At 35.5% G+C, this 72,089-nt stretch overlaps 1 protein-coding gene and 2 pseudogenes across 1 annotated transcript; all 3 read right to left on the bottom strand.

The window, feature by feature from the left end:
- Positions 1–33,991: 33,991 nt before the first annotated feature.
- LOC131036104 (taxadiene synthase-like) lies at positions 33,992–38,240 on the bottom strand (annotated as a pseudogene).
- Positions 38,241–47,900: 9,660 nt separating this feature from the next.
- LOC131036121 (taxadiene synthase-like) lies at positions 47,901–49,444 on the bottom strand. The gene is made up of 5 exons (XM_059219265.1): positions 49,170–49,444; positions 48,675–48,788; positions 48,382–48,596; positions 48,169–48,289; positions 47,901–48,084 (listed from the first exon to the last, which is right to left on the bottom strand). Exons 1-5 carry the CDS (start codon positions 49,442–49,444, stop codon positions 47,901–47,903), a joined length of 909 nt encoding a protein of 302 aa, XP_059075248.1.
- A 2,058-nt stretch (positions 49,445–51,502) lies between these two features.
- LOC131036123 (taxadiene synthase-like) lies at positions 51,503–56,356 on the bottom strand (annotated as a pseudogene).
- Between the last annotated feature and the right edge of the window lie 15,733 nt (positions 56,357–72,089).

Raw genomic sequence — 72,089 nt, 5'->3', positions numbered from 1 at the left:
CAAGAACACCACAACAAAATGGTGTTGTAGAAAGGAAAAAATAGACTATCAAGGAGATGGCGAGAACTATGTAAAATGAAGAAAACATACTAGATATGTACTGGAAGGAAGTAGTTCATACTGTTGTATATACACTAAATTGGGTTCATCTAAGAACAAATAGCAGAATGAAACCATATGAGTTGTAGTATGAATGGAAGTTGTCAGTTAAATATTTCAAAGTGTTTGGAAGTAAATGCTTCATCAAGAGAGATGAAGATAGTTTAGGTGGTTTTGATTCTAGGAGTGATGAAGGTATTTTCTTGGGTTACTCTACTCATAGCAAGGCCTACAAGTGCTACAATAAGAGACCGAGAAGAGTCATGGAAAGTGTGCATGTAAGAGTTAATGAAGATTTGCATAAAGGAAAACAAGCACCAGTAAACTGATATGATGATTCATGTGATGAAGATGAAGTTTAGTTACAAAGTGAACTGGAAGAAGCACCCAATAAGACTCCTAATAGATATGTGTAGAACAATCACCTGGAAGAGTAGATTATAAGAAATAAAAGTGACGGTGTGCAGACAAGAAGAAGGCTTGCCCGAAACAATGACCAAGTGAATTTCTACCTCATGACTGAAATGGAACTCAAAACATTCAATGAGGCCAGTAAAAGTGACAAATGGATGAGTGATATGGAAGAAGAGCTACAGTAGATTGAAAAGAACAAGACTTGGGAATTAGTTCCTAGACCGATAGACAAGAATGTCATTGGTACTAAATGGGTCTACCAGAACAAAATGAATGAAGAAGGTAATATTGTTAGGCATAAAGCAAGGTTAGTGTGCAAAGGGTATTCTCAAGTAGAAGGGATATATTTTTAAGAAAAATTTGCATCGGTTGCTAGGTTTGAGACTATTAGAATGTTCCTAGCATTTTCTGCCTACAAAGGATATAAAGTATATCAAATGGATGTTAAATCTACCTTCTTGAATGGTAACATGAAAGAAGAAGTCTACATAGAACAACCAGAAGGATTTCTGTTGCATGATGATGAAACCTTTGTGTGTCAGTTGAAGAAAGCATTGTATGGTTTGAAGTAGGCTCCAAGAGCATGGAATTTAAGATTAGATAAGTATCTAAAGGAGCAAGGTTTCAAAAAGGGAAGTGCAACTAGTAGTTTGTACATCAAAGTAGATGGAAACCACATGATCATTGTGGTTGTGTATGTGGATGACATAATTTTTTGAGGCCACAAGGATACCTTGTGTAAAGAGTTTGATGATCTAATAAAGTCAAAATTTGAGATGTCAATGCTTGGAGAGTTGTCATACTTTCTTGGTTTGCAGATTTCTCAGCAACAAAAAGGAATATTTATCTGTCAAACCAAGTATGTTAGAGATATTTTGAAGAAGTTTCAGATGGAAGACAAAAAACTAGAAAGTACCCCCATGGTGACCGGATGCAAGTTGAGAAAGCTTGACGAGTCACTGGATGTGGATCAGACCTTGTGTAGATCCATGATAGGTAGTTTATTATACATTACTGCTTCGAGTCCGGATATAGTATAGGCAATATGCATGGTGGCAATATTGTAGGTTGCACCCAAACAGTCACATGTGAATGCAGTTAGAAGAATATTTAGATATCTGCAAGGGACACTCAGTTATAGCCTATGGTATCCAAATCAAGGAGATTTCACTTTACAGGCCTACACTGATGTTGATTGGGCAGGTTGTGTTGATGACTGGAAAAAAAAAAATGGTGGAGCATTCTTTTTAGGTAACCAATTAGTCTCATGGCATAGCAAGAAGCAGGATTCAGTCTCCTTATCCACTATTGAGGCATAATATATTGTTGTTGCTACATGTTGTTCTCAGGTATTGTGGATGAAGTAGACTCTCAAGGACATTCAGGTAGAAATGTTTGACCCTATTTATATCCGGTGTGATAACTCAAGTGTAATTAACATTTCCAAGAATCTGGTTATGCACTCAAGGACATAACACATTGCCATCAAATATAATTTTTTTCGAGAAAAGGTAGAAGAGCAGAAAGTATAAGTAGAATATGTCCCCACAGGTGAGAAAGTAGTTGATATCTTCACAAAACCCCTACCAACAACCACATTTGAGTATCTTCACCACATGTTAGGAGTTGTTTCACTTGCCTCATGCACTTAAATGTGTATGGATATTTGTGGTTCAAGGGGAGCTTACAATTATATTTATTATCTCTTGAACCATGAGCTATACACAGGGGGAGAGTACACATCACCAACTGGTTTTTGATTTTCTTAGTTGTGTCACTTGTATATTCAAATCACTAGCTGGTAGAGTTTTGGTACCCCAACACTGGTAGATTTGAGACTTTGGGAAGTTTTCTATTCAATTTATCTTTCTACCAAAGTCACAATCAACTTGACTGGGAGAGTACCTTCCCAGGGGGAGAATGTACTCATTAGTTTGTGTTTGTGGTTGTTTTTCAGTGTCTATTCAATTTTTACTTAATAAAAATCACAAATTGGACCACTTAGTAGTCTAGCCTACTGAGAGACAGAGCATTGTAGCTCGAGCTTTTGGTGTAATGGAAGCAGTGATTCCAACAATTGGTATTTGTCAAAGCCCTGGGACTTTTTTATTTTTTTCAAAGGGGAAGAAGGAATCGGTATGATGAGTGTGTTGACATCAGTGCTGAAGGGGGAGATTGTTGGCATTGTGTTGTCATTGATGTCAATGGGTATAGCAAACTAGTATGCAAGATATTGTTACCGGCATTGGAGATTGTTGGCATGTTGATGTCAACTGGTATGCGATGTGTCAACTGGTATGGGATGTCAACCAGTAAGTCTATCAACCGATAAGCAAGAAAACCCAGTAAGTGCAGTCTGATATAACATTACCTAACTGGCAAAATAGTGAAGTGAACGATATAAAGGTTAACCGGTTGGTGTATACTGGTAGCATGTTCAATCGGTGACCAAAGCTTAACTAACACAATCAAGTGAGATGGATGCTAATAGAGATGTCATGTGGACTCCATGTGGCAAATGTACAGTGGTAGGTAAATGGTGCATCGGTGAGGTAGTTGCCAACTAAGTGCGTATTAATGTCGACTACAAAAATCACAGATTAGTTTCAGAGGATTGTGGCTCAAAGCAGATCGAAGGGCAGAGATTTTATTCTTTGACATTATCATTGAAGTAGAATATTTGATCATCTTGATAATCTGGAGAAGGAAATTGCTAGATCATTTATTATGATCAACAAATTGAGACTGATGAACATAGTCTATTTCGCTAAATATAGTAAATGTTCATAGGAAGAATAAAAAAGAGGACAAAGATTTTTGTTGTCCTATTGCAGGTTGTCGATTCAAGAAAGATGAGATCCGAATTGATTTAGATTGAGGTCAGTGAAGAAAACCCTAGGCACGAAAAGTTTGAAACTCAACTTTTGGTCGAAAAGCCTAGGTATAAAGACATAGATTAAAGATCATAGAGATGATGTTGCATGTGAGTTTGATGTGAAGGTGAGCTTCTATAGACCAAGAGAGATCAGTCTGAGTGTAAGAGAAAATTACTGAAGTGACTAAGTGTTTGTGAAGAACCGACAAGGAAGGAAAAACAGGCAAGGGTTGAAGTTACCTATAAACAATTATAGAATTCAGTAGTTTGTCTAACCGACAATGTTTGAAATTAGTAAGACTGAAGAGGGGAGTTAAACCAGTAGAAATAATTGATTGGAGGTGTTGCAAAATTCATTTGTAACAAGGTGCATATTATTGTATAGATTTTATCTTATTGTATTTCACTAAGTGCGTGCTCGGTGCTCCGTGAGTTGGTTCTCAAAATAGTTCAGGGATTGGTGCTCCTTTGGGTAGGTGCCCATAAATTGCTAGGGGTTGGTGCTCCTTGGGTTGGTGCCCTAAATCATTGTAACCAGTTATTTACATTGTGAGGTTGGATTGGAGTAGTAGATCTCCAGCAGCATTTCTCACCGAGGTTTTTCCCACATTGGGTTTTCCTCATATATCCTGTGTTATGTGATGTGCCTTTTGTGTGTGATTGATTGTTAGTGTTTTCATTTCTCTATCAGTTGCATACACACAGTTTGAAATTATTAATAATCACTGATTCACCCCCCTCTCAGTGATATCTTGTGTTCTACAAAAGCAAGGTTGGTTGCAAAAGGCTACTCTCAGATTGAGGGTGTTTATTATGGTGAGATATTTTCTCTTGTTGCCAAAATGACATCCATTAGATTTTTTCTTTCTATTGCTGCTACTTATGATTTAGAGGTTGAGCAAATGGAAGTGAAAACTTTTTTCCTTTATGGTGATTTGGAGGAGGATATTTATATGACACAACCGGAGCACTATGTGGTGAAAGGTAAAAGTAATTTGGTCTGTAAATTAAAGAAATATTTGTATGGCCTCAAATAGAGTCCTAGGATGTGGTACCCGAAATTTGATACATATGTGTTGACTTTGGGATTTGAGCGTTCTAAATCAGATCACTGTGTTTATTATAAATCTAATGGTGATCATTTCCTGTATATTGCATTGTATGTTGATGATATGTTATTCATTGGTAAAGGGAAATGTATAATTTTAGAGCTAAAGTCTCATCTCGCTGCTAAATTTCAAATGAAAGAGCTTGGTGCAACGAAACACATTTTTGAGATGTAAATTAAAAGAGATAGAGTGAATAGAAAGCTATGGCTAGGCTAGAAGAAGTACCTAAACTTAGTGTTATAGAGGTTCAACATGAAGGATTGTAGACCATTGTGTGTTCCTTTTACAGTTGGAATGATATTATCTATTGCAGAATGTCCTACATCCCCATTGGAGATGGAAGACATGAGAAGAGTGCCTTACCAAAGTGTAGTTGGAAGTTTGATGTATGCTATGGTCTGTACTAGACCAGACATTGCCCAAGCAGTGGGAGTTCTGTATAGATATATGTTTAATCCTAGTAGAGTTCATTGGGATGTTGTCAAAAGAGTCTTTAGATATTTGAAGGGTAGCTTGGAGTATTCTTTGTGTTATCATGGTAATTCAGTTGGAATTTTGAAGTATTATTTATAGAGGTTCTCCTTAATATTTATTTGAAATCTTGTTCTCGTCACTTCTTGTGCTATTGGTAGAGATTCCCTAATCATGGATATATTTTTTGGCATCTTACTTGTCTTAATCTCCTTTCCCTTACTATCTTTCTCAGGTTCTTTTTCTTTTGGGCCCAATGCAAGCTTTAGACTCACCTGCCTTGCCAAAGCATCCATGAGCTCAGGATTATTGCTCAGGTCCGAAAGTGTTGCCATAGAGGACCTAGACGGATAAGGATTTAAAGATTTTCCGGAAGATAGTTGTCATTTTAGGGGATATTCTATACATGAGGTAGAGGCTTCTTCAAGATCATAATTAATATATGGCTTGTTTATGGAACTTGGAATGTTTCCCAAGTTTCTAGCCCTAGAATGACTTCTTTTAAAAATACTTTTACAAGAATCACTATTTACTAGTTGTTCAAGAATGAACACCTTTGGATTTGCAACAAGGTTTACTACAAGTAGCTTCCTTCTCTGGACCCTGAGAGCTAAAGACCACACATGATGAGGAGGTGTGTCTAAATCTTGAAATATTGGCCATATATTACCTTGAATAATCTTTTATATGATAGGAAAAATAATATGAAAGCCTTCAGAGTCAACATGTCTACCATAATCTAACAACTTATTATTCCCTTATCAGTAAGACACTCTTGTTGGGGAATTCGATGGAGGGAAAATAATATTTATTAGACGATATATGCATCTACCTCCAATAGGGGTATAAATTGATCCAGGTTGTAAATCTATGCCTTTGACTTCATGTAACAAACAAAAGGAAGAGAAAATATATTTATCATCAAGATCAATTGTGAAATTTGGTCTTACAACTAATTTCCCATCACCCATTTCAGGATCTAAAACTCCTCTAAATTGTGCAACTACGACTTGGTCCCAAATTTGCCATCTTGTGTATATCAAAGAGGCAAAATATTTAGCACCAATATCATAATTTAATTGTGGATGAAAAATAATATCTATTTAAGAAAAGTGCACATGAAAGTATCCCTTTTCCTTCCATCTTTTAACATCTTTGGGATTAATTAAGGGTAAATAAATTGGATGAATGCCTTGACCTTGGACTTGCAGGTTTACCTCAGTGTATCTTACAACAATCATTAGCCTAGCTTGTATTCCCTTTTCAGGATAAAGATCAATAATATGGACCTCAAGAAATTTAAAGTTTCCTTTTTTATTTACAATAACGTCCTTTTCTTCAATGATATCATGCAAGGGTGCAATTCCAGACATGCTAGTATTTAAACTCTTATGACTTGCCATCTCTTAAAATATAAAAAACTTTTATATCTTACTCAGAATTTTGATCTGCCTTTGCTGCTACAATTTCCTAGCTTATAGTTGCCCTTCACAATGCCTCCCTGGCTTCAACAATGATTCTTACTTTTGTGGTTGGATATATATATATAACCGTGTATAATTTATGTAGTGAAAGAAATCATAAATTTATTATTGTATACTGTCAAATAACAATCAAGAAATACCATGCAAGTTACATGATATATTTTTCTTCAAATGAAAATTGACTTTTTTTTAATTGTTTGGTTGTGTAAAATAACAATCTTTACAAGAACTTAATTCATAAAAAGAATTCAAATATAAATGGTATTGGTTGCAAGGATTGTTAAAGTTGTGAAATACAACCTCACAAAACCTAGTGAACACCTGCATGCAAATAACCTGTCACAACAATGGAAGACTCACACAAAACACAAAAGTTTCTTTTAAACCCTAGAGAAAAATTATGCAATAATAATAATCAGTGTTAAAGATTACAGATGAATCAATCCTTATAAAAGGAGATCAAAACCTAAAAGCATAAACCCTAAAAGTAAATAATAATTAATAGTGAATTAATTATTAATGGGCCTAAGTTTAGCTTCCTGAATTTAGCTTAAGTAAAAATAAAGTAAAAGCTGACTTAATTAATAAATCAATATGATTTAACTGATTAAGTAAAGAAACTTATTACTTTGACAAGGATGAAGTTGTGCAACATGGAATGGGAGAAGGCTTGATAACCATTGATACATAAAATTATTAGATCATTATTAAGTAATTATCATATTAATGACTATTTAATCGTAAACATTATATATTTATTTAAATAATAAAATACAAATGAAAATTTTCATAATTGTTTTAAAGATTTATGACACAAGTGAAATAGATATTTAAAAAGTAATAATATATCTATTAAATTATATATTGTTTCAAATGTAATTATTTAAACAAAACATATATCTCGAGTTACATCATTTTTAAATTTATATTTTTATATTATTATTTTTAATTTATTAAATTCATCATATAATAGAATTGAATTGAAGGTATTTGCATAGTAAATTTTCTAAGTCCAATGAAAAGACTCCCTTATACACCACTAACCAAATAAAAAATTCTAAAATTAGCCTATAAGAAGTACAGGGCATAATTTTAGACATAGGAAAAAAAATGAGAACTCCCCCACAATAGAGGGGGCAACACCTTCCAAACTACACAACCATGTAGTGGACATAGCTAACCTTGGGCATTTTTAACTCTCAAACCTAAGGATCTGACTTCTGGGTAGTAACGATGCATGTTGTGGAATCGTTATATGCAGAAAGGTCAAAAAGTGGTCATTTAAAAGTGTTGTCCCATACATAAACACCTTTGTGCCAATAGTAGATAACTAAAAAAATCCAGTAGTAGTGGACAAATGCCCCAGTAGTAGATCACCTTTTTTAACCATAATTAGCCCATTTGTGCATAGCTATCCACTATTGGTACATGTGATATTCATTAATGAACTTTTCATTATCAATTTTTTGGGCTCCTTTACAATCTAGTAACGAGAGGTTGGGTTGAGAAAAAGTTGTCCACTATTGAAACTATGTCCACTATTGGTAACCTTCCCCTAATATTTGCTCTTTTTCTTTAAAAATCAAGATAAATATCACATCCAAAAAGAATTCCATACAAATAAAATCAAAATCTTCCTTCCAAACAATTAACAAAATAATACAAATTAAAAGAATTATGATTTTTTAAAAAATAATACATTTTTACTTCTCTTTTACTTTAAATAAGCACACCAAACTCATTGTTTGTTTTTCTTAAACAAATAAAACCCTTATCATTAGAGAGTTACACAACATAATTACATGCTCTTAGATGGTAAAGTTTGGCATTTATCCCTTGTACACAAAACTTAAAATTTTCCCCCTCTTTGTCATATCATCAACTAGCAATTGCACCTTGGTGTGCAATGGGTATGCCAAAAATTTCAATTAGGAATTTTTTTTGGTTTATTTATTGCATATATTGTGCAATACATGAAGTGAATTGTTTGATTCAATACAAAAAAAAAAGAAGGTTAATTGGTAGGCCATATAGAAAATGATGTTGTTTGTACAACAAATGTCTCAATGAAAAGTGATAGCTATAAATCCTACGTGTCCACTTATAGGGATACAAACATGATTGAAATAAAACCTCTACATTAAGAAGAGAGGAAGATAGAGTTAGCGACGAAGATGGAGCAAGAGAGGAAGAGGGAAACAAATAGATATCTAGAGAGAAAGAGGTAGAGGGGGTGATAAAGATAGAGACATATAGAGAGATAAAGAGATATTGAGGAAGATAGAGATATAGAGAGAAATATAGATGGTGAGATAGAGTGAAAGAGAGATAGATATAAGAAGATATAGCAAGGGGAAGAGAGATAGAGATAGAGAGATAGACAAATAGAGATGGAAAGAGGGAGAGAGGAAATGGGAGATAGAGAGGGAGAGAGAAAAAGAGAAAGGGAGAGAAAGTGGAAGAGATGGATATATATGGGAAAAAATAGATAAATATAACTATATAGGAAGAGAAAGGGAGAGAGATGTAGAAATAAAAATATCAGTAGGGGATAAGAAGCGAGGGCGGGGGGGATGGGAAAAGATAGAGAGAAGGAGGGAGAGAAAGGGAGAGAGATACGTATAGGAGGAAGAAAGAGAAGAGGGGGGAGAGAGGAAAAGAGATAAGAAAAGGGGGAGAGGGACAAGGAAAGAGTGAGAGATGTAGATAGAGGGAGAGGGAAAGAGATAGGGAGAGAGATAGAGAAATAGATGTACAAAAAGATATGAAGAGGACAAAGAGAGGTCTAGATAGAGAGAGAGATAATGAGGGAAGGAGAAAGAGGGAGCTAGAGGGGAGAGAGAAGTAGAGAGAGAAAAGAAAGAGTGGGAGAGATGAGTGAATAAGATAGAAGTAGAGATAATGAGACAAACAGTTATAAAGGAAATTAATCCTAATCACTTTTAATTATTATTTGCAATTCCATAAAAAGATATAAATAATTAAAATGGGTTTCAAACTTAAATATAGATTTAAGGCCAAAACCTATTAAAAAGATAAAAAATCAATTCTTGATTTTATGATTTAATTAATTCAACTTATATATTTCTTATTACTTTTAATTATTATTGGTAATTTCATAAAAAAGACAAATAATTGAAAAAAAAAACTTAAATCTAAATTAAAATGAAACATATTAAAAAGATTAAAAATAAATTCATAATTTTATGATTTCTTTAATTTAACTTAAATATACATAATAATTATTAAAATAAATGATTTTTTATATTATAAATCGAGAGACCAAAAAAGATGTTTAAACAGATGAGTTCAGGGGAGGCATGGCCACAACAGTGAAACCAAAAAGTACTAGACGAGTGTCATATATAATGCACTAAAGAAAGCTCCAAAAGAAAGTTGTGCTTGTTGCCATAAGGAACTAGAGGAGGATTTCATCTTGGTCTTCCAGCCATGTGGTCCACCCCTGTGGTCCTTCCATCCAGACCACCTTCTTCCTTTCCATGATTTGTATGCACATGTCAACCCTATTGAAGGGCGGAGCTCTAGTATCTTGGAGTTCTTTAATCAGTTTCTTAACTGCACTCTCGAAGGCAGTTTGATTTTCTGCAATCCTTGCCCATTCATAACCATCTTGCATCTTGTATATAAACATGGTGGCTTGACCTTCTTTGAGGAACGGTAAGAGTTTGTTTCGTTCAACATTCATCAGAAAGCAAACCTGTACAACAATTTTATAATGTGTTAGTTTTTAAAAAAAACCAGTAAGTTCCCTAGCATTACCTTGGAACTTCTCCTCATTTCTGAGTTTCCAAATAAACCAAAGGATAAAAGAGGACAAAATTTGCCAAATTAAGTTAGCATCCTTTTTAAGATTATGGACGAAACCAGTAACTATATCATAAGTAAAGACATGCTCAGTAATGGATATTCCAAACATTAACCAGATCTACCTAGCAAAAGGGCAGTCAAGGAAGATGTGCCGAGTGGATTCAGGTTTATTGCATACAGAACAAAGATCATATGCAACTAGATTATTCCTAATAGGCAATCTATCCAATAAGAGTTGCCATCTGAAACACTTGATCTTAGGGGGGATGGGAGATTTCCAAAGGTTCTCAAAGGTTTTATACCAAGCGGTAGGGTTGTGGTGGACATTCCATAGGGTGTTGATGTGTTCGATCACAGAGGTGTCCTGGTTAAGCAAGTTGTAGATAGCTTTGGATTTAATTTTAGGGAGGGGGGAACCATCCTTCCAAAGGAATGAGAGGTACCTGTAGGTGTCAACATGAGTGTTTTTAGGGAGATTGAGGGTGTTACAGGCATTCCTAATCATATTGTAGGTCCGCTTATGTGAAGCAGGGAGATTAAATTTACTACTGAGTTCCTCCCAGGTGATGATGTTGTCATTTTCTAGGCTATCCATAAGATACTTGATCCCCTTATTATGCTAGAATCTACTAGAACAGCCTTGGGTTAAGGCCAGTGGCTTAGAGTTGTGGTGGAGGTTCCACCAAATCGATCTTTCACCATGTATAGTATTGTCACAGTCAATGCTAGAGTTGTAGATAAGTCTACGCACATGCTCCTAGGCTTTCTAGATGGACTTAAAGACCCAGGTGCCTTGGATAGACACCGAGAAACTTCCAGCAAGTAGATCACTGAGTGGGAGGACTTTCCATGATTTGGTAGCCTTTGGGAATCCATTTTGAATGTTGTTTCTGATAAGAATCTTCCAAGGTTCTTGCCCATCTAGTGCATGAAATATCCATTTGGCGGCAAGGGAGATTCCTTAAAGCTTAAGATCTTTAAGGCCCAAACCTCCAAGTTTTTTGTCTAAGTGGCACCAAGCCCATTTTACCGCATGGGCCTTTCTTTTTCCCTTACCATCAGACCAGAGAAAGCACCTGATAGCCTTTTGAATTTCATAAATTTGATAGTTGTTGAACATCCAAACCGAAGAGTAGTAGATACTGTATGAGGAGAGGATTTTTTGACATACTTGAACCCTATCTGCTAGGGAGAGGATCCTATTGTCCCACTTGTTGAGCTTCTTATCAATTTTCCCCTTAACCCAGGTCCACATGTCTCGAAGAGAGGGGGAAATAGAAAAGGGGATACTGAGATATTTGACAATCTTGTTGGGTCCTCCCCATTAGTACCCGTCTTGCTATAGCCATTCTGGAGGTTCATCCTTCCAGCCAAGTAAAATAGATTTGGAGCTAGAGATCCTGGCTCTAGAGGCTTTACTGAAGGTGTCGATTTTTAAGTTGAGGGAATCTATGTTTTGCCTAGAGAGCTCCAGGAAAAGAGAGGTATCATCAGCAAATTGGATATTCAGCAGTTCAGAGTTATCCGGCAGCGCGATGCCATTGACTCTAGGAGATAAAGTATCATCTCTAAGGAGATAGAAGAGGGCATCTGAGGCAATAACAAACAGAGCAGGGGCAAGAGGGCAACCTTGCCTTATGGATCTAGAGAGAGGAATAGGCTGGGATGGGGTTCCATTAACTTCAATCATGGCTTTAATTTTAAAAACATATTAAAAAGATAAAAAATAAATTCATAATTTTATGATTGCTTTAATTTAACTTAAATATACATAATAATTATTAAAATAAATGATTGGAAAATAATAAATATTATAAAAGCAACCTAGAATATTATCAATGGGTTTGCTTACATACTTCATTTACTTGATCGTGGATAGTGTCTCATTTGTAGTTGTCAAATTAGAACTAAGAGTGAGAATTTTTCCATTGGATGGAGACACGAGGGCCATTCATTGGTTTGTGTTGTACACCATTCAAAAAAATTGTATGTCGTATTCTACACATATAGATATTATGAAACTTAACCAAAGCATAATAAAAATAATCTCCAATAAAGCAAAAAGAAAGAAAAATGAGAAAATAAATGACCACGATGAAAAAGAAAAAAAGAAAAAAGAAAAACAAACAACTAAAACACTAAACTGAAAAAATAACAAATAAGAAAATGACAAAATCTCATAATTCTATTAAATGATTCACATCTAACCATATTAAATAATAAATATTTAAAATATATTTCAATAAATATTAAATCTATTATAATATGTTTGTATTTAAAAATAAATTTTAGATAAAACATGATATATAATAATAATAAATATATTATATATTAAAACTACAATTAAATTTCAAACATATAATATATCTAACATTGATAATTATATTGCACAAATCATAAAATATAGTTACAAATATTAGCTCCCACTAAAGCCACGATAATAACTAAAATAAAAATATTCCCATATTCCTATAGTACTTAGGTGAACGAACATCACTTCATCGTCATGAAAAACAAGGACGCAAAGCATCAAGTTCCTGCCAATAGTGTTACATATGTATTTAGAGTTAGGAATAGTGTTAGGATATGTATTTAGAGTTAAGATTAGGTGAGATTAGTAGTTTGATATTGCACTGTGAATTGATATATTTTGATATTAAACTAAAATAATAGTTAATTAGTAAAAATTTATAGTGTTATTGCCATCATTTTGTAGTTTGTAAACTCAATAATTGAAAGATAAATTCAATTTTAGAAAATTATAAAAGTTGAACCTAATTAAATAAAATAGTAAAAATAAAATTAAACTATATTAAATATGTTAATGGTAAAATATTAACTCTTACATTAAAACTTACAAATAGAATCAAATTTAAAAAGTTAAAAATAAAATAAAACCTATTAAAAATGTAAAAAGTAAATTTTCAATTCTTTTGAAATTTTAAATTTATTAAAAATAAACAAATATTTATATTTATCAAATTTATATTTTCTATTTTAATGATAATTATAAAAAATACTCAATCATTAATATTTTAATATTCATCAAAAAACTATTTGTGATTGTATTGTATGCATAAATAAAATACTATGAGAGATGAGGTTAGAATCATTGGTCAAATCACATTGATTGAATAATTTTTCCCAAATTTCAACTTCTTAATCAAAGAAATTTTAGCTTACACTTATATTTCTAAGTTTAAAATAAAAATAGTTTAAATTTATTGAACCTTGATATTAAAAATAAAAAATAATAATTCCACTACTATATAATATACATTAAATTTGATTTTACTTTAACTTTAATTTCACCTAAAATTTATTTCTAATTATTTTTATATTCTTTCACTATTAAAACTATTGTATAAATTTTCTTCATTTTTCATATAATAAAATAAATAAATTCTCTTCACTAATATAATTAACTAAATTTTAGTCAAATTAAAACTATCAACATTTTCATGGAACATATTGTTCAATTTGTCTATTTTTGATTTAAAAATAATAATGTTTGAAATGGTTAAGATATTAAAAATTTATTTAATTAATATTTAATTTTGAATCGACAGCATACGTGTTTAATGAATTTAATATTGGCTCTTAAATTAAAAAATAGTTGAAAAACATTATAAAGTTTTTCAAATTTTGTACATATAAGCTATTGAATCCGCTCGTGTGAAAATGATTATCTATTTTAATCATGGAGTAAGTAAATTTCCTTACCTTAGCCTTTGTAAGAAGAGGGAAAATATACTTATATAAACAAACTGACCTTAAATAAAATCTCTCTTTAGTTTTATGGCGATTTAAATGGGTTCTCCTTAAATAAATGGAAAATAAATCTAAATCTTGGTAATTAAAGTATGAATGGGAAATGCGAGTATGGAATAGTACGTCCAGCTTGGACATGAATGGGAAATGTGAGTATGGAATAGTACGTCCAGAATTCTTTTAACCCTAGGTGTATTTGTTTTTCTCACATGGCCCACCAAATGAGGCATTAAAACTGAATAGATTTTTGCCTCCGTTTTGAAAAGAAAATCCAAAACCTTAATCGCTCTACGATTGACAACTATTCAGAAATACAAACATTGCATTAATATATCTAGTACGGATGACATTGACAGTTGTAATAAACCTCATTTTTTGTTTTAAGAAAATTATTTTTCTACTTACACAAATTGATATTGACCAATCACATAATAAATAAATAAATCTTATTTTACATCTTTTGTTAAAAATTGTGTATGTTAACTTTTGAATAAACAAAAAATTATTTTAGTTTCAAAAAGTTGAAACTCTCATTGATTGTCAAAGACAATAACTTATAACCATTTAACACCATGGTGGATGCATAAGTATTTTGCCATGGGCAGAAACTAATAATAATTTAAGGAGACTCATTTCTCTATATAATCTCAACAGATAATGTTAGACTGAAAGTTCCAATTGATGAACTGTTGTCATTTCAAAGTTTCCAGTTCGTTGCATGCTTATTATTAATTTATTTAAAGAAATTAATGGATCAAATACCTCATTCAAAAGTAAAGAAAGACTCGTTCAAACTCACATTAGGTAAATAGGTCCCAATAGGCATGCAAAAGAGGCCCCAATAGTTGTGCAGCTGATATGGCATCACTTGATTGGTTAATTGATTATTTTTTACAATATTAGTACATTTCCTAACAACTATTGGTGCATTTCTTAATGACTATTGATACATTTCCTAACAAAAAATGATATTTTATGTTTCCTGGTGCTCTTTCCCTATTATGATAGTACGTTAAGGCGACGGTAGGGGTAAAATGCCCTGGTGAAAGCTTAGTTTCTTTTGCGAACGTGTCACCGCAACCCTCACAACAATTGGTACATGCTCAACTATTGGTGCTCTTCCCCTATTATGAGGCGACGGTAGGGGTAAAATGCCCTCGTGAAAGCTTAGTTTCTTTTGCGAATGTGTCACTACGGATGCATTACTCTGTGAGCAATTACAAATATACGAAAAACTCGATGATGCAAACAAGAAATGTATTGTTTGTAATTAATCGTGAAAATCCAACGATCACAAAATTTTCGATCATCTTGCATCTTGTAAGATGTACTATAGACCATTGATTTGCAAAATCAGCAGGTGCCTTATTTTATTTTATTAAGAACGTACCTTACCATATAAAATTCTAAACCGTCAGAGAAATTCTGACTTGCTTAACCGTCCAATTTATTACATGCAGTTGAATCGAACTACTCTCTTACAATCATTTGTTACAATTGATGAAGCCTGACCTCCTCCAAGCATTATTTTCTTCCATATTTCCACATGGTAGTTATGAGATGTGAAGTGTAATTCATTTAACAGTTCAATTTGGTTTATATAGTAACATTTTAATACATGGCGACAAGATCCAGATATGCTTCGGGGGATTGAAACTTCTCTAGAGGTGGGTCATATATAGCAATATATTATTTTTTCTAAATTTGTAATGTCATGATGATTTAAGTAATCTATCGCTGTGATGGCAGATATTATTTGATTGCAGGCATGGACCAAAGGTAGAATCATTTATGGGTTCCCCTTTTTCCACGTTTTGCAGAAGATGCCCACATCACGATAATAAAAACCTTTCATTTTCCCTGATTTGCGGAAAGAATTTGAGAAATTGTGAACAAGTCAAGGCGATGGAACGATTGGCTGGCACATATCCCTAGAGTTCCGATTGTCTTTGTTTTTGCATTTTTTTTCTGGGATAATTCAATTAAATTCACTAATTCGCTGTCAAACAATTGAAAGCAACAAATTAAATTTTGGCAGTGGACGTTCAATGCTACAGTTGTGATACTGGAAAAGAATTAAGGAATTCAGATTCACATGTATTTTGTAGTAGGTAGTGGAGAGGATCTGGTAGTTCACAGTAGATAGGAGAGAGGATCCAGTAGTTGAGCACCCTAATTTCATGCTAATATGGATTTGAAGTTGTAGTCTATCTCCCTCTACATTCATATGTAGAAATTAGATGAGAAAGAGAAACTCTTAAATAATTCTAATTTTGTTGTTGATATATAATATAATTTAATTTAATCTAATACAAAATAATATATATATATATATATATATATATATATATATATATATATTAGTCGGAAGTTGTCAACAAAGCGGATTTCAGTGAAAAAAGGCATCATGAGGTCACCAGATTTACGCCGAAAGTCATGCACAACTCTACGACCACCTTTTGTCTTTTGCAGGAGAACACCCAAAAAAGAACTCTGCCACTCCAGGAAGGAAAACGGCAGGAGGAAGAGGACTACAAAGACCTCTTTAAATTTCTCACCAAAGAATGGGTTAGGAGGCTCCTACCCAAGATTAGTCATGGCAAAAGGAAATAAGGATGTTTGATACTTGGTGGTTTTTTGAGTTTTTGGATGGCCTCGGTGGCCTTAGTGTTTTTAGTTATGATTATAATCTTTGCTGGTTAATCTCAGACTTGGTTATCTCTAGCCCTGCGTGACATAGTTTACTATTTAATATTCTACTATTTACTATTTACTATTTACTATTTACTATTTACTATGACTGTTAAACTCTGTTAATATGGTTAGTATGTTTAGTATGTTTAAGGTTTTTGGTTTAAGGTTTTTGGCTAGTTTCGGTTTCTTTTAATATAAAAACATAATATAATCTAATATTAACATACACTAATAAATATTAATATAATATAAGAAAATTTCAATTTTAACCTTTTTCATTAAAGATAATAGATAGGAAGAACAATGATTTAGAAATAACAATGATTTGGAAAAAAAAATTACTATAGAAAATTTACATAAAGAAAGGAAACCAAATTTTATAAAGAATTTTAGGTGAAAAGTAAAACATTTGTAATATTCAGGAGGTTAAAGCCGATTTTTCTATTTTCTATTTATTGACTAAAAAATATAACCCTATGTTAGTTGAAAGAATAGTGAAAATAATGAAATTCAATTTAGATCTTTTCATTTAAGAATCAATCACATACATAATTGTAATCATTAATATATGTATTTATATATAGATATTTTCTAATTTTGTATAGTTCACTTAAATTAAGTACTTTCACATTTATAAAATAAATAATATAATATAATATAAAATATTATTAATATAGTAATAAAAATAATATAATATTTAAAATAAAAAAATATTAATCAATTTTTATTTTTTGATAAAACTGATCAACTATCACTAAATTTTTTATTAATATAAAAAGAGAGCACAAAATTGACTTCAAAGAAATGCAATAGATAACAAATGTGCATGAAACCCATCCAAAAGAAGAGGAATCCCAAAGATATGACAATAGAACCACCCACCATCCCCCATGCTGGCAAGCCAACATGATGCACATTATGCACAATCTCTAGTGCCACCAAAAATCAAATCCAATTCCATACAAGAGAGATCAGGTCCCAAAACCCAAAGCCAAATCAGAAGTAAGTCAAGCAACCCCATCCATAGAAGCATAATCCATAAGGTTAGACACAACAGGAGAAACAACTTGCAATGATGGGATAACCATTGGGTCCACTCCATCATAGTCACTTAAGTGACTAAGAAGAGATTAAAGACCCATAAAGAAATCAAGGATAGGAGACACAAAAGAAGGAGCCCTAACTTCAAGCAAGTTCCCAAATTCCTTAATAGAATCCCTAAAGTCACTCACCTGAACACAAAATCTAACCACAACAAGGAGCTCACAAATAAAAGTGTTAGCCATGAAGCTGTTGAAATTCACAAGACCACCAATAGGGAAGAAACCAAAGTCTAGTCTATAAGCCTCATCAAAAAGCTCATGATTCACATATTTAAGAGCAATAAAATGAGCAAAAGAAAAATCTAGTAAAAGATCCATAAGAAAAGTAAGAAATCTTGAAGCTACTTCACAGAGAAGGGTAGAAGAGTTACCTTTTAGCCAAGAATTACCAATTAAAGTACGAATAGCCTCCTCAATGTGATTACAACTCATAGAAAACATCATTGGCAACCGCTTAGAGGAGTAAGAGATATCCAACCTAACTTCCCAAGGCCGTTGTGGAAGCCCAACTGGATACTCCATTTATTAACAAAATGCCAGAATACCAAATAGCAAACTAAAAAGCCAATGACAATAGCACAATATATATCCAATTCATAAGAGGCTTGCCAAAGACACCATACCTATTCATAATTAGATTACATCAGATCGCATTACATGACAATTAAAACAACTTTCACCAAAATCCATATCAAGAAATAAATAATATACGTGCTAAAGAGATACGGTAACAAGAGGAATATTAAAACCATATAAGTGACAACTCACGTTGAAGAAGTGCATTATTGAAACTCTAGCAACAACCACGTGTTCAAAAAAGAAATCACAAGGTAGATAACGTGGAGTATGGGATCCCATTGCCAGCAGGGGCCATACCATAACCCAAGTCACTCCGCTACTAGAACATACATAAGCAATTATCAAAATGTATGAAATCCCATAAAATGACATAGGTTGTACCACCACCGATGCTAAAACACTGCTAACACATACTCAACGAAGAAAACCATAATATAGAAAATGTGTCACCAAATTATTAACAAGTCGCATGTCACATATCATGAAAATTTTAAAATAAAGATGCCAATCATAATTCAATAAGACTATCAATCCACATCACCACTGCCACACATAAAACACCATAGGACCTAGTGAAAGCATACATCACAACCAATTCAGGCGAGTAGGTAGCCACCAGTGAAAGATTTAAATTGTAATAGGGTGAATCTCCTTCCTTAAAAATTCATGAAAGGATACTTGATCATCAATTGCCAAATTGGCAAGCTTATCAACAACATAATTTCGTTTTCTAAAGAAATGACGAACCTCATAAGAGAAGTATGACAATTGTAAAAGCACCTTATCTAAAAGATAAATCAAGTTTTCAAACATGAAATCTCTCAGAAACAAGAGCATAAAAGATAAACATTGAATCTGTTGCAAGGTGTGTGCCCTTTGTTTCCTTGTGTTGTGCAGTGTAGTGCTTGAGTTTGTGACATGGCTTAACCACCTCCTATGGATTCTATAAGTCTAGTGGTTGCATCGGGCATTAATAGGTCAACCTTTTTGTGCAATGGTAACCGCACTTGTAAAAAGTGGTATCAAAGCTTGGTCACAGGTTCAAACTCGCTTGCGCTAGGGGGATTGTTGCAAGATGTGCTCCCTTAGTCTCCTTGTGTTGTGCAACACAACTCTCGGGTTTGTGACATGGCTTAACCGCCTGCTGTGGATTCTATAGGTCTAGTGGTTGTATCAGGCATTAATAGGTCGATATTTTTGGTGCAATGACAACTGCACTATTAACAAAATCACCCTCAATGACTAAATCCTTAATACCAAGAGATACGACCAAATCAAGGTTAAGGGTTAGAGCCAAAAGTTCTGCATTATTATTAGATCTATTTGCAGTACTTTACACATTGATTTAATAATCCTTGCATTAGAATCTAAAATCAAAGCACCAATGCTTGATTTACCAAGGTTGCCCCTAGAGGCACCATCATAATCAAGAGCTTAAATTTTCCAACTGATGGGAGAAACCATTTAGCTTTCTTTCTAAGAGATAACTTAGCACAATCATTATCAAAAGATCCAAATGAAGACCCTTAGAGATTTCGTTGTCCCAAGAGGAAAATGATATGAGAGGAAAGTGATTTGATAGTCCCAAGAGGAAAATGCTATTACTATTACTATTACTATTACTATTATGTCCATAGATTAAAGCATAAATTAAGTTAGTAGGAGGTATTGTGCAATCTATTAAAATATCATGTTGTTAAATATGCAATAGATTTTTTTTTGTTTGTCTTGTAATATTATTATATATTAAATTATAATTAAAATTATCTTATTTGTGTGAAAAAATTTAATGTAATTAAATATTTTATCCGATATGTATTTAAAGTACGATATATTTAGATTATCATGTGCATGATTACTTAATTTGTATTGTAGGGTCAATATATGACATGTCTATCATAATATTAACAAAACATACTATAGCAAGGTAATGCTTTTCTAATTCAATTACAATCATGCATACATTTATACTTAGAATGTGCATTAATTTAATATAAGAAATATTAATTTTACATTTTTTTAATTATGAAATATTCTATTATATTTAGTAATAATAATACAATTGATATTTTTAATTTCAAATATATAATTTATATATATATATATATATATATATATAGCTTCTTAGTTCTTGTCCATAAAAATATATACATAGTTGTGTAAAATTCATTTTATTTGTTTGATTTTTATTTTATTTTATTTATAATATTGATAATTACATACTTTTAATTTTACAAAACCAACAAAAAATTAAATTTTTTATCTTTATTACATTTTTATAATTTCAAAATTAATATGATGGTTTAAATACTATATCAATTATTTATAATATTTTTAGCCAAGTTAAATTAACTTATGATTAATATCAACTCTACTTTCACTTTGTGATAAATACTTTTCATTTTACATAACCAATAAATTATTTAAAATTTAATCATTATTACATGTTTATAAATTTAAATTAATACAATGCCTTTAAATACTATCAAATAAAGATTGAGCCGAAAGAAGGATTGAGCCGAAATCATGGCACGATTTAGTCATTTAAGTACTCTATCATTTCTTGCACTCCACGTATACCAGACCACTTGCGGATGACAGCGATGAGAATTGGGATTAAAAAACCCCAATTTATTACACATATAAATATAGTGATGTCATTAACATTTGAATACATGGTGACAAGATCATCAGAGGGAATTTAAACCTCTCAATTTTTTAAAATTTGTAATGGCATGATAATTTAAGTCATCTGTAGCTATGACTGCGATGTGTTGTATGAAATAATCTGTAGACGCTAATGTCCAAAAGTTATCAATCAACCAAGTCTATAAATTTTGTAAGATTCAAAGTAATCAATATTTGGTTAGACAATTTTTTATTTTATTTTTATCAGATGTTTACAAATTACATAATTGTTATTTGATTTACGATTAGGTAATAGAAATGCAATGATAACATCTAGTATGGAAACCTAGGAGATTCCAACTCAAAATACAAAATCATTGATCACAGAGACATGTAAACACTCAAACCCCATTATTCACATTTATTTTACATTACATCTTATATATTATTTTTATTATATTATTTAATCCATTAAATCTATTGTTAATACTAAAATAAAATTGGGAGAAAAATGACATTATAAAAGCCATCTCTCAAATAATGTAACCAATCTTTAAGCAAGAATCTAACTAGAGAATATAATTATCTTTTAACCTCGATCCTTCAACCGTTATCTAGATATCCACATTTTCTAATACTTAGATGTACCATGAAAATCATTAAAAATTTCAATAGGAGAATCAATATTGTGATGCATGTTTGTAAAATCCATTAAAAACTAGGATGTCAAGTTCAAAAAATTATACATCCTTTACATCGTACCTTATGATTCCTATTACAATTCATTGACTAAAACACCAAATTTGTGGTTTTTAGAAATTATAGTATCCAAATTCAAAGTCTTTCCTCTCACCACCCATGGTATTTAATTATCTTAACCACTTTGTATACAAACATTATCTTCCAAAGGTCATTTGAAAACTTTCTTAATAAATAAAATATCACCTATTCTTGTATTAGTTCCATTGTGAATGATGGGTAAAATAACTAATATGAAACTTTTGAAATTTCACAGATTAAAAATAAAAAAATATATACATGTTCCTACTTCATCTTATCCATAGATTCTTTCATACACATCTCATCCAATTTTGCAAAAATATTACTTCGAAACTCCCCTTTAAATTTTTTATTTCTTAACATAATATTATCTTCTATATCATACTAAACTAGGAGATATTTGAAAGAGAAAAATATATCATGAAGTAAAATAATATTTTCCCTTCTTTTAAGAAAAGTTTGGAAGAGAAAGAAACTACGCTTAAGTAAAATGATATTTTCCCCTCTTTTTCATTACTAACTATTGCTCTTATAAAGAATAAATAAATATGTAAATGTCAATTGTACCATGTTCTATAAATAAGATTTCAACAAGAAAAACACATTAAAATTTATAATTCACCTTTTCAATAAGGAATATGTAGTATAATTTTTTGACTTAATATCATTTATAAACTAAACATTGAATTTAAAAAATAAAAAAATAAAAATTTACAATTATTAATTAAATTTATAAGTATTTGTGGTAATACTACTGCAATCACTAAATCCTTAAAAAATTATTAATAAATTATTTAACAACCAATTAAAAATAAGGATTAGGAAAAAACGATGAGCGGGAATGGGAGCGGGCATAGTTCGGGGGTTAGGGCTTTAGTTGAAGTAGATGATGTAGAGGATGCAGACAATGAGGATGGCGGTGTCTTTAGGGTTGTCGTTGGTGTGGTTTTCTCTTTCTTTTAGCTAGATTTGTTTGATGGGGTGTTTGTTCTTCATCAGTCTTCTAGCTGCTCTATCTAGGTGCCTTCTCTTCAGTTGGTATTGGGGTTGTCGATTTGGCTCAGGCATTTTTGGGCATTTTGAGATGGGATCTTGTTGGTACATATCCCATGCTCCTGGATGGTTTCAGTGCTCCTTTCAGTGGGGAGTTTCCAGATAGGCTATTTACCCCCAATTATTGTTGTGGATTTGGGTGTTGTTATTGGGGTGAGGACTACTCTATTTTGGGCCTGTGGAACCATGATTTGTTATTTTTTGGGGGGGATTTATGGGATTTAGTGGATCTTACTCTAGATGCTCAAGGTGGTTTTTCTCTTATCTTCGAGGGCTTGTGTGAAATTTATTATTTCCCTGATTAGGAGACTGCATCGTTGGTTTAATTGAGGGCTCCTCTTGATGTTCCCACTTCTCCTATACACTTGCGATGGATTTATGATGGTTTACTTGTTCCTTTTTTCTCATTGTACTTCAATGTTTATCTTTCTCATTTGGGAAAGGTTTTTCTGAGGATGTCGTCTTGTTTTTTCTAGTTATATCTCTTGACTCCTTCCTCTCTTTGTGGTGAGGGTTTTTTCATTCCTCTTCATCTTTTTTCCTTTGCTTGGATCTTTATGCTTCATGTTTGGCATCTTTGAGTTATTCTATTTTTCCCTATATAGGTGGTCATATCTTCTATTGAGGGGAAGATGGATGTGGCTGGAGTTGACTCTTCTCCTATTGAGGAGTTGGATGCTATAAGATATGACTGGAAACATTGTTGGGGGGTTGATAAAGTCCTGACTCTTGGTTGTAAGGGTGTTGATGATGGCTTTTGTGTTGAATACTTCCCTTTATCTCCTATTGAGGTGGAGATCTAGAATGGTAAGTTATTTTTAGTGGTTTTCAGTCTCAAGGATAAGGTTGTGGGAGCCTTGACAAAACCCATAGTTTTGGTTGTAGGAGCTCTGCCTATTGAGGTGAAGATACTTCTTGGGGATGGTATTGAAGCTAACCTTTCTCTTATTGAGGTGGAGTTATGTGTTGTGGTTGACGCTAAGAGGTGTTGGTGGGAGGCTGATGGTACCCTATTTCTTGGTTGTATGGAAACAATGGATGATGTTTTAAATGTTTTCTCTCCCTTATCACCTATTGAGGTGGTGATATTGGAGGGTTTAATGTGCTCAAATTTGCTCAATCTCAAGATCAAGGTTATGGGAGCCTTTCTGAAACCCATTGGTTCAGGTTGTGGGAGCCTTGTAAAACCCACTCTCAAGGTTAAGAGAGCTTGGAAAAACCCTATGTTTTTTATTTATCTCAGGGACAGGTTGGATGCTAGCAGTTTTCAAAGGCCCAGTTTGGCCAGTGATTGCTTTTGGTTAGGTTTGGTCTTTATGGGTTTTTGCGACTCAAATATTCTATTATAGGTTGTTGGAGCCTAGGGAAACCCTTCATGTTGGATGAGGGTGCCTGAAAAAACCCTCGTTCTTTATTTTGAGGTCTATTGTTTGCTGACTTAGATCTCTGCTTGGGCCAGCCTGTTTTGTAATGTCTTACTCTTGATGTTTGGCTGGTGTTTGGTTGGTTGTGTCTACTATGAATTTATGCTTATGTTTTGTGTAGTTTTTGGTTTTGGGCTCTGGATGGGCCTACAAGTCCAAAAGTTTCTAGGTCCTTTCTAAAACTTGTTGTTCGCTGCTAGGTAGTCTAGTCCATTAATCATTGGTACTTCTTTGATTGTAAGGGTTTTGGGGCCCCTTCAAAACCTGTTTTATCTTAATCAAAAACCAATTAAAAATGAGTATTTATTTCCTCTTGAAGAATTATTTTTTTCTTAAGTTAACATGTTAAATTTATAATTTTATAAATTTTTTAAGTTATTATTTTTAAATAAAATTGGATAAAATAGTTTTTTTATATATTAAAGATAGAGGGAATAGTAACAGAAAGACAGAGGTTGGGCCTCATCAAAAAACAACACTCACCACCAAGGGCCTTCCCCAAGTTCAGTTACATGAGGAAGAACATAAAGACAAAATTTTTACAGTATTGAAGAGTTATCAAAATGAAAGTCCAACAGAGAAATTTAAAGAAAAGCACTAGTTGAGAATGTTGTCATAAGTCACAACCCAGGCAGTCCATCCCTGGGGTCCCTCCATCCAAGCAATTCTCTTATGGTTCTGGATCTGGCTCAGTGTCTCCACCTGCTCATAGGAAGGCTGCCTATTCTCCCTGATCTCATTGTTCAGCATCCTAATAGCTTCTTCAAAAGAGGAGAGGTCATCAAAACTACGCCTCCAGTCAAAACCACACTTAAGCTCGTAGATGAACATGTTAGCGTGTCCATCCCTCAGGAACCTCCTAAGCTTGTTCCTTTCCACATTCAGCATGAATGAGACTTGCGTGGCAATATTATAAAAGGTGAGTCTTCGAAAAGACTAAGTAAGGGCCCTGGACTGGCCACAAAATCTGTTAGCATTTCTAATTTTCCAAATGAACCATAGGATATATGCAGATAAAATAAACTAGAATAGATTTGCATCTTTTTTCAGCCCATGAATATAACCAGAAATAATTTCCATGATATTAACCAGGTGGGGGAAAGAAAAGCCAAACACCAGCCATACTTCCCTATCAATAGAGCACTCAAGGAGGATATGCCTGCCAGTCTTAGGCACCTTACATATGGAACAAATATCATGCGAGTCATAGTTCCCCCTTATAGGAAGCCTGTTAAGAGTAAGCAACCACTTAAAGCATTTGACTTTGGGTTCAATAGTTCTTTTCCACAGCCTGTTGAAATTCTTCTGCCACTGCATAACAGAGAGGTTAGCATACCAGAGATTGTTCACATGAGTAATAATAGAAGTATCAGAAATCAAGAGAGAGTAAATATTTTGGACCTTATTTTAGATAGAAGAGTGCCATCCGCCCATTTGAAAACCAAGAATCTATGAGAGTCCACATGATAGTCCTTAGGGAGGCCAAGCGAAGTACAAGCATGCTTGATTAGGTTATACGTTCTCTTTTGGGCAGGGGGGATATTGAATTTAACACTGAGATCTTCCCATTCGATAAGGGAATCATTCTCAAGAACATCAAGGAGTTTGATTCCTTTGTTAGCCCACAATCTAGCTGAGCACCCTTTAGTCAGAGCCAGGCGTTTACCCGCATGAGATAAATTCCACCAAAGGGATCTTTCGCCATGAATCAGATCATCATTGCAGACATTGGTGTTGACCAAGAACCCTCTAACATGTTCCCAAGCCTTCCAGATGGACATGAACACACATGAGCCCTAGACAGACACAGGAAAGCTACCAGCCACTAGGTCAGTGAAAGGCAGACCTTTCCAGGATTTAGCCTTCTGAGGGACAACCCTCTCAATATTATTCCTAACTAACACTTTCCAAGGTTCTTTCCCATCAAGGGCATGAAAAATCCACTTAGATGCAAGAGCAATGCCCTGCGTTTTAAGGTCTTTAAGGCCAAGACCCCCAAGTTCTTTTTTAACATGACATCAACCCTAATTAACATCATGGAGCTTACTATTTCCCTTGCCATCAGACCAGAGGAATCATCTAATGGCCTTTTGAATTTCCAAAATCTGATAGTTGCTAAACATCTAGGTAGAAGAGTAGTAAATATTATATAAGGAAAGGATTTTTTGGCAAACTTGAATTTTGCCAGCCAAGGAAAGGAACTTGTTGTTCCATTTGTTAAGCTTTTTGTCAATTTTCCCTTTGACCCAAAGCCACATGTCTTTGAGCGAGGGGGAAACAGAGAAGGGAACACCAAGGTACCGAACAATTTTATTGGGACCTCCCCATTGGTAGTTAGATCTGCTAAACCAGTAAAGGGGTTGATTGTTCCAACTAAGGAAGGTGGATTTGGATTGAGAGATTTTGGCTCCAGAGATGGAGCCAAAAAATTGAATCTTCAGGCTTAGATTATCCATGTTTTGCTTGGTAAGTTTGAGAAAAAGAGCAGTGTCATCAGCGAATTCAATGTTGAGAACCTCATTGTTATCAAGGAGTCTAATACCATCCACCTTAGGGGAGATAGTGTTATCTCTGAGAAGGTAAAAAAGGGCATCAGAAGCAATGACAAACAGGGAGGGAGCAAGGGGACACCCTTTCTTATTGGAGCGAGATAGCAAAATAGGGGCAAAGAGGGAACCATTAACATTTATTTGAGCAGAGGCATCATGTAAAAGCACCTTAACAAATTAACAAAATTCATCAGGGAAACTGAAAGATTCAAGCATCATGGTAATAAACTCCCATTCCACCCAGTCATATGCCTTCTCATAATTTTAGGAACATGGTAGCATCTTGGTCAGATACCCTAACCCACTCCATAGCTTCCCAGCTAGTGATGAGATTTTCAAGGATGTACCTCCCCTTGATAAAACCAGGGTGGAGAAAATAAACCTTGGAAGTATTTTTTCCAGCCGAGTGGCAAGTATTTTAGCCAATATTTTATAGGAGACATTGAGGAGGGTAATAGGATGCTAGTTCTTAATGAGAGCCTTGTCCCCATCTTTAGGAATAATTTTTATGATGCCCCTGTTGATACAGGTACCAAGGGAGCCCTTAGAGATAGCCTCATTATACAAGTCCAGTAGATCATGTGAGATCCAATCACTATTAGCTTTGTAAAATTCAATGGGGATCCCATCAGGCCCTGGGACCTTGTCAGAGTGAAGAGAATTGATAGTCGATTGAACATCCTTGAGGGTAAGAGGGCATTTGAGCAGGTTGGACTCCTCTTCAGAAATCATTCTAGGGATGATAGCTTTACACTTAGTCCTGTTCTCCTTAGCACTAGATGAGTCTTCAGAGGTGAAAAGGTTTTGGTAAAAATGGGCAAAGGCCTCCATAATATCACCTAAGTCAGTGATCTCAGTTCCATCAATATTCAGTTTGTCAATATTTTCTCTCGCATGCTTATTCTTAAGGAGATTAAAGAAGAACTTGGAGCCCTTGTCCCCATGCTGCAACCAATGGGTACAGGCTCTGATCATAGGACCTTTGACTTTTACTTGTTGGTGGGAATGAAGGGCATTTCTGGCATTGGTCACATGAGTGGCTAGAGATGGGCAAGAGGGGTTAGCTTGGAGATCATTTTCCAACCGGATCAACTCAGAGTTGAGAGTTCTTTCTTCAAACCTATAGTCCTTAGCCCTTTTCTAACCAATTGTCTACAAAAGCTTTTTCCAAGAGCTAACATTAAGATTCCATTTGTCAATGTGCGAGGCTGAGTGGTTATTGCCTTTATTAAAGAGGTTGATGAGTTTAATAGCCATGAGGGTATCCAAGTCATTAAGCAGATTGCAGTTAAGAATGAATTTCCTACTTTTGACAGCAGGGAGGGAGTGAGTAAGTCTGATATTAGCAGAAATAGGATGATGGTTAGATAGGGTGAAGGGCCAGACAACAACAGGGTTGTTTTTGTCGGAGGGGGTAAAGGAGAAGGTATATCTATCACCATAGAATCGGTCAAGCCAACAGTATATCCTATGACCACCCTTTTGGTAATTGCACCATGTTTTCCAAAGACCCTTGGACTCAGCTTTATTCCCAAGCAAAGGATCAAGCAGGGTTTTAGAAGATTTCATTTTATCCTAGTAAGATTTCTCTAAACCTTTCCACTCAAAGGGATTACCCCCCATTTTATCTTCACAATCTTCAATCATGTTAAAGTCACCTCCTAGGATCCAAGGAATGTTAGGTAAGGAACTTACTCCTTTTGGCTTTTGGCCCCTTTAGTTCATTTCAAAAATGTTATTAAATGGACCCACCTGACACTGGTTGTCTAAAGTTGAACTTTGATGGGTCTTCTTGTGGCAACCCAGGTCGGGCGAGAGGGGGTGGTGTGATTACTGATCCACATGGCCACCTGATCCTTTCTTACACGACAAACCTTGGTGTCCAAACTTCCAAGGTTGCTTAGGTGGCCACCATGGGATAAATTTCTATTAATGTAAAATAATATACACATATTCAGAAGAAAAATATAGAGGAACATAAGGTCACCCATCAGAGTCACATGGTCATACCTCAAAAGGCTACAATGTAGTCACATGGAAAGAACCCAAAAAGAAAAGTACCAAATACACAAAATAAGTCATATGGGAAAATCCCTAATAGAAAATAATCATTAAAAAACCAACCATTTAAGTGGCAAGAGAAATCTCAAAAATGTGGCAAAGGGGGTTATTCATCTAGTTTTCCTTATATATCAATGACCTTTAGAGTGACATCAAGCATGGACCACCCCTAGTTAGCAACAACTTCTCCTTCCTTATTATATTTATCATCTTGAGTAGGGAATATGGCTAAATAGAACCTAATAAATCCATTACAAGAGTTAGGCCAACTACCACTATCACCAAAAGTTGGCCACCAACTACCACCACCAAGAGCCATCCCTTCCCCTCAATAACCCCACCCAGAGGCAAGGCCTCCACATGAGGGAGAGGCAGAGCACCATTGAGGAAAACCACTCCAACAATTAAAATTGTAGCGAGCAACCTATAACTAAGGGGTCTAAGAATGCCTTCTTGAAGAACTATGACCATGCCAATAGCCATGAGGTGTAAAGTGCCCAAGAAGGCATAACTGTTGGGAGGAACTTGGGACACCATGCAACAGGCATTTTCTTGGTGTTTAAGAATAAAAAAATAATTTAAAATAAAAATATTATTAAAATTAATATTTTTTTAATATTGATAAAATACTATAATATAATTTTAGATAATAGAAAAAGGATCTTATGATGTGCAAAGACATAGAATGTTGTGGTGGAGATGTTGTGAATGAGATATAGGGTGAAGTAAGAAATAGAGTACTAGTTTGAGGATTTTTTTATGGACACAAGGCTACTATAGGTGCAAAGGATGCTCGTAATGTCAAGAAATAGAATAGGGTTACAAAATATGAGCAAGAACTACAAGCTTTGAACCTACCTAGGACATCAATGGAGAATGTGCATGTGATTACTCCTCCTATCTCTCCTCTAGCCTCTAAGAAAGTGACCCCTCTCTTCATCGATGGCTAAAGGAACATGAGAAACCCATTTCATGTTAGCTAAAAAAAATTCAAATCTTAGGTGATCTTGGAAAACCCTTTGCCACCACCTTATTCTCCTCTAGTGGACTCTTTTGCTTGAGATGTTGCCTAGACCTAGAGGAAATTTTGTTGCTTGAGGGATTCAAAAATGTGTTTGTTAGATGTTCCAATGGATTTCCATTTATCAAACTCTTTCATCAATTTTTTTTTTATGATATTTAGAATACATCCCTTATTGTTCATTGCCTAAGAAAGAAGCCCTTGATTGACTAGTTTGTTGAGTGGATAAAGGTTACTTGGAGCAAAATTTCCACTCTTGACATTGACATACTTGATTTTGGTTATTCTTTGCTTCTCTTTTCTTCTCTTTGCTCTAGTGTAGGACTATCTTTTTTTTAACTAGAATGGACCTTGGTTTTATGGATAGTTGGTTCTCTTCGTTTTGGATTGGTCTCCCTTCGTTGATCCTACTATTGCTAAGGTCACCTGAGTTCCCATTTGGAGTAGACTATACTACCTCATGTCAATTATGCAGGTACTAGAGCTCATTTAAAATATGATCAAATATATTAGTTCTTTTGTGAAGAGGGATGATGTTTCCCCATTTAGCATATACACTAGGGTTTGTGCCATCATTGACATATCGAAGCCAACGTATCATTTTATTTTGATCCATTCTGCTAGTGACACTTAGACCCAATATCCTAATTATAAAGGTCTTCGCTTCAAATGCTTTTTCTACAACAAGATTGGGCACAAAATTGTTTGTTTCACTTCTCCTAGGGCAACCACTTCATGAAGATACTACCTTAAGTAATGGGTCAAGAAGTTGGGAAATCCTGATGCGGATTTCATTTAGCATAATTATGGGAAGTTTTTGGTTTCTCAAAAGGTTCACATGCCTACTCCAGTGGCTCTAGTTACATATTATATTTCTTTCAAGAAACCCTAGGTATTTCCCAATGATGTTCTTAATGAGCCACCTCCTACTCAATTTTTTTTAGTCGCTCCCAATCCTAACCAATGTATTGAGGTAGCTGGTAATAGTTTTGATTCTGATAAGAGCTCTTTTCATTTCATGAATAACCTAGATGATGATTATTCTATTTTTTTTAATTAGATGATGTGGTTGTTCTTGTAAAAAATGCACTATATCCCAAACTACTAGTGCCATCTCCAAACCAAACTTCCCTTTCAAAAGAAAGAACTGACAAAAATTAGAAGCCAAGAATCTTGACATCAAAGGTAGAGATGCAGTTGATGATGGAATGCAATGGACTATGGATGTCGTCCTCACTAGGAGCAAGATGAAGGGGATATCCAAAAAGGCTAAATGAGGTGTTCTTATAGGGTGGTCAAATTTTTATTTGTTGTGCCTAGAGAAGTTTGTTCTTATATTTTCTTTGGGACTTGAGATCTTATTTGGTCTTTTCTTCTTTCTTTAGGATTCTATAGTCTTTTTTCCAAATTTGTTATCCTCGTCCATAGGTCTAAAGTGGTGTCTATTATTAAATTTGTTTATTTTTTGGGAGTGGGCCCTAATCCCACAATTGATTGAGGCCCACTCACTAACAGATTCATTTTACTTTCCTTTGATGGTGTGTCGATAATAATATGACACATTTAATGTCAACTGGTGCACATAATTAGCATATGCCAAACATTGTTTACGACTTAGTAGTTTATTTCAAACAATTATTAGTTATGTTTTTTCCCCTTGGTTTAATTTTGGGCATGCCAATTTATAAATTATATTCCAATAAAAATGATTCTTATTTTTATTATATCTTTGTTTTGAGTATTCATATTTTAAAATATTTATTGAAATTTAGATTTGATTGATTATGAAAAATGCTACTTTTGAGCTCCCTTTCTTTGTCTATTTTCCCTTTTATCATATTTATTCATGAAGATAATGTTACATTTTAAAATAAAGTATTAGCTTTAAACATAGAACCTTAATCATGAATATGATTTTTATATATACATATACATGTAAGTATGTATATCTAATTTTAACAAGAAAAAATATTTAATAACTAAAATTATCTATTTAACTTGTGTCATAAATGTAGTAAAAAATGTATTATAAGTTTCATTTGTATTTTACTATATAAATAAAAAATTGTTTAATATTATATGACATCATTAATATTATGCCTATTAGTTAATATTAATAGTTTTTGTTATTAAGATAAATTGGTTTTGATAGATCCCAAACCTTGTTATAAATCATGAAGGTTAAAAAAAAGATAACTTGAAAAAATAAGATAGAATAGACAAACATTAAAAAAGAAAATCTATCATATGAAACAAGACAATACAGGAAACAATTATTAAAAATTAGAGTTGAGGCCCAATGCCATTCCCAATGGAACCATATACATATTAGGAACTATGAGAAACAAACTTTTCTTCTTCTGATGTACAATAATCTAGAAAGCATGATGTTTAATCACGAAACCTTTAGGAGTAGTAGAGGAGGTGCCTTCTAAATAGATAGGAAAATATTGGTAATAGACTCTTCATTTAGGGGGGAAATTTTACAATCTAGAGAAAGAGAGACAAGAACCACCAAAGGAAGATGACATATACCTAAATCCCCTGCTAAGGAATTAGCAATAGCCAAGGTAGGTGACCTGACAACGGCAGTAAGGGAAGGAGGTATGTCGAGTCATCATTTGATCCAGAAAGAAAGATAGTGAGATTGCGATAGTTAACACCTTTCCACTATGTGGGAGAAAAAATGCAGCTAGGATCCTCAAGGGCAAGAGGAAGTCAAGTGGCTTGTTGCAAAGCAAGATTTGTAGTAAAAGGAGATCCCCTCATAATCACTCGTTTATGTCTAAGATCACTCACACACCTTTAGAATTATCTCATTGGGAAATTCCTTTGAAGGATCCATCTCTACAAAAAATTATACATATGACATGTGGGAGAAATTTCTATTAGTTGGATCCACCTTGAGGAAGCAACCCAGCATATTGCCAATATCCTCATTATCTAATTTACATTAAAAATAGACTAGGAGGTAAGGTAGGATTACCTAGATAGGAGTGAAAACTATAGATTAATTTAAAGAGTCAAAAGAAGGCATCCAAGAGTGGAGAGAGAGGGGATGGGAACCCTATTTCTAGTCACCCATAGTAGAACAAGTTTCAAGGTAGTCATAGAAGTCAAAAAAGACAACAAAAAATCTATAGGCACTATGGTAGATCTCAACCCTACCTATAACCATTGGGTACCATCACTCAGTAATCTAAGTGTTCAGATCCAAAATGAGGGCCATAATCCATCTAGTCTATAGGCCAAGTCTTTCCTTTAAAAGTAGGAAATAAAAACTAATATACCTCTAACACCACCTCTAGAGTAGAGGTAGCACAACAGAGGTACTTACAGGCAACATCAAGAGGAGAACCATTTGAGAGATTACATAATAGTTCGGAAAAGGAATATGACTTCACCGTTGTCTTGGGAGAATTTCTAGGAGCACCAGGTTTGACTTAGTAAAGCTAGATGGTGATACTGAGCACATATTCAATATATCAAATCCTAGTTGCGAGTAGGGGATATGTTAGTAGCATCAGAGTTGGGCGGGACTCTAAATTTTGAAAATGGGGGAGGGTGGGAGCAATGATAAAAACCCTTTACAAGGTTTTGTAGTAATAGTTTTTTGTGTCAATGAATATCAACTTTAAATTAAAAACTAATATTTTTTCTATCATAGTTTATCAAATATTTCTCTCTTTGGTATCATTGTTAGATGTCTCCCATCATAAAATCAAACATTCACTTGCATTGTTTTGCACAACTTCATCCTTGCAATTTTAAACTATTTTCTCTTACATAACTAAGTAGTTAAAAATAAAATTTCAACCTCTTTCATAGTTGTGCATCTCTCATAGAACTTTAATCGATCATAAATTAGAAAAATTATAGATTAAAAAAGTGATATAATAAAATTGAAGCCTTTGTAAAAAAATTCACTCCATCCACTAAACCACCCATTAATTACCACATAAAAATCATTTATTACAATTCATAATAACACAACTTTATAGTTTAGGCATATAACATAAACAACTAATAGTAGCATAAACCAGTTGAATGAGTGATAAGTCTTATTGAGAACATACTTTAGATCTCGTACATTTATAAATTATATAAAGGACTTATTTTTTTGAACCATTTCTTAATCCTCATAATTTTCATGGATTGATATGCAGGAAGTATAATATATTTATCACCATAGTTGCACAGGCTCGATGAGAGTTTTCATTATATATTCTTTAGTCTCCATTGAGGAACTGCCATAGCCATCCCTATACTTGTAGAGGAGCATAACACATTGCCTCATGTTAAAAACAAACCTTTTGCCACATTTTGGGGGTTCACCAATCAACTTGAAATACTCATAGTTCAATTCTTTCAATGCGTGATCGATAATTTCTACAAAATGTTGTAGAGCATCTTCTTTTGTATAACTTGGGTTCTTCTTCATGTAACATGCTATACATGAGTCTACTTGTCCTCGAGCCTCTTCAGCCTGCATCATAAAAGAAACAAGCTTAGCATACTTTTTATTTTAATTCGTAATAGTTCATTGATAGTTCAAATAATTTTGTCTTAAACAATACACTCTAAGCTTTGACTTGTTTAGGTGTCTTGCCAAAACTCACTCTAATAGGTGGATCTTATTGGAAAAGATAATATAATATTAGATTATTCTCATACGAATGCAAATGATTAGAGTGTGCCGCCCGTTTGAATATACTATGATTTTAGATGAGCCACCAAAAGAACTCAAAACATAGAATGTAATTTAAACCTGATAGTTTAAATACCTCTGAAGTTGCAGTATCATTTTTTAGCCGCCATATCAAGGCAGCCAGCTGAAAAATCTTTGAAGAATCATGTATGATTGGGAGATCATTATCTGTTACAACCTCACCCATTAAAAGGATTGGATGTAAACCACAGGGCACAAGACCCACAGATATACAACGTGTCTCTAAGTACTCTTCCATTGTTGGTATGTACCCAGCCTCTAACCACTCTCTTTCCTTCATTAGAGCATCGATGAACTTCTCCCACTGTACCACCAACGAGCAATGTGATACATAAAGAAACAATCTTACAAAAGGAATTTTGAAAACTATAGGCATTTAAATACATACATCTTTTCTTATGTAATGGAGCATGTCACGTCCCTGTTGCTTTGTTGCCTCCTTATTCGTTTCATTCACTACTTCATACCACGCTTTGAAGATTATTTTCATATATTCTGGAAGCTCATCTACCAAGGAGGTATCACATCTGAACATAGTAAAAAGCTTCAGAAAACTTGGTTTCAAGATATGTACCAGACTGGGGGTTATGAAATTACCTCTTTATTGCTTCTCTAAAAATTATCAACTCTTCCATTTTTCCATAGGTGTCGTAAATATCATCCATGACCAATACCAAGGAACCAATTTTGGTGAAGGAAATTCTACATAAAGAATACTCTGGCTCAAATGTTCCCACAGAAAAATATGTCTCTACGATCCTTTGTCGGGCAAAGTCTATTTCTATCATGCGCGATTCTTTCCACCAACTATCGCATACAACATACAGCAAACCAGTTACTTTGCTTAAATTATCTCGCAGTAAAATTTAAAAGTTTAATAGAGTTGTATACTTCCCACCTTGAGAGAAGTTTCAACTCCGCCTGATGTAAAGACTGTTCAATGTTGAAGTATAATTTAGCCAATTCCATGCAACAAGCATTATGAACATACGGCATGCTGTGAAAATAAAAATATAACTAAGATGTGAGATGATGATGGAGACAACAGTTATAAAAACACAAGGAAATTTTGTAAACATACTTGAATAGGTTTTTCTAAGCAGTGCATGATTATCGTCGTAAGCATCAATGTGACTCCTTGCCTCTAAGATGGTGATACTTAGGTGCTAAGAATACTCCAACGCATATTCAGTCTGAAAACAAATTTCACACAAACTTTCAATGAGGTAAAAATCGTTTAAAACTTTTTTTCTACGTTCTAAGATAAAGGACAGTAGTAGTTGGCATTAAAAGACAATAATGTGATCAAAACGTTAATTTTAAAAACAGTTGATTTTAGAAACAATCATTTGAAAGATAATAATGTTGCTGACCTCTTTAGCAATTTTCTCATTGCCTAAGATATTATTTCTTCTCAATGATTCTCTGAGATACTTAGAAGCAAACAGTCTAGCTTCATCCATAATCTTTTCTCCAGGGAATGCAAGGTCAGAAGCTCTAAACAGATTCAGTATGCTTCTATGCTCTATGTATCTTTGGCCAGAACTGGAGAAGAAGCACCCATTTTCATCTTTGAAATTATTTAACACCTCTGAGATTTCATCCATATTAGTATTATAAAATCAACACAGTTTAATAGTAAAATGAACTGCATCAATTTCTTTTTTGACAGAAAAAATTTCACCTGGAGAGACATTGTATCCATGGATCCTAAGGGTTCGGAGTCCTAGTGCTGTAGTATTGAGATCCGCAAAAAAGTTGTCTTTACCGCATCCAATACCCTTTTCACTCCAATATCTGCTCCATAATTATCATCATAAGAAATTCGTTTGGATCAAAACAATATGTCTACGGTATACTTACCGTTAGCACATACTTACCCATAAACATAATCAAGAGCTACTTTGATTTCGTCTTGGAAATGTCGACCTATTCCAAGACGCTCTATATTGTCAACCAGAGAAAGGCGTTCAAGCAAATCGATTGGATACAAGCACGGCACTGTTTCACAAATTACATGTAATCACAAATGTGTTTAACAGCAATGAATGAACTACTCACATGAAACACAATATTAAGGAAATGTATCATACCACACCCACTGAATTTGTCCATCAGATTACTCAAAAAGCTAAAGCATCTCTCATCACCGGTATTTATGAGTACAAAGGCAGTGGAAGCAGGCGAGCTAAGAAAAGATCCATCTTTGCTCTGGAACATCATTATCTTTTCCCAATCAATTATTTCCTCAAGCCCCTCCAGTGCATTCAGCATGCGTGTTGGAATATCCCGCTCCATTGAGATACTGCAAGTGAAGTAAGTTATAAGAAGAAAGAAATTGCAAACAGGATCTCGTATACAACAAAAGCATTAATAAAATTCTTACTCCGTAAGCAGTGTTGCTCTCTTTTTCATCAAAGATGTATTATATGCAAGATTTAACCCTAGAGATTCTGCCTTTTTCAGCAATGCAGGAAAAATTATTTCAAAATCTGGAGACGAAGCTTTCCTCTTTTTATAGTGATTTCAGATGATCTACAATAAAACGAACACCTGCACATAAAATCAAATATTTCAAGGTCGGAAACGAAAGATTAAACTCCATTGTAAGCGACTCTCTAATACAGACGCTTCTCAACTTTATAATTATCATGTCTCTTTTATTAAGAAACAGCTTAAATTACACATTAAATTTACCACTTCTAAACATTCAAAATTGACTAATATTCTCTAAACTTAATATATTGCTTAATGTATGATTTAAAGCCGACCCAACCCTTTATTACTAATCAGTACTAATAGTTTTTCCTTTTATTAGTAATAAGTACTAATAGTAAAAACTTGAGCAGCATAGAACATAAATATAACGTTTTTCTACATTAGGGTGTCCTGTGTTCCAAGTGAGAAGGGCAACAACAGAAGTGAGAGTACTAAGCCAACGATCGCATAACATGAACGTTGAAGGAAGCCCCCATGAACCATCTTGTAGTTGGCTGTGGATAAGCCATTTTATGGCCTGAGGAAAGTGTGGGGTGTGAGAAGCATCCTGGGCAGGAACCATTGCTACCCAGGCGGTGTCATAAGCTGAGGGACTTATTTCTCCATCCTCAAGAGCTCTGAACATTTCTTTTATCTTGACAACCAGACTATCGGCCCACTGCTGGTACGAAGAAGCCTGCAACACAAACACAAACACAAACAAAAGAGATAAGCTATAAAAAACATGCTTGTTTTAGTCTGTCTTACTTGATGATATGGTGTCTGGAGAGACTGTATAACATCATCGTTCCACACATCGCTATGATAATTGGCAGTCCGTCGAGGGACATGAGAAGATTTAACGTTATCACAAATCAAAGTCATCGTTCTGACAGGAGGAGGAGTTGCAGGTGGAATGCAGGAAACCCAACGTTTTGCTTTGTAATTCACTGAGCGTTGATGGAATGCTTTGTTGAGGACAAATGCATTTCTCTTAGAGACTGAATAAATGGAAAGTTCAGCCATTGAGGAAGCAATGGAGTGAAAATTTCCTTAACAAAAGAAACTGAGATACGTGACTATGTTAAATGGGTGCTATAAATATGCAATCCAATCTTAAAGAAGTTATCCATTCACTTTTCGGTCCAATTAGCATGTTCTAAGACCAAAATATTCGGTCCAAGAAACGTGTTTCAACTTCAAGATGAAAGAATCGTTCGACTAAAGAACGCGTACCACATTTATTGTAAATTATAAAGAATGGGAATGAAGTTTTTAATAATTAGTTGGTAGCGTCAACAAAAAAAACACTCAAGATATCAATTATGATATTAAAGGATTTTTAAAATTGATTGACTTTGACATTAATATCTAATCCAATAGAATAGGAAGAACAGTATCAGATTAGCGTGCTGTTGACTTGGACAAAGAGATAGGGAGAGACATATTTCAGATGAGCAGCTTTTGATCCAGAGAAAGAGAGACAGATTTCAGATTAGCATGATGTTGGTTGGGACACTGAGTTTCAAATTAGCATTAGTTTTGCATTTTTATTTTTCAATTAGTTGAATCAATGGGCATTTAGAATTAAAATTTTTGTGTAAAAAATGCAGAGTTCATATTAATTTTATATTTTAAGTAATTATAAAAAATTATTTTTCTTTATTTTCATGGACTCATATTAAAAATAGTGGGTAGAAAATTAAATTTTCTTTGTATAAAATAATATAATTATCTTTACATTAATTACAATGTAGTCAAGAAAGGCCCACCACTTGTACAATATAGTTAATAATGAGTACTTGAAATGAAATTTTCGAGATTCATTGAGGGCTATCAGTAGCAATCTTAATGTGCATTTGTACGTCTCCTATTGCTAAAGAGATTTTTTCACTGAGGACCACCATGTGCCAAAAGCAAGAGATTTTTCACTTAGGACCACCACGTGCCAAAAGCAGTCAATCATAGCATATGAATTAACCTACATGATTAAAAATTGCTAGTTTATTTATTTTATTCCATGAAGAACGGGTGTTTTTTGAGGTAATATAGGCCATAGGCCAATTTGAGCATTTTGAGTCGACATAGAAGGCGTGATCTGTTCCGACACTGCTCACATAGCTCCACGCAGAGCACAGGACGGACGACGTGGACGACTGTAGCTCAGAAGACCCCAGGCAGAGGCAGAGGGATACCTGAGCATTGGGGGGTCAACTTCGACCTAGCAGCGCGCAGACGGCGGCACACGCCATTTCGTTAGGGGGTCGAATTTTTTTTTAATAAATTGGCGACGGTAATAACGATAGAGGTAAATTGCGCACGGCTTTTTAGCTCCAGGTTCTTTCCTACTTTTTAGCTCCAGGTTCTTTCCTACCCAAGGGGGGCTTAATATGCTGCATTTTGTCTGGTAATTTTTTTGGAGGAGGATTAATTTTGTAAAAGGCTTTGTTCATAATGTTTGCTCGACTACTCGAAATTGAGTGTTGTTTTTGTAAAAGTGCATGATTTTTTGCCACAAAATCCAACGAGAAGATTCATGCGCTATCATTATAAAGTGTCAATTTACGTTTTTTAAAGGTTTGGTTGCAAAGCCCTCCTTCCATAAGGTGTCAAAAAAATGGGGGTAACAAAAAGCTCTTTCAAGGGGGGTGTTGTGTGTAAGTGCTTTTCACTTCACACTTGCTACATTTCTCAAGCTTTATTTTGGCATTCTACAAAAGCAACAATCTAAGTCTAGCAATATCGATTCTAATGTTCCTATAAAACTTCTAACACCTTTCAATTATCATGATTGGAAGTTGAAAGTAATTCTTGTACTTAAAAATAAAGGCTTATTTACGATAACAATGGGAATAGAAAAAGAACCTTATGCAACTAAAGAGAAAGAAAAGTATTTAAATAAGTGTGACCAAGCATTTGGTTTCTTGCGTTTAAATTTATCTCCTGAATTAGTATTTCATTTTGAGAACTTGAAAACACCCAACGAAGTTTGGGAAGCTCTAAAACAACTTTTTGGGACAATTGATGAACTTAGTTCGTCATGAGTTGGAAAATCAACTCTTAGGTCTAACTCCTAGAGATTTTACTACTTTAGAGGATTTTTTACTAAATTCAAACCTTTAAAGTTGCAATTAAAAGATTGCAGAATTGGCAAGAAAGAGGATCGATAAATCCTTTATGTACTTTCCAAACTAGGTCCTGAATTTTCTATGTTTGTCTCTACTTTTTATTCTACTAAAAGAGCTCTTGCTAACTCATGGAAAATGCCCACACTAGATGACTTCATTTTTTATCTATCAAGGGAGCAAGAAAAGTTAATTCAAATGGGCGCTTTGAAATCTACTAAACCTCAAGCTCTAATTGTAGGAATTGAAAAGCAACAAAATGCTAAAGGAAAGAAGAAGAACACTAAAAAGGACAATGAATGGAAGGAAGAAGATAAAATTGACAACTTCAAAAAGGATAACTCTTCTCAACAAATTAAATCAACAATTGAGAAAGTTATGTGTTCCTTTTGTAAGAAAACTGGTCATGAAGAACATCACTGCATGAAAAAGAAAATTGAGCACCTCACATTTCTACTCAAAAAGAATAATATTGGGGTAACTGATTCTTTTAAAGTATCTTCTTCAAATCATGAAAAATATTAAGGACAAAGAGAAATTAAAAGGCAAGGCCTTAGTTTCTACATCATCATCTTTATCCCCATGGATTATAGATTTTGATCTACACACCATATGGGTTCTCAAAAGGTTGAGTTTTCATCCTTAGAAAAAATCAATATGCCTTCAATCACCCTAGGGGATGATACTCCAGCATTGGACAAAGGGAAAGGGCTTGTTGAAGTTGGAGGAGGAACATTTTTAAATGTTCCAAGTGTGCCTTCACTATCAATTAATCTCCTTTCATGGATAGATCATTGACTTAATCTTTTGCTAGTCTTCAGAGCAGGTTGCTAACATCTTCACCAAACCCTTCACAGAGAGTAAGTTTGTTCATCTACAAACTCTTCTTGGCATGTGCAGTCTACATCAATAATATCATCATCCTTGGGGGGGGGGGGCCTTCTAGGCTTCTTCTCTCCTTTTTGGAGGATAGTTTTTTTCCCATTGGGTTTTCTATCTTTCTCCATTTATGAGAGATTGCTTTGTACATGAGTACCTTATCAGGATTCATGGTTGGGACCCATTTTTATTTGCATTGTACATAAGTACCTCACCAAGTTAGTAGTCGAGTCCCATTTTCTTCAAGCCCACCTAAGTTATGCTTAAAGGGGGGTCTTAGTGTATTTATTTTATTTATTTACACTTAGGCTTACTTAAGCCTACTTAGTCGCCCATTTATGCTTGACACTTGTCCATGAAAGATGTCAAGTTGGTTAGGAGTTGTTAGAGAGGCGTTGACTCAGTTTCAACACCTCATGCTACCTTTGTGGTAGGAAACCCACCACCACTCCATGTTTGAGGATTCTTATCCTCATTTCATGGAGATTGGGTGCCTTTTCTACTCTCTATATGTACTTGCTCATAAGCTAATACATTGGGTCGACTTTGCTCATATTCGGGTTGTTATTGTGCTTGTTAATTATCTTCATTAGATCTTGGTTTTTTCAAAAATTATTGTAGGGTATGCATAATAGGAATTTCACTATTAATATTATTCAACTTTAAATTATACATAGATAAATGATAATATTTTTTAATAAATATACCTAATTTTTAAATAATAATAATATAATTATATATATATATATTGAATTAAATAAATCATGAAGTATTTGTTTTAGTTTTTATTTAAATTTATATCTTAGATATATAATTGTTAATACAAAATTTATAATTTTACTTTTAACAATTTTTTTTTTTTTATAGGTAATAGGCGAAGGGACAGAAGAATTTTATTAATTTAAAGTATTTTACATCTCGGTTTGGTGTGGGCACTGGTAGGAAAGAACCGAGGCAAGAAAACCTCCAATCTAGCCCAAGGAAGATTGACTTCCTAGAAAAATATACAAAATCCTTTGATGGTATTTCTACCTTACATTTCTTGGCAATTTTGCCATTGAAATAAAATCGTAAAAAATTATACAAATGCTGTGGAATTTTGAAAGTTCTGGAAGCTTTATATTCTCTTTCTAATTTAGATCTTGGGGTGTCGCTTAAAAGATATGATCCTTCCTTCCTGGTATCCTTGCCCTGCAAAACAAACCAACCACCCCAAAAACACAAAACCATGCACTCGATAATATGTAATACATCTTAAATTCCCATGTCGGCATATGTTAGTTTGAGATCAAGCAACACATTGATGAATAGAGGAAATTGGACCGCCATAGTATAGTGGATGTTATAGTGATAATCATAAAATGCTCCAGTCAGGCAATTTAATTCTATAGTTTATCCCAAGACATTTTTTAGGAAAATTATAAAATTTAGACTATGATTCATAGATCACTCGTCCACTAATGACAGGTGTAGAGCATATACCTTCATATGAATATAATCCTTGTATTTCATCTATCATAGGTAACACCATCTTATACAATTCTTAGTTTTAAACCAATGAGATATCATTCTTATAATTAACAGTAGTTCGACTATTAATAAAGGCTTGGAAACCATAGTTGTCTATACTGCCTAATCAGAATTGAAAATGAAGTAGACACAACCAAAAATAAGCTTCGTATGAAGCCTGTTTTGCCCATATTAATCAGTGGCCAGAGACTAAAAGATAAATTAGAAAGACCTCTGTAACAATTATACTATAACCTAGACCGCACCGAAGTAAAGAGTTATATAGAAAAATAACAATAGGGTGGTAGAAACTGAATATCACTAGATCAAATAAAATTCTAGGTCTTCAAGGGGTAGCACGGCGAGAGTTAATCCTCTTGTCCTTGGGAATCTGGGCTTACAAACTCCCCATCCAGATTAATACCCTGCAGGTTTGGGTTATCCTCAAACCAAGAGTCCTTGCTTGGAGCGCAAAGGTGAAAAAGACAAAAGAGGAACAAAAGGCTCCTACTAATTTCTTTAGTTTTGGCATTGAAGGCAGTTGGGTCTTCAATAACCAGAATATGCTTCCTAGGCACCAAGCTGCTATTAATGATCAAGATGTCATAATTCTTAGGACTTGGGATGGTCAGTTCGTAACTAATATTGACAAGAACCTTCTCCATCTCCCCTAGAATGGATGCTTTGAAGACTTCCCTACATAGGGCAGCCGTAACCTCTCTGTCCTTCTCAAAATACATTGTCACAGCTAGGAACATGGCCACAATATCTTGGTTGGCTCTAGTGCGGTCATCATTAATGAGATATTCATGCCCTGGAACTCTTTCGACTGCGTAAATCACCACCTCACGAGGGAGACAAATAATCCTTCTGAGCCTATCCTTCGTGATCTCCCCGTAGAAGGCCATCTGTCTTTTAACACTTTTCAATCCATGGATGGTATTCACTTCTGATAAGCCTGAGAAAGTTGAAAGGTCGGTCTGAGAATTCTTATTAAATAAGGGGAGAATCGATGCCTTTGCAAAAAATGAGGACTGGGAGTAATGATAACATGACACTTAGATATTTTTTCTTAAGATTTCGGGTGATATGCCAGCGCAATTAAGATTTGAAATTATGGATATGACAGCTCGCTTTCTTGTCGATCACATATTTTTGTAATCGTTAAAGATCAAGGTAGTAACTACATACTAGTACTTATGCCCGTCACTTAAGCATGTGATTTATGTGTTAGAAATCCTTAAAGAAAGAGGATGGGAACACATAGTTAAAAACATTCCACTAAATAAGGTCGAATCTTAGGATTAGGCTAACTTTTAAGAGTTAATGAGGATTATGATCCAAACCCCCTCTTAGTTTAAAAAGGAAGATAAATATAAAGGTTATATAATATTAAGTTTAAGCACGGTGGTTTGGCATAATGTTGATGAAGGAGTAGCCATCCGCACCTTTATTTGCTAGCTGATCCGCTCTGGAGTTGCCTTCTCTATAAATATGGTTAAAGGTGATTTCATCCAAGGATTGAATATCAATCATGATGTTTGAAAGGATAGCATTGAGTTTCTAATTAGGCATATTTCCTTTTCTGAGGGCGTTAATAATGATACCCGAGTCCCCTTCTATGTTGATCTTTCCTATTTTCAAGATTTTGCATAATTTTATACCTTCATGTAGTGCTCTTATTTCAGCTTATACCCGTTGGTGAGGCTAGGGCTGCAATTTCCCCCCCCCTTTGAATTGTGTATACAACATCCAATTCCCTAAATACCAGGATTTCCTCTGGAAACCCCATCAAAGTTTAGCTTAATCCAGCCATCTTTAGGGGGGGTCCACTTGCACTCTTTTCATTTTTGTTGGTTGATGGATGGCCCATCTCCAACATATGGGGGAATTTTCAGGTCAATCCATTTTAGTCTCATTTTCCCAACCCATTCGGTCTTTCCAAAATTTTATGACCCTTCATAGATTGATAGTTGATTAATTCAATTATGGCTGCCTCAACCTTGTTTGTTAGTTGAGGCCAGTCCATCTTGCAATCTTTAAATATCCTCTTGTTCCTTTCTTTCCAGATCTCCCAAATCAATAATGAAGGAGCTATAACCCATAAACCCTCATATATGCAGCTTTTATTTTTTATCGGCCATGCTTGGAACATGGCTAGGACTGAGTCAAGGATGGGGGCGTACCAATTCATCTGCTTTTTAAGCCAATCCCAACAATTGTGGGAGTAGTCACAGGTCAACAATAGATGGTTGGTATTTTCCTCCATCTTCTCACAGAGAGGGCATCTACTTGGTCCCTCAAAACCCATTCTCTTGAATGTGGAAGTTGTCAGGATTCTACCATGTAGTGCCAGCCAAGCAAATAACCCAACTTTGGGAAGACACTTTTTATCCTAGCATAGTTTTAGTGGGATGTCTATATCTTTGATTTGAACTTTTCTAATGAGTTCATTGTATCCTTCTTTAGTGTTATATTTATCGTTCTTAGATCCATCCCATGCTAATCCATCCTCCTTTTCACTAAAGGATATTTTTCTTGAAGCCAAGGTGACTTCCAATACTTTTAACTCATTAGGTCGGAGATCTAAGTTTCCTAAGGATTTCCACTTCTAGCTTTTAATGTCATTGACAGATATTTCCTCAATATAGTCTGAAACCTTATCTCCCAACTGACTCTCCAGAATTATTTTCGCAGTATCGAATTTATATTCTCTAATGATTGCAGGGTAGCCTCCCCAAGAATCCTTCCAAAAGAATGCTTTCTCTCCATTCCCTAGATTCCATGTAAGCTTATTAGATATGATTTCCTTACAGTTCATCATGAAATTCCAAATTCGTGAACCCTTAGGGGAGGGGAAGAGATTCTAAAGATGCTGATTGAATCAGAATTTTGGAGGTATTTGTTATAATGTAATTTAGCCCACTTTAAATGGGGGTTATTATACATCCTCCACACCAACTTTGCCTCTAGAGCTTTTCTCTGGAGAATTATGTCTTTTAACCCCAACCCCCCTATTTCTTTGGTTTATAGATTTTATCCCATGCCACCAGGGGCATTATGAATTTTTCATTGGCTCCTTGCCAAAAGAAGGTTCTTAGATGTTTGTTCAGTTCGTGCTTTTTTGACATAGGTGGGTCAATATAGGAGAATTGGTATATGGGCATGGCAGATAGAACTGATTTTATCATAGTTGTCTTTCCAGCTAAGGAAAGCCACCTTCCTTTCCAAGTGTCTATTCTTTTTATAATTTTTGTTAGAATTTGGTCCCATAAATTCGAGGATCTACACCCCTTATCCAAGGGTTTACCTAGGTATTTGTAGGGTAGATTACCTGTATTAAAATTGAGGATTTTGCTTATATTATTTACTAGTTTTTCTTCTATGTTGAAGAAGAATATATTTGACTTTAGGGTGTTGGTTTCTTGGCTAGAAGCCATTGAGTAAGTGTCTAGAATTTGTTTGATAGACTTGGCTTCTAGCATGTCACTATGTCCAAAGAGCATAGTATCATGTACAAATTGTTGGTGCATGATGGCTTCAAGTCTACTAGTAATTTTGATGCCCAAGATAGACGACTTCTCCCTGGCCCTATTGAAAAATCTTCATAGAGATACAACCATTAAAATGAAGAGAAAGGGAGATATGGGGTCCCCTTGCCTGAGCCCTCTAGAGATATAAACCCACAGGAGATCCATTTACAAGAATTGACATTCTGGGTGTGGAGATACATTTGTAAATAAGGTTGATCCATTGTTTTGCAAAGCAAAAGGCTTCTAGGCATTTGCATAAGAAATGCCAATCTACCTTGTCATAGGCTTTTTTGATGTCTAACTTAATAAGCATACTTGATTCTTTATTAGTCTGTATTGAGTGTATTGCTTCTTGGGCAATGATGATTCCATCATAGATTGAGCGGCCTGACATGAAACCAGTATGTTCCTCACTGATCAGCCTGGGAAGAAACTTATGTAATCTATTTGCAATTATTTTTGTTAGTAGTTTGTATAATGTGTTACAGAGGGCTATAGGTCTAAAGTCTTCAAAGCACCCAGCTTTGTCTTTTTTTGGTATTAGGGCTATAAATGTATTGTTTAGCTCCTTTAGGAATTTTCCATAGTTTCTTATTCCTTCTAATGCGTCAGTGACCTCATCACCAATAAAGTTCCAGCATTTCTAGTAGAAGGAAGCTGGGAAACCATTAGGTTTGGGGGCTTTGTCTGGGTTCATCTGGAAAAGTGCCTTCTCAATTTCTTCCTTAGTGAATTTTGCATTTAGAAACTGATTTTGCTCTTTGTTTATTAGCTTTAGGATACAGTTGAGGACCTTGTTCCTAGAAGCTAATCTTGATCCTTCCAGGTTGTTAAAGATGATGTCAAAGTAATCAATTGCTTATTTGGCAATGACCTCCGGATTGTTGCTCAGATTACCAGATTTAGTCTTAATGTTGGTAGTTTTATTTATTATTCTTTTTTGCTTGGTACTATTGTGGAAGAATTTGGTATTTTTATTCCCTGATTCTAGCCAGTGTTCCCTTGACTTTTGTTTCCAGAAAATTTCTTCTCTGGCCAAAATTTCTTCATATTCTATTAATAAGGATCTTTCTTTAAGGTAGAGGTAATTGTCCATGCCCTTTCTAATAACCTCTTCATTTATTTCTTTTAAAGCTTCTTCTATTTCAATTTTCTTACTGAAGATATTTCCAAAGTGGTTCTTATTCCAAGCTATTAAATTTTGTTTTATTATTTTTAATTTGGCAACTACCTTGAAGGATTTGGAACCTGTTGCTTCGGAATATTGTTCATTGTTGAAGTATAATTTAGGCAAGTCCATACAATAAGTATTATAAACGTAATAAGTATTATAAACGTATGGCATACTGTGAAATTTAAAAGTAAGTAGTATACGAGATGATGAACCAGACAACGGTTATAAAAAGAAATAAATTTTGTAAACCTACTTGAATAGGGTTTTCCTAAGCCATGCATAATTATCATCGTAAGCATCAATGTAGCTCCTTGCCTCTAAGTTGGTCATACTTAGGTGCCAAGAATACTTTAGTGCGTATTCAGTCTGAAAACATATTTGACCAAAAAAGTTTAATTTGAAAAAAAATATCACTGTTTTTTCTCTTATGATTGATCATTGAATGTGATTCAAAATATCAATTTCATCCATAATCTATTCCCAGGTCAGAAGCTCTAAATAGATTCACAATGCTTCTATGCTTCTATGCCCTATGTGTCTTTGGCCAGAACAGGGCCAGAAAAGGAGAAGAAGCATCCATTTTCATCTTTGAAATTATTGAGCACCTCTGAGATTTTATCCATGTCAGAATCATAAAAACAACACAGTTTAATAGTATTGAGATCTGCAAATAGGCTCTCTCTACCCCATCCAATACCCTTTTCACTCCAATATCTGCTCCATAAATATCATCATTAAAAAACGTGTCTATATCATAATAATACGATTTTAACAATACCTAAGAAAGCACATACTTACCCATAAACATAGTCAAGAGACAGTTTGATTTCTTCTTTGAAATGTCGACCTATTCCAAGACGCTCAATATTATCAACCAGGGAAAGGCGTTCAAGCAGATCGATTGGATACAAGCATGGCATTGTTTCACAAATTACATGTAATCACTAAACCATTTAACAGCAAAGAATGACCGACTGACTCTAAACACAATATTAAGGAAACGCATCATACCGCACCCACTGAATTTGTCCATTAGATTTTTCAAAAAGCTAAAGCATTTCTCATCGCCAGTATTTATGAGTACACAGGCAGTGGAAGCAGGCGAGCTAAGGAAAGATCCATCTTTGCTCTGGAACATCATTATCTTTTTCCAGTCAAATATTTCCTCAAGTCCCTCCAATGCATTCAGCACTTGTGTTGGAATATCCCGCTCCATGGAGATAATGCAATTGAAGTGAATTATAAGAAGAAAGAAATTGCAAACAGAATCTGATATACAACATAATCAATAACAAAGCTCTTACTCGGTAAGCAGTGCTGCTCGTTTGTTCATCAAAGAAGTATTATATGAAAGATTCAACCCTAGAGATTCTACCTTTTTCATCAATGCAGGAAAAACTATTTCAAAATCTGGAGATGTTCAATGAAACGAACACCTGCACATAAATTCAAATATTTTAAGCTCATAAATCAAACATTAAATTGCAGCGGAGGACTTTTCGGTAAACCTAAGAAATGTTAATACAAAATATATACAATTTATTTAAGAAATAATCCTTAAAAATGTGACCTAATATGGTTTGGTTTAAAAAGTACATTCTATGTTGTAACTTATTTAAGTGGCCCATCCAATGAGTCCAAGTTAATGCAATTTTAGATAGATCACCTCAACAAATCAAAACTTAAAAATATTCTGACCTTCATCCATTACACTTACACTTTCTATAAATAGCCTATTCCTTTTTCTTCCTGATCAGTCCTAATAGTAAAATGTTCAACATCAAAAAAAAAATATATATAATGGAATATAAATATAACCTTTCTTTGCATTAGGGTTTCTTGTATTCCAACTGAGAAGGGCAACAACAAAAGTGAGAGTACTAAGAAAATGATCGCATAAGAGAAACATTGAATGAAGCCCCCACGAACCATCCTCTAGCTGGTGCTGGATAAGCCATTTTATGGCCTGAGGAAAGTGTGGGGTGTGAGATCCATCCTCGGCAGGAACCATTGCTACCCAGACAGTGTCATAAGCTGAGGGACTCATTTCTCCATCTTCAAGAGCTCTGAACATTTCTTTTATCTTCACAACCAGATTATTGACCCACTATTGGTACGAAGAAGCGTGCAACACAAAAACAAACAAAAGAGATCACTCATCAAAGAAGGTATATTAGTTACAAGGAGGATAAATCCTTTATCTTATTATAATTTTTTTTTAGTAATTCTTTATTATTTTGAATGGAAAACAAGAAATAAGTATGGATTTTTAGTAAAACTCATATCAATTATATGAATTTTTTAAGATAAAATATAAATAAAGAGATTTTCTAGTTTGACATAGTCAAAAGACATAGAAACAAGTCATGATCCATATTTTAAATTCTAAATTAGTGCATCTTCCAAACAAATTTGTGGGCATCCTTATTTGCAAATTTTTGTGTTTAGCTATATTATAGAGCTTCTATTGAAAAATTGAACAGAAAAAAGAAAAATGACTTCAGGGAAAGGATTATGGTTATCCTTAGATGAGAGGATCATAATTTTAACGTCCATGATCTCAATTTTCTCAATATTTCTAATGTCAATCCAAATCACACTTTAAACCTGAATACAAAATATAAAGTTTCTTTTGACAAGATTTTGAAAAAACATAAAAAATTTCTCTAATAATTCAAATAAAATTCATAGACCTAAGTAGAAGGTGCTAAACTTGTTTGAAGTATGTTTTCCAAAATAGATCTTTCTTAATATGTATATAAATGATTTCTTCATGAAGAAGACCTCCTTTTATATGATCAAATAATTAAAAAGTAAATACAATTTTCTTTGAAAAAATTTATAACATGTAATTGACATGACGTTGCTTGCTTATTATTGAACACATAGATGATTGCTTGGTATTTAAATGAAATATATTTATATCTATATTCATTCTATGCAACCTCAAATTAAATATAATATTATCTATATGTTCTCTACAACATACTTCCACTTAAAAACATGTCAATGTAAAATCACACGTCATTCATGCCATATAAAAACTTGCTAGTGGTAAAGTCTAACAAGATGCAACTATTACTTGACTTTAACAACTAAAATATATTCAAGATATTTAACTGTCAAAAAATATAAAAATAGAAGATTGAAGCAATGAAAATCAATGCACATCTTTTTTGGGAAGAAATAAAAAGCATTATCATAATGAGAAAATAATGATAAATTAGTAATATATGCAAAAATCTTAAATTTACTAAATAAGTTTCTAAATTAATATATTATATATTAACATTAAATGATAATCATTTAATAATTACTAATAGTAATAATAAACATTTAAATTTTAAAATTATATATATTATGACAAGTTTTATAACAATCATATCAAATATATTTAAAAAATTAAATTGACTAAGTTTCTAAATTCATATATTAAAAAAATAGAATATATTATAAAAATTCATATTAAAATATTTTATCAATTATATTCTATCATTTCAATTATCACAAGTTTCTAAATTCATATGAAAAAATAAAAATATTCTAAAAACTCATATTAAAATATTATAAAATTAGAAACAACTACATCCTTCCATATTCTAAATCCTTCAATTTCAAAATATTCTAAATAAATTTGTATTTTTATAATAAACATTCTAAACTAATATATATATATTACCTATTATATTTTTTTTAAGGTTTATTTATAATTTGAAGTGTCATCTATACAGTTTTAGAAAAAAATAGCATGTCAATGCATACGTTCTACTAATTTTTTAAGCTGTCAAATACGATTCAAAAGTGAAAAACGGCCATTTTGCCTATCAAATTCCAGGCCTGCATCTAACTACCCAGTACTTACCAAGTAACAATTATTTATTAGGTATGTATAGCACATAACTCTATATTTTATAAATATAGCATAAACACAAACATACTTTCGGATCAAACAGTGACCACAAAAGCTAACAGTAGCCTAAACCAGATGTATGAGTGACCAGTGCTGATGATTACATTCTTTAGATTGCACAATTTTATCAATTATTTATAAGAATCTTTTCACCACCATTTCCTTATCCCTCCTATAGCTGTCATCGATGGAGAACCAGAGGCAAGAAACAGAATACATTTATTACCATAGCGGCACAGGATCAATGAGAGTTTTCCTTATACATTCTTTGGTCTCCTTCATGGAGTTCCCATAGCCATCCCCGAACTTGTAGAAGAGCATAGGACATTGCCTCATCTTAAAAACAAACATTTTCGCACATTTCGGTGGTTCACCAATTGACTTGAAATACTCATAGTTCAATTCTTTCAGAGTATGATCGACCATTTCTTTAAAATACTTTAGAGCATCTTCTTCTGTAGAACCTGGATTATCCTTCATATAACATGCTGTAAATGATCATGGCTGTCCTCGAGCTTTCTCACCCTGCATCACAGAAGAAACAAGGTTAACATGTTTTTGCTTCAACCTCCAATTGCTCATAGTTCCTTGAAAGTTTAAATACCTCCAAAGTCCCAATATCATTCTGTAATCGCCACTCCAAGGCCACAAGCTGAAAACTTTTTGAGGAATCTTGTACGAGTGGAAGATCAGTATCTGTTACAAGTTCACCCATTAAAAACTTTGGATGTGAAGATGGCCCAAGAGCCACCGATACTAAACGTGTCTTGAAGTACTCATCCACTGTTGGTATGTACCCAGCTTCTGTCCACTCTCTTTCATGCAGTGCAGCATCGATGAACTTCTCCCACTGTACAAACAGTGTACATACACAATGAAAAACTCCTAGAAAGAGAATTTTGAAGAATATGGGGACATGCAACATGAGCATTTTATATTTATAACAATTCAATTACATACATCTTTTCTTATGTGATGGAGCATGTCACGCCCCTGTAGCTTTGTCACCTCCATATTTATTTCATTCATTGCTTGATACCATGCTTTGAAGATTATTTTCATGTAGTATGGAAGCTCGTCTACAATGGAGGTATCCCATCTGAGTGTAGTAAAATGCTTCAGTTACAGTTAACTGGATTCAAGATAAGTATCAAGCTAGGATTTAAGAAATTACCTCTTTATTGCTTCTGTGAAAATTCTCAACTCTTCCATTGTTGCATAGGTGTCGCACATATCATCGATGACCGTTAACAAGCCAAAATGACGATAACAACACCACTGAAAGCACATAGTCATGCTTACCCGTAAACATAGTCAAGAGCTACTTTGATTTCTTCTTGGAAAAGTCGACCAATTCCAAGGCGCTCGATATTGTCAACTAGCGAAAGGCGTTCAAGCAAATCGATAGGATACAAATATGACACTGTTTCACAAATTACATTTAATCACTAATGTGTTTAACAGCAATGAAAGAACTACTATTAAGAAAATCTCCACTATCATACCGCACCCACTGAATTTGTCTATGAGATTATTCAAAAAGCTAAAGCATCTCTCATCGCCGGTATTTATGAGTACAAAGGCAGTGGAAGCAGGCGAGCTAAGAAAAGACCCATCTCATTATCTTTTCCCAGTCAATTTTTTCCTCCAGCCCCTCCATTGCATTCAGCATGCGTGTTGGAATACCCCGCTCCATGGAGTTTCTGCGAGTGAATTATAAGAAGAAAGAAATTGCAAATAAAATCATGCATTAACAAAGCATTAACAAAGCTCTTACTCCGTAAGGAATGTTGCTCGCTTTTTCATCAAAGATGCATTATTCGGAAGACTCAGCGCCCCTAGAGATTCTGCCTTTTCATCAATGCAGGAAAGATTATTTCAAAATCTGGAGGCAAGTTATCCTCATCTTCCAATGATTTCATATGTTCTATAATGAAACAAAGACCTGCACATAAAATTAAATGTTTTAAGGTCATAAATCAAACATTAAATTATTTTTTCTTATTGTTGAGTGTCATGCAAAACGTTAATAAGATAACATACACAGTTCATTTCTAAAGCAATATTTAAAGATGAAATCTACAAATAGGCATCTATTGCATTGACTGTTTAAGCCCTTCCAATTTTTTTATGTACTCCGTCTTATTTATTGTTGGAAATAAATCATATCTAAATTAAAGATGGACTAGTTCTAAAAGATCAATAACCGCTGGGTGAGCAGTAACACAATTGAAAGTCCTAAGTTTTATTCCTAACTATTCCATGAAAAATTCAACATGATATCAGAGTTAACATGAGGCTAGGAGTGGCTTAAATAAGGATGGTGGAAATAAGACACTCCTAGGTCAATGATGGCCTAGACCTAAATGTGCCAACAGTTCAATGATAGGGCAGTTGACAAGCAAATGGAAGGTTCTAGGTTCGACTTTTAACTGGTCCATGAAAAGCTGAACATAGTATCAAAACTAGACTAGACTAGAAGCCTCCAAAGTTGTATAGAACAGCTGAAGGGGGCATTGGAAATAAGCCACAATGCGACACAAAATGGATTGATCTTAACAATGTTAGCAGTTCAGTGATAGAGAACTTCAACAACAAAGGGAAGGTTTCAGCTTCTAATCTTAACCCATCCATGAAAATCTCAGCATAATATCAAAACTTGACTAAAAAAGATGTTAGAAATAAGCCACACCAGAACCAAAAACAGAATGTTCTAAAAAGATTAATACCTCAATGATAGAACACTTCACCAATGAATAAATGATCCTAAATTTGAATCTAAGAGATCCACAAAAAGCTCAATATTTACTCAATATTTACTAGTGAAAATTGTCAAAATGTGTGAAGATTAAAAGAGCAGAGAAGCGAAAACAAAACAATAGAAAAGAAAACACACAACACAAGGTTTAACGTGGTTCACCACTAAGTGGCTACGTCCACCAGGAACGCAGGGAGAATTCTTATTAACCAATATCCAATACTAAAATCATACATGACTACACTCAATCATTTATAGAGACATCTCAGATATGAAATGAAGAGTCTTTTGGGGAAGACAAACAACCATGTGACTGTTGGGCTTCATATACCCAACAATCTCCCCCATGAAGTCCAATCGGCACAGCCTGTAACACTCCTTGCATCTCTATTCCAAAGCTCATACTACAATCAGTTGGGAAGACTTTAATTTTGCGAAGTCTTGTTCACGAACATTGTGGATTAATCTTCTCCAAATTAAATCGGAGTTATAAACATCTTCTCCTACTAATCTTCCAGACACAAATTGACCCTGTATTCCATAACCAGGAACACTAGATTCGATGAGTTCAAAATATATTCTTCCATTACAGTCAACAGCACCAATGCTCGCCTTCTCTGCAACTGAAACTTCTTCAGTATGACCAGCAATGATTGTTGCCAAAGCAACTTCTCCTTTGAGGGCCATCACAACCATAGCATTTTCGGGAGCCAAAGCTTGGCAATGTCCGCACCAAAGCCCAGCCGATTCTCCAAAAAGATTAGCCCATCCATATACACCACAATTACACCCAACTCCTAGGTTTGAAGGCGTGGGATAGGAGCATGCAATCAATGCATTCCACTCTACCTCCACTGTTGCAATCTGCAACAATAAATCATCACTTCTGCAATCTACCTGTTCTTCTTCAGGGTCATCCTCATTCGCTAGATTCGAGACTACATCCTCCTCACCCTAGGAGGCATCCTCCTCATCTTGGAAGGGAAATAAACCAGTCTCTTCTTCAAACAACGAATACAACAAACCCTCTTCTTCTTCAGCCGAAGTCTCCTCCTTTTTTCAGCCATCCCACCAATGATGTTTGGTTTCATCCTCCACTTGGACATCACTCTTTACCGAGTCTAGACTACCAAGAAATTTTTCGATGACTGATTCGGCTTCATCATCTGATTCGGTCTCATCATCTGAAACTTCAGCCTATTTATTGATAACATAAAAGCACCCAGCTCCGGGATCAAACACAAAGTAAGGGCACCCATATCCAGGATCAACTATCCAATCAGATCTCATCTCTGCTTAACATTTGACCATAACTTTTATACCAACTGTGAAGATTAAAAGAGCAGAGGAGCGAAAACAAAACAGCAAAAAAGAAAACACACAACACAAGGTTTAACGTGGTTCATCACTAAGTGGCTACGTCCATAGAAACGCAGGGAGAATTCTTATTAACCAATATCCAATACTACAATCATACATGATATCATTTATAGAGACATCTCAGATATGAAATGAAGAGTCTTCTGGGGAAGACAAAAAGCCATGTGAAATATGAAATGAAGAGTCTCCTGGAGAAGACAAACAACCATGTGACTGTTGGGCTTCATATACCCAACAAAATGTTCAACTGCAAAATAATATAATGTAACATATATATAATAAATATGACCTTTTTCTACATTAGAGTGTCCTGTATTCCAAGTGAGAAGGGCAACAACAGAAGCTAGAGTACTAAGCAAACGATCGCATAACATAAACGTTGAACGAAACCCCCATGAACCATCCTGTAGCTGGTTGTGAATAAGCCATTTTATGGCCTGAGGAAAGTGTGGGGTGTGAGAAGCATCCTGGGCAGGAACCATTGCTCCCCAGGCGGTATCATAAGCTGAGGGACTCATTTCTCCATCTTCAAGAGCTCTGAACATTTCGTTTATCTTCACAACCAGATTATCGGCCCACTGTTAGTACGAAGAAGCCTGCAACAAAAACACAAACAATCAAAAAAAAGATCAGCCTAGTAAGACTTGGATATTTTGATTTGCTCAAGGCAAACAAACAAATAGTATATGTCTTACTTGATGATATGGTGTCGGAAGAGACTGTATAGCATCATCATTCCACACATCGCTATGAAAATTGCCAGTCCGTAGAGGGACAGAGGATTTAACGTTGTCAGAAAGCAAAGTACAAAGAGAAGGTACTGATGGAATGCAGGAAACTGAGCGTTGTGGTCTGTAATACACTGAGCGTTGTTGGAATGCTTTATTGGGGACCAATGTGTTCAACTTATCCACTGAACAAATGGAAAGTTGAGCCATTGAGGAAGGAAGCAATGGAATGATAACACTTCCTTAGCTAAAGAAATTGAAATGGGTGCTATAAACAGGCGTTCCCATAAGCATCTCTGGATCTTATCGCCATGTATTAGGAGAATACGTTAATTGTATAAGGCATCAATCAAATTCTTGTTTTTTTCTTTTGGAGCTGAGCAAATTACACTTCACAGTTCATAACTATCAAATTGAGTAAAAGCTAATAGGTGATGCAGGTCGGAACTTCCGTGACATTTACAGGTCGGAAAAATTGTAATAAAGTAAGCTAAATTGGAAAGGACATTTGCTTGCCGTGTAAGGCTAAATTTCCTTGAATTCCAAAAACAGTTGAGTTACAGTGTTATGCATATGTTCCAGGCACTCAATTTTCAATTTTTTAATTGAGTGGTGGCATTTATCATGCTTCGTTCCAAAGTTATAAAGGTATTTGATTAGATGTAAAAACTATTCCAAAATTAATTAAGTTCCTTTCATTCTTCGTCTTTATTACTGTAAAGAATTAAAAGGAATGATTTTTTTTAATTATTATTAAAATTAGATTTGAATTTTATTTTTTTTTAAATTAAAATTAGATTTCAAGAATCTACTAAGTAATATAATTTATATTAATTTAATTTTATTAATATAATGGTCACCAATTGATTGATTAGCACTTGAACATAAAAAAAAATTGTCAATTGTATTCTTATTTATTTATTTTTGCTTTCTAATTTTAAAAGCCATCATTAGTAGGTATGAACATATATGAAATATTTTTTGTTTAAGATTTATATTTTATTTTTAAATTAAATTATTTATAAAATTTATGTTACAGTTGAGTTAGTTATGGATGTGTTCCAGGCATTCAATTTTCAATTTTTTAATTGAGTGATGGCATTTATTATGCTTCATTCCAAATTAACCAATCAATTTATAAAGGTATTTGATTAGATGTAAAGACTATTCCAAAATTAACTAGGTTCCTTTCATTCATCACACTTGTCTTTATTGTTGTAAACAAATAAAAGAAAAAGATTTTTATTATTATTATTAAAATTAGATTTGATCCTCTTCTTTTTTTAATTAAAATTAGATTTGATGAATATAATAAGTAATATAGTTTATAGTAATTTAATTATATTAATATAATAGTCAAGCAATAGGTTGATTAGTGTTGTTACTTGCGCATAAAAAAATTGTTAATTGTATTATTTATTTATTTTTACTTTTTTCCTAATTTTAGAAGCTATCATTATAGACATATATGAAATATTTGTTATATAGGATTTATATATAATTTTAAAATTAATTATTTACAAAATTTATGTAAAATTTATATATTTGAAATAAATATAAAGAATAACAAAATGATTATTTTAAATATAAATTACTATGCATTTGGACTGAGCTTCCCACTTGTGTCTACCTGTGTTGGTGTTGTCTGTGATGAATGTTACAGAGGGAGGCCCTCTTTGGGCTTCCTAGCCTTTGCGGACTCGAAATCATGGGTCTCGTGATTGTCCTAAGCCTCCTGTGGACCCTCTGGTGGCGGAATCTTTCTGGCGTCCTCCTTCTCCTCAGTACCACTTTGACTCCTTTTTCGCAGATGTGGAACCTTCCACATTTGTGGACAAGGTCCTTGGAGGAAGCCCTAATAAGATGGGGAAAGTGTTTGACATTCATGTATCTTAGGTGGAATGCATGGTCAATGAACACTAGGTGGAGGTACCTGACATGTTGTTGAACTTGGTGATTGCAAAATTGAGCCTTTCTCTAGTCAGCAAGTTCCTAGCTTTTCGCCCCTCTTTGGACCAAGTAAGAAAGTGGGTGGCAACTAAGTGGAAACCGAAAGGTAGCATTTCCATTAATGCTATGTCACATTGTCTTTTCCTCTTCATCTTTATGAATCAAGAGGATTTGGCACGTATCCTGACAAATGGGCCCTAGGCTTATGGTAGTAGTAACTTTCTTTCCCTGTGCAAATGGAAGCCAAATCTTGACTCGTGGAAGGATTTGGGTGCTATGGCTCCAACATGGATCCGGCTCCCTTGTCTTCCTCTAGAGTTTTGGAACTTGGGTTTTTTCAAGGGGATTGCCAACTCTTTCGGTAAGTTCCTTTTTGTAGATTGCATTACCCAAACCAAGTCAAGATTATTGTTTGCTAGACTCTATGTGAATGTTGTTATCAACTCAGTGTTACCAACTTTGGTAAAAATCTCATCTCGTTTGGGCTCTTGGATCCAACCGATCGAGTATGATAATGTCAAAGCTTTCTATCAAACCTGTAATAGATTTGGTCACCTTAGTACAACTTGCAAGAAAAATCTAGGGATGAAGCAACAACCCTCGAAGGTGTTGGATAAACTGGAGGAAGTGCAGGGTGTTCTCCCTATCTCTGACCAGGTGCAATGTCTCCCTATTGGGCAAGGCTCCTACAACCTAAAGATAGAGAGAAATTTGGTGAAGGACAAGAAAGAAAAAATGATGACCATACAACCTCTTCATCAAATGGTACTGTGGAGGACAACAAGATCCCACTACCCTTAAATAATAATGTCGAAGAACAAAAACAAAATAGAACCTCAGAGGCAAGGGAGATGGTGATAGATCTGATTCTTAACTCAATTCAATCGAAGGATGATACTGAAAGAGAGAAGTTGGAACCATCAAAGAAGAGAGAGTCAAGGATCCCTTCCCAAGACAAGGAAAATATAAATTTAGAAAATTAGATGAAGACCCCAAAGAAGAAAAGTAACGAAAGTTTTGTGAATCTTAAGGAAAATCTGTAGATCTTGGGATTTTCTTCTACCCCCCAAACCACCAGATCAAACTTTTGGCTCTCAGATGATGATAGTGAAGACAAAGAGTGGACCTAAGTCATAGCAAAGAACAAAATGAAGAAAAAGGCAGATGTAGGTGGAGAGGGTAAGCTAGGGAGACCTTCTCAGAACGATGCTAGACTAAAGGATACAAATACGGAAGTGGCAGAAGGAAGATAGAGAACCTTGGATGGTCTCTATGAGAACAAAAAGAAGAAAACTTGACTTATCCCAGGTGTGGGATACTACTTCTACTCAGCAAAGTAGAGCTACTTGTGTCATATTCAAATGAAGGTTTTATCCTACAATGTGAGGGGCTTGAATAGCCCCCTAAAATAGCATATGCTTAAATGTACATTGATAGATTAGAAAGTGGATATTATTTTGATTCAGGAGACAAAAATGATAGCGGATGTTTTCAAGAAGTCTATTAAATCATTTTGGACCTTGGATTATTTCCTTGCTAGTGATGCAGAGGGTTCCTCTGGAGGAATTGCTACTCTTTGGAACCCTTCCTTCATAGATGGCTCTCTAGTTCACTCAGCAAAAAATTGTCTGATAGTTAAGTTGTGGGACCTAAGAACTCAGCTTCAATGGTTCCTTATTAATGTCTATGCTCCCAATGCGAGACCCTCACATGCTTCTCTTTGGTCCTCTCTATCTAACCTAATTTTGAATCAGAGAAATGTGCTCTGGATGGTGGTTGGAGATTTCAACTAACCACTTTATCCCTCAAACAAAATAGGAGGTATTGAAGATTACTCTAAAAGTATGATTGATTTAGTCGATTTCATATTGACTATGGGTCTAATGGATATCATCCTCAATAGCTCCATATTCACTTGGTCAAATAGAAGGCAAGGGAAGAACCTAATCCAAGTCAAATTAGATAGGTTCTTGGTGTCCAATAACTGGGAAAACATTGACTCCTCTCTGTGTGCCATCCCAAGAGCAGGATCTAATCACAATGTTATTCTTTTGTCCTTGGATGACTCAAGGGAGAAAAAATATTATCCTTTTAGATATCAGATTATATGGTCACACCACCCTAACTTTGAATCCCTAGTTAAACATTGGTGGAAGACCCCTACCAGTGGTACCCCTATGTATCAAGTTACCCAAAAACTCAAGATTATTAAAGATAAGGTCAAAGGATGGAATGGGTACTCTTTTGGTAATATTTTTAAACAAAAGAAAAAAATAATGGAAAACTTTGAGATATTGTAGAAGAACGTGGAAGAAAGAAAAGCCTTGGAGGAAGAAAGAAGGGAGGAAACTAAACTAAGAGATCAATGGGTCAAGCTAAATAACAAAGATGAGGTATTCTAGAAGCAAAAATCAAGAGTTCAATGGCTTACTGAGGGGGATCAAAATACTAAATTCTTCCATCAGTCAACTTTGAAACATAGAAGTGGAAACATAATAAGAAACTTAATGAAAGAGGATGGCTTAGTTGTTGAGAATGAGGAGGAGATGGTTGAGATGTTTATTCAATTCCTCACTATTAATAACCCAAATGATCAGGGCAACTTCCAAGACCCTAATAACCTACTTGATGTGATCCCTGAAGTGATCACTATCGAAGATCTCTCTCAACTAACTGAGAAGGTAACCTTTCAATAGATCAAGGAGGCAATCTTCTCATTTGGAGCCTTTAAAGCCGCGGGTCCTGATGGCTTCCCCCCGCCTCTTTTCAAGATCACTGGGATATCGTGGGAGAAGACATATTCATTGCAGTTAAAGACTTCTTCAAGACAAGTAGAATTATTAAGCAAATTAATGCTACTTTCATTTCTTTGGTTCCTAAGAATGTAAATGTTGTTTCCGCTAAAGATTACAGACCAATCAACTTATGTAATACTTTATACAAGATCCCCTCTAAAGTAATGGTAAATAGATTAAAATTATTGCTGGATAGGATGATCTATGTTAGTCAAAAAGGATTTGTCAAAGGCAGACATATTTTAGATGTTGTTATAGTTGCTCATGAACTTGTCCACTCTATGGATAACAACAAAAAACCCTCTATGGCTTTCAAGTTAGACATTTCTAAAGCCTATGATAGGGTTTCTTGGAACTTTCTCTTTGAGGTTCTGAAGAAGTTTGGTATAAGGGGTAAATTTTTAAGAATGATTGAGCAATGTATTACTACTCCTAAATTTTTCAGTGTTCTTAAATGGATCTCTGAAAAGCTACTTTTCTAGTGGAAAAGGGCTTCACCAAGGAGATCCCCTTTCTCTACTTGTTCGTCATAGTTGTTGAAGTGTTAGGTATAAATATTGATAAACTTAGAAGGAAAGGAATGTTGAGAGGGTTTAAAGTTGTTTCCTCACTTGATCCTATCTCTCATCAATAATTTGTTGATGATACTATCTGTTTATGGTGAAAATGGATAACAACAATAACAAAATTGAAAGGCTAAATGAATTCAACCACAAAACCCTAGCCTAACAATCAACAAAGATCCACCATAACATATGAAGATTACCTAAGACAATGCAAATCAAATGAAATCACAAAGATTATACCATCACATGTCCAATAGGGTTTTGATCTCCATTCTTCCTATCTCCATTGATCTTGCTTGATATATTTGCTCTCAGATTTTATGTGCACAAGAGCTCAACAAAGAACGGAATGTGGTTGCAAGTAGGATCGTAGTGTAGTCGAGTCCTCCAAATTGTCGATTAGGGTTTGATAATGAAGAAGGCATCTCCTTAAATAGAAGACACAATATGAAATAGAGGGATAAGATTGAGAGGTGTAAAAGGAGGTCGGCTATGATTAGAGGGTAGGTAGAAGAAATAATAAAATAATGAAGGAGGTAGATAGTGTATGAATTAAGAGATGAATGACATGTGTCATAGGTAGAAAAGGATAATGAATTAATTAAATAAATAAATATTTATTTAATTAGACTGGACAATTTTAGGTGTCTACATTTTGCCCCTCTTTGAGACAATGCGACTTGTCACGTTGTTTCAAAGAAGATAATATGAACTGATACAGAGTTGCCCCAAGATGGGAATGATATGCCCCCTCGAGAGATTGGATGAAAATGTCTGAAAAGATTGCAGACAATCTCTCGATAAGAAAGAAAGGCTAGAATGGACTGACCGGATAAAGTGACAAAGTCACGGGATAAAGAAGACTGACTCGGGAGACGAAGGCTAGGGGTAGTCTATAAGATAGACCATGGGGGAAAATACATCCTCATTGTCATCTACATCTTCACGAGATCAAAGTGCAGAGCGAGAAAAGAGCAGGAGCAGTCAGTAGCGATGACTTTCGTGCATAGATTCGACCGTGTTCACCGATTTCAGAGGCCAGCAGAGGCAAGAGAGCCGGTAAGTACCACCAAACCTCCTTGTACTTTGACGCATTCAATTTTGTCATTAATGCATGTCGAATAGAGCAATAAATGCGCTTAGAAGTAGAGTTCAAAAATGTCAAAAACCGTTGAAACGCGTCTGTGTCGGTGCCAGGCGCGTCTGTGTCTGCCAGGCGCGTCTGTGTAGGTGCCAGGCGCGTCTGCGTCTGGAACCGCGTTTGCGTCGTATGCAGGCGCATTTATGTCATTCAGGGGCGTTTGCGTCGCCAAGTCACGTTTATGCACGGTATAAGCATGTTTGTGTTATACAGGTGCGTTTGTGTTGTACGGGCGCGTCTGTACAGTCTGTAGGTGCGTTTGTGTCAGTCAAGCACGTTTGCGTTGAAAAATGCAAGTTTTGGTCTTCTAGGTCAAATTAGCAGTTCTGTGATGAACATACGTTGTCGATTGGATAAGCTGCTGAGAGGATACACTCAAGCAAGTCCTCTAGGAAGACTAGGATAGATCAAGGCACTTTGTGATGAACAGTGAGTACCAAGATAGAGTACTTTGTGATGAACAGGGAGTACCCAAAGTATGAGCAGCACTTTGTGATGAATAGGGAGTGCAAATGTGAATAACACTTTGTGATGAACAGTGAGTGTCACACACGTAGTACTTTGTGATGAACAGGGAGTACCACTAGGATAAATAGCAACACTTTGTGATGAACAGTGAGTGTCACTAGGGTAGATAGCCATATGCATTTAGATAAAAAGTAGCATTTTGTGATAAACAGTGAATGCCACTATAACTGACATGATTGAGTTGTTTGACTGCAGGAGTACTTGCCGATGCTGGAGTCACGGGAGAGATTCCCGTCGACGCAGAGGTTGTGACCTGAGTTGTAGTACCCCTACCGTAATCGATCTCTAACCTTGGTTTAATCTGGATTAGTTTATCTTAATGTTATGTTATAATCAGATGTTTGATTTAACGCATAGCTATTGATGTGGCTCTCACACTAGTTGTATGCAGATTTCAGTGTTCCTACTCCGTGATGTTAGTATCGGACTAATGATTTCATTAAATTGTATATATGTATGCATGTATGATCTTTGGTTGCAGGAAATTTCAGGTACCACGCCGCATGAGTGCGAGGTTCGTCTTCACCTGGATTGCAGGTTTGAGTGTACCTTGTTAATCCCTAGAGTTGGATTAGGTGGTCGTGAGACCCTAGTTGACCTTCGTCGTGCTCTAGTGAGCATCGCCAGTCATCGTCGGTAATCCCTTCTTGCTTGGGTTTGCGAGTCGTCTGTTTGGTTGACTTTCTCGATTTGCGTGCTTGGTGTTTTTGGTTAATTGGATTAATTAGTCCTTAATAATTTCTTGATTAAATATGCATTTGTGCATTGATGATTAATGGATTAGATTAATCTGGTTTCCGTTATGTGATTTTCGTTGATATTGGGTTGCTCGTTTTAAATTGGGAGTGAATTCGATTAAATGTCTGTTTCGAATATTTAATGCATTTTGTTTATGCTGTTGAAAGAGAAAGTCTGATATTTTATCGCAATAGATTAATTGTATTCTGTTGGATTATTAAATTAGAAAGATTAAATTTGTTTAAATGAGAAATCGAATTTTGAATTGAAAAGGCAAGTTAATTTGTTGTGTTTGTGAGGAAGAATTAAATTTTGTGAATTATTTGTAAATAAAAATTTTAATTCCTAAAATGGAAATTTTGGGTCAACTCTGCCATATAACCCAATTTGGGGAAAAATTGGGGGGAATGGACATTTTTGGGAAGTTTTGGATTGGAGATGGAAAATTGGAGGCTTGGGTAGCTGAGATTGGGACTCTTCAGCCGATCTTGCCAGGAACGCGAGATCAGGTAGGATCCAACTCTCATTGTTTTAGTTTTTGTTTAAATGAAAATGGGGGTTTTATCTTGGTTTTAAATTCTCCTTCGAATGCCATGTTTATGGATCGATTTGGTAAATTACCAGCTTGGCTGGAAGTGATTTTGAGGTGCTGTTAATTCCTCTTGGTTTTGGGCGTTTGAAACCCTTGGGCGTTTGTAAAGAATGAGAAAACCCATCATGAAAACGTGATTTCAATCTCAGTTGTTTAAACCGAATTCATGGTAAATCGAAATTTTTCTTATCATAATTGCGGTGGGCGTTTGGATTTTCATTGTTTCCGAACTGTGTTTAAAAAAAAAATTTATACTTGTTTGCCCTGTGCGTTGTTTATTTTATTGTGAAATCGAGCTGGGCGAAATTTTAAACGTTTTTGTTGTTGATTCCGAATCTGGGCGTATTTGTTTGTGGTTTCGGGGTGTGCGTTTTTATTGGTTTTAGCGGACGGTGTTTGGGGTTTGGAGGCGGGGAGCGGAGCTCCGCCCGCCCCCTCCCCTCTCCCCCGCTCGCACCCCCTCCGTCTCCCCTGCTCGTCCCTCGTGCTGCTCCCCCTGGTTTCGTTCTTCCCCCTCGCTGGTGTGTAGGATTCGGGCCGCGGCACACTGCGGTGGCCGCAGGGCGCCGCGGGCCTGCGGGCACCGCAGCGGCGCCGCCGCCTGCGGGTTACCCTGCGCTAGGGTTAGGGCACGGCCCTAACCCTCACCTCGCTGTTTTTTTTGTAATGCGTTTTCTTTTAAAAAAAAACATAGTCTTCTTTTTATGCGTTTTTAAAAAAAAAAAAAAAAAAGAACATGGTTTTGTTTAATTGCGTTTTGTTAAACGTAGTTTATAAATCGTTTTCTTTTATTAATGTATTTTGTTGGTATTTTAAAAAAAAACATATGGTTTTAATACCATGTTAATGAATATTAGTTTAATGATTAAGTTTCCATTTATGGATTAATGCTTATTATATATAGGACTAATGGAAATTAAGTTGTGTATTTATACTCATCGATATTAATTCGAAATTTGTGCAAATACATTAATCATTAGTGAGATATATTTTATTGATAGAGATTAATAATTATATATTAACTAATAATTAATTGGGTTATTGTGCACTATTAGTCGTTAATTGTGTATGTTTTATTTATCGTGAAATAATACGAAATTGTAGAGATCGGTTTTAGACCAGTATGTTAATGATGTTTGTTGGAGATTAAATATCTTATTTTAATTGATTAATGATTGTCTGAATTTTAATAATATGAATTGGTTAAAACTCATTATGGCTTAGTTTGCCTGTTCGTTGTTTGAATTTTAACGAGTTAGAAAACCAAGAACGACTTATCCCTTGATAAGGTAGATGACTGTAAGTTGTTTTAGATCTTGTAGAAAACTTGATCGTCGTTTAATGATTAAATCAAATTGAGGAAATATTGTCTTTTCTGATTATTGCATTGCGAGTTTAATTTCTGTATTCGCCTTTAATTATGAAATGGCATGTTCTGCTTTGTTTAGAAGGACCCTGTCGTATGGATGATTTGGTGTTCCTGTTTCAGTCCTCGTTTCCGAGTTGACGATTGTACTGTGATGTTGTTATAGTTGGTCATATTCCTTGTGTGTGAATCGAATGACGATTCGTGGTTAACCTTAGTTGTCAGGTCTCTAGTTAGAGTACCGTCAGTAAGTGATTACCGTTGAGTCGTGTTTGACCAGATGATTGTTCTCCTTCTTGAACTCAGTTAGTCTTACCATGTGTATTCCTTGGTTTGAGTTCATCTGAGTTAGTCTAGTGTCGTATGGGAAAGTGGCTTTTGATTGGCGGCCGCGCCCAAAGTGGCTGCTGGGTAACCCGTCGAAAGTGAGTCTAATAAGTGATAACTTAAGTAGATTAGAATATAATTTATAAGTAAGATAATTGTGCCTCACACATGAGACGAGTGCTATCATAGATTCGACATGCTGTGAGAAGGCCTGAAATGGCAAACTGCTATCCTTGTCTTCACGAGAGGATGTGTGGGTCCACATGAGGCTTGGATGGGCCGGAAGTTCGGATTAGGTTGCCAGGGTTACCAGTGTATGGACCGGGACCTATGAAGACTTGCCATGGTATCCATACCAGGTTGTGTGATGACACTTGTCCCTACGTTCGCTAGTGTGTTGTCGTTTTGTCCTGTTTTGAGTACCTTTGTGAGTCGTCCTTTATCGCTGCCCTTGTGAGTGTCGGTTTCATGTTAGACCTTGGGTGGTGATGGTTCAGTTTTATGGATGCTCTCATGGACTCTTATGTTATTAGCTTTGATTATGTTCAGCTGGATCCTGTTCCTTGTAAGGATCGTTCATGTATTTATTGACCGGTGTGGTCGTTTGTATATTGCTTATGTATCGCCTTGATGGCTGGATAGTATGGTGTAACCTCTTGTACTCTTAACTTTATTAATTATCAGAGGGGTCTTGCAGTTGAGCAGACCCGGAGATGTAGCCCTTTAGGGGTGAACTCCGAGATCATTATGGTGTTATGTGATGTATTCTCTTATGTTTCCTTTATTCAGCTTTTTCATGTATGATTAACTTATGTTAGAATGGTTAAGTGGATAATTGGAATTAACTATAAATGCTTATGTTCAGTTCCTTCTTGAATATCATGTTGATCGAATGCGTAGGTGGTTTATATGAGATTTATCGTAGATGCTAGTATGCAATCGTCATTTTAATGCAATAAGTTGGAATATGGAATAATGCATCTTAGAGTAATGAATTATACTCAGTTGTTGTTAAGGAGTTTAAATATGCTTGGAAAGATCTCTTATGTTATGATGAAATCCCAGTGTATTAGAATGTTAGATGTATGGTTTGTAATTTTAATTGAAAAGCTCGAATGAGGTTGATGAATGGATCTTAATGGATGAATCTTTGTTGTGATTTATATTTCCGTCCTTTGAAAGAAATTATCCTGTTTATGAATTATCTCGTTATTAAAATAATCAGCTTATTGGATTAACTGTGTGAGTTAATGGAATTGTGAAAATTAAGTAATCGCGTTGGGAAACTCTTTAGGTGATATTTGAAGTCTTCCGCTATGTAATCTGAATCTTTGTTATCGTGTTGCATCTTATGTGTTGTAACTTTTAAAAAAAAAAATTTGCACTCTATTCTTGTAGTTTTGGCTTATCCCTTCGGGGTTTCCTGGCGGGGCATTACATGAGTTGTCGGTTGGAGACAGAGCTACCATCGAGGAGATGGGTCTGAGACATGTATTGTATGTGCCTGAGTTTCGGGCAAACATGGGTTTGCTGACTGCACTTGCTGAGAGATGGCACTCTGAGATGTGCACATTCCATTTACTGATGGGTGAGATGACAGTCACCCTTGAGGATGTATATAAGATTCTACGGGTGCCGATCGATGGAGATTTGATCCCCTACGATCGAGATGGAGACCGGGAGGCATTGAGACAGGTATTCCAAGACCCTGGATTAGAGATGAGGGCAGGACACGTGGCATGGGACACCATGACCACTACAGGGTTAGCATTGCCGACCGTGATCGGAGGAGCTATCAGTGGTTTCCTGTGTCCAGACAGGGCGACACGGGGGTTGGCTGTGGGCTGGGGAGGAGCACTGGAGACACTGATGACACAACATACCAGATATGCCTGGGGACCATGTGTATTGGCCCACCTGTATTATGAGCTGAATCAGTTTGTTTATCATGGGTCAGTGGGATTGGGCTGCGGGGTGACACTATTGCAGGTTTGGGCTTACGAGCATCTGCCAGTGACGAGGCTGATACACTTCAGAGGCAGGGGACATGGACGCAGTTTTGTGCATCTGTACGATATGATCACCTCGCAGCCACGGATTGGAAGGTTGGAGCATTGGCGGCGAGTGCTAGATGATATTGATGTGGTCATATGGAGACCATATCTAGGCTGCGAGGAGTGGGAGGATGACGCAGTGGAGCTGCCCTACACCTTCCGGAGCAGGTACCTGATTGGGCGGACGCCTTATGTGCTAAAGAAGCAGCTTGTGGACAGGGTTTGCAGGCAGTATGGCAGGATTCAGAGGATGCCACGGGGCTCGGGCATGTATGCCCGCACAGTCAGAGATCAGGCGCAGTTTGGGCCGTTGCTGTCCTATGATCAGGCAGTCACACAGCTAGTAGAGATGGTACCCCTACCTTGGGACATGTGGCCTGAGATCGAGGATGCCGGGATGGATGCTGAGTATTCAGCATATTGGGCAGAGCATCCATTTCCCCAATTGACAAATCCAGGAGAGGCACTGGAGGGAGATGGTGGTGGTGAGGAGGATGATGATGGAGGAGGTGATGGGGGTAGAGGCTGACGGAGGCAGAGGGGAGTAGTGGGAGAGAGGCGAGTTGCACCTCGGAGGGAGGGTGAGGAGGAGAGACAGGCTCAGGTGGTGAGGGGTCGCGGTGGATTGCCCTTACAGGTACCAGCAACACAGGGTCCCAGGTAGGTACAGAGACAGGGACAGGTACAGGGATAGGTGCCAATACAGGCACAGGAGCAGGGACGGAGACAGGTACAGGCACAGAGGCATGTACAGAGACAGGTACCCGTACAGGCACCAATACAGGTACAGGTATAGGTACAGGGGCAAGCACTCACAGAGGGGGAGCCACAGGTAGAGGCAGAGGGGGTTGACCCAGAGGAGGATGAGCTGATTGAGCTCAGGGAGATCTGCCAGGGCCAGGCAGATGAGATACAGGAGCTGGAGAGGGAGAGAGATCGGCTCAGGACGAGGCTTAGAGATACTGAGTGGGAGAGAGATCAGGCTATCCAGCGCTATACAGAGGTTGAAACAACGCTGAGGGTAGGGAGACAGGCAGCGGAGGACACGGGCAGGATATGCATATGTCCTACGGGCCGGAGAGGAGATAGGGTACTGGAGGGACCTCTACTATGGTGCAATGCCAGCAGATCAGTGGGCGAGGAGCTTCCATAGACCGTCGCGTACAGCGACAGCTACGGGAGGGAGTCGGAGGAGGCAGGCATCTAGTAGTGGGGTCATGGGTCCTCCACCACCACCAAATAGAGGGGACAGGCAGGATGATCCTGGGGCAGGTCCCTCAGGGGCTCAGATTCCACTGAGGCCAGGCGGCTCCGAGGGAGGGAGCTCATCATAGCCATAGAGGGCTCCCATTGTATCAGTGTTGTACCATTTTTTTTTTGTATGATGATGTAGACACCTTCGGGTGATTGTAGCCATATGTATTTTTGACATCATTGTATCATGACCCTTATGATTATATATATGAGATGATTCATTTTTGCGGCAGCTATATGCATGTGTACCTATGTGATGAGATTTTTAATGATGTATGTTTTGTGTGATGCTTATAATATGGATGCAAATATGTATATGATGCAATGCAATATATTTTGTTCTTTTATGTTTTTATATGCATATGCATGATGCAAATGTGAATGTATGTAATGCAGATGAATATGATAATGCAAATGTAAATTGTGCTAACAGGTGTTGTGTGCAGGATGTGATGCAGTTGTGATATCTATATGTATGTATGAAATGCTTATATGTGGTAATGCAGGTGCAACTACATGAAATGCAAATGTTTTTGGTGTGTCATTATACTCAGTCATGTGATAGCAGGCTACACGGACTCAAGAAGGACGATGGAAGTCAATCAAGAAAGGGGGATGAAAGATAGAAGATATGAAAGTGAAAGAGCTTCTTGTGCGTTATCATCATTGAGCTTTATTATGGAAAAATAAGTTATGACAATCAAGGCATATGTTCGACCTAGAAAGTTATTGTACCTGTTTGCATGGAAATAAGACAGTCACAAACAAGGAATGCCCCAGTTCACACTAGACTCACAATGTCCTCATATCCTTGGACAAGTCATAGCATTACTAAGAGACAATCCATAGATAGCAAATACAAATAGGTGATGATACCCCATCCTCGCCTTTCTAGTCAAAGACATCCTGGAGATAGAATCTCTAGTCAGAGACATCCCGAAAAAGCTAAAAGACATGTCACCAAAAGATAAAATCAAAAGAAAACCAAGACTCGACACCAACGTCCACTATAGTCCTCAAGTTTAGTGTCTCTTGTCACCTGTATAAGTCTTATTTGATTATGGTCACAATGTTTACTTTCACAAAAAGGATAGATAGCACTGAACCATATGTTGTCTAAGTCTGTTGAAAGATTTGATTTGTTGAAGCTCATTGTTGCTGCTGTCTCATCTGAAACTGACTGAATCCATGAAGCTGATATTTTATTGCGGAGAAGATGAAACTTTATTGCGGATCTGTGATGCAAATGTTACTTTATTGCGGATTGTGTGCGGACAGACTGAAAGAAGCTGGAAGAAACTATACTCCTCGAAACATGTGATGTTCTCAGTTTCACACCCATTACTAGACGTAGGATTTGCCTTAGCCACAGATAGGATCTGATTTATTATGGATGGAAAGGGAGGTGAAAAGAGAGGTTTATTATGAATGGCTAACCAATCTTGGGTAGATCAATAACGAGCCATGATGGGAATGGGTACGTTTATTATGGATGGAAAGGTTGTGAGTGTGTGCAAAGTGAAAGGATGAAAGTGAATCCTGAAGGAGGGAGGAGTGTAAGGAAGTTAAGTAGCGGAAACAACTTCCTACACTAACCTTGAGAGGAGGGTAATGCAAAACTTTTTCAGATTGTTACAACAGTTACAGAAAATAGAAATAGATATAATAGCATTCATACCACAACATAGTGATTTACGTGGGGAAAACCCTTTTGGGAGAAAAACCCCACACTCCAAAAGCAGCTCAATATTTTATTCAGCAATCAAAAATAGATTACAACATACTTGCAGAGCAAGCTCTTCGCAGGAGTACCATTAATCAGAGATTCAGAGGCAACTCAATAGCCATAAGACTCTTACACACAACCTCTATCTCACACACCTCATAAATAGGAGATACAATACAAGAAACCGTCAAACGGTATTACAAAACCATGGGCTAAAACCACCCAATAAGGTGTAGCCGACCTTATCTCCCTTCTAGATGCCCTATGACATGTTAAAGCACACATCAACATGTGTCACTCCCTTTTACAGCTCATTTATGTATCCGATACAAATTATTTTTCCTATTTCAGGAGTACAAACTTCCGGAGGCCATAACTTGAGAACCGGGTGTCCGATTGACGAACCGTTTGAAGTGCCGGAAAGCTCGCGAAGTGCTCTATCACCTCGTAACCCGCTTCGCCGGTTACAGCCACTTTTTAGGGTGTTTCGGAGCCTCTAAAGTCCCCAAAATTAAGTTTAAATATTTTATTGCACCCCTCCAAGATGAAAACATTAATATCTTCAAAACTAGCTGTGACCTTGCAACGCAACTTTACCGGAATGCTTATCTAGCCAACCAGAAGCTTCAGGGAGAGTTTCGCACCATTTTGTGCTCAAATGAAAACTTACTATAAATAGTAACCTCGCATAAATGCAAGGTTGAGACACCATTTTTCCCAACAAATCTCCCACTTGTTGAACACCTTGCAAGAGCGGAAGGGAATGTCAACACAATGAATCAATTGCTAGGGGCCATAAGGCCCATAGACTCTGAACACTATCTGAACTTCTCTGTGCTCACAGCCTTAGTTAAAGCATCTGCAACATTCATCAAGGTTTCCACCTTAGCCAGCGTCACCCTACCA

This window comes from Cryptomeria japonica, chromosome 4, assembly GCF_030272615.1.
Source record: "Cryptomeria japonica chromosome 4, Sugi_1.0, whole genome shotgun sequence".
Lineage (NCBI taxonomy): Eukaryota > Viridiplantae > Streptophyta > Pinopsida > Cupressales > Cupressaceae > Cryptomeria > Cryptomeria japonica.
The sequence above is the reverse complement of the archived record's forward strand: the minus strand, read 5'-3'. Positions and strand labels throughout refer to the sequence as shown.

What these genes read in the sequence shown, in the direction of transcription:
- LOC131036121 (XM_059219265.1), bottom strand. Translation starts at nt 49,444, where the DNA reads ATGTTCAGAGCTCTTGAAGATGGAGAAATGAGTCCCTCAGCTTATGAC. An exon ending in GGTTATATTTATATTCCATT is followed by an intron (nt 48,789 to 49,169) that starts ATATATATTTTT and finishes GTTTCATTGAAC; the next exon opens with ATCTCCAGATTTTGAAATAG. An exon ending in TCTCTTGACTATGTTTATGG is followed by an intron (nt 48,085 to 48,168) that starts GTAAGTATGTGC and finishes TTTATGGAGCAG; the next exon opens with ATATTGGAGTGAAAAGGGTA.